Source organism: Hordeum vulgare, chromosome 6H, assembly GCF_904849725.1.
Source record: "Hordeum vulgare subsp. vulgare chromosome 6H, MorexV3_pseudomolecules_assembly, whole genome shotgun sequence".
NCBI lineage: Eukaryota > Viridiplantae > Streptophyta > Magnoliopsida > Poales > Poaceae > Hordeum > Hordeum vulgare.
Genome location: NC_058523.1, coordinates 512189124 through 512261212, shown reverse-complemented (window position 1 = coordinate 512261212; position 72089 = coordinate 512189124). Strand labels below are relative to the sequence as shown.

Genomic DNA, 72089 nt, shown 5'->3' with positions numbered 1-72089 from the left:
CACATGACACATGGAATGATATGATATGGCATGCATGCATGCAAGGAAGAAAAACAAGTGGCATCACATGAAATCATAGCATAGATAACTCCCACGACATTGACAAGGTGGACCCACATGAAGAAGGTTCCAAAAGGGGAAGGTTACACACTTGGGGCATTACATCGCCCTTCCGGCCGGAAGTGCGATGCGAGGAAGATCCCTCGGCTTGATGATGACCGCTGAGGTTACGGCGCGCTCCGGGATTGGGTCCCGAAGACTCCGATTGTGCCTGACTAGGGTCAAGCCGTGTCTGCTGCTTGTTGGCGGCGTCAAGGAGATGCTTGACCCGCTTCTCCTGAAGGACGCGCTCCTCGCCCTCCAAGCCTGGCATTTCTGCCATGGCCGCCTGGGCCGCCCATAAGTTGGATGTCGGAGTCTCGTAGATGGGCTGCTTGCCGCCTAGGACCTCGGCAATGACATGGCCGCGACCGCGGACCGCGCCAAGCCAGCTAGGCCCCTCCGAAACCGGAGTGAGGCCATAAGCGGAGTTATACTCGCGTTGCGTGGCCTCCATCCGGTGTTTTGCCGCGGCGATGGCAATGCCCTCCTCCAAGATCTGCCTGGGAGCCTCCTCCAGCGAGGCCCGCGCATTGGTGGGGTTTATGGAGGTGGCAATGGGTGTCTTCAAGCCGGTAAGAGCGGCCTGAAGCGTGTCGGCGGATACATCAGCATTCTCACCAGCATCTACTGACGCCTTGCCATGAGCCGTGCTGGTGCCGGCACCGATGACCATCACCTCCACAATGTTGGAGACGCCGGCGACATGATACGGGGTAAGGAACCCCGCAGATGACGGCAATCCGTCGAAGACGAGTACATTGCTAGGGTCCACGTCAAATGTAGGCGTCTCGGTGAGGGAGAGCCTACTGAAGGTGGCGCATAACGCCTCGACGTCGAAGTCCTCGCCGGGGTAGCGAGGACCATCGTTGAGGCACAAATCGGTGAAGAGAATGCTGAGGTTCTCAATAGCAGCGATGACGATGCTAGGGAGTGACTCATCATCAGACTCCCCATCAGAATCCGCATGACGGACTAGGACGTCGATCAACATCGGTGAAGCCTCATCGAAAGCAGGGTCCACGGGCATGCAGATCGGTCCGGACCCGATGCATCCGGCGGTGTAAGCGCAGGGCTCCGCCCAACGTGTAAAGCCAGCCGATGCCGCGGACGGCCCCACGGAGGGCGCCAAATGTCGGTGTTTACTCACAACATAAGCCATGGGTAGGCTAAAGATGGTGGGAACCGAAGTGGCACCGGAGGGCGTTGGGAACGAGGATGGTACAAGCATGGAACGCATGATGTACCCAGGTCCAGGGCTCTCCGTAGAGATAATACCTCTAATCCTGTCGGAGTGTATGATGTATGAATGGGACTACAATGTGCTCCTTGAGCTGTATTGTGGAGGAGGAAGAAGGAGCAGCTGGCTCACGTCTACCTCTCCTATGTGGTGTATATGTGTGTTGAGTTGACCGACCCTCTGCATGGAGGGGTCCGGGGGATTTTATAGACGAACCCACCGACCTACAATAAGGATAAAGGTATAAGAATGGGACCCGGCTCGCAGCCTCGTCGGCTGGCCAGGGGGTCCACAGGGGTCTTGTCTTGTCGCTGGAGGGGCCCGCCGGCTGCGAGGTCCCGTCTGGCTGTGGGACCCACCGGCTAGTCAATAAGGCTCTCGCGTAAGGTTGACGCAAGACTCATGTGGTACGTCCGACGTCGTCCAGCGAGATTCGTCATGGGCAGACAGTACGGTCGTCTCCACTGTTCCCACGCTGAGTGCAGTAACGGAGTGGGAGTTTGACGGGCCGACACTGTGCAGGGTAATGGATCGGAGCCGGAGGAGGTCAGCGGCATGGTCGGCGACGTTGTACCTGTCGTGCACCCTGATCCAGTACCTTTGTTGACACGTAGCCACCTTTAACCGTAGGGTCTCATCATGACCTACGGTCTGATGTGACTTGAGCTTCCTAGCCGGCTAGTCACTTGACTAGCCGGCCTGGGCACGGCCGGCTCGGCCTACACGGCCAGAGGGAGGTAGCCGTCTTGCCTCTAGCCGACAGGTGCTTCATGGCCGGCCAGAGAGTTGGCTGTATCGCCCCGAGCCGGCAGGTACTTCCTAGCCGGCCATGGGGACTTGGGCTTTGCAGAATGGTTCTTGTTGTTCCTTCTTGGTAGAAGGCAAAGGAGTAGGCTCGATGAGCCTACCCCGGGGTTATCCCCCCGACAAATTCCCTTTGTCTAGCGATATGTTACTTGCCCGAGATTCGATAGTCGGTATCTCATACCTAGTACAATATCGTTACCGGCAAGTCCCCGTTCTGTAATACAAGATCCCGTGACTAACTCCTTAGTCACATTGCTTACAAGCTTCTTGTGATGTTGTATTATCGAGAGGGCCTAGAGATACCTCTCCATCATACAGAGTGACAAATCCGAGTCTTGATCCATGTCAACCAAACAGACACCCTCGGAGATACCTGTAGAGTATCTTTATGATCACCGAGTTATGAGGTGATGTTTGATACATGCAAGGCATTCCTCCGGTCTCAGGGATTTGTGTGATCTCATGATCTTAGGAACGGATACTTAACATAAAGAAAGCAGTAGCAATAAACTAAGTGATACGATCAAATGCTATGCTTATGGTCGGGTGTTGTCCATCACATCATTCTCCTCATGAAGTGATCCATTATCAAATGACAACTCATGTGTATGGTTAGGAAACCTTAACCATCTTTGATCAACGAGCTAGTATAGTAGAGGCTCACTAGGTAGAGAGTGTTGTCTATGTATCCACACATGTATTGGAGTTTCCGATCAATACAATTCTAGGATGGATAATAAACGATTATCGTGAACAAGGAAATATGATAATAAAATTGTATTATTCTGTGTAGTTCATATTTACAACAAATATAATAGCATGGAACAATAAAAAATTATAGATACATTGGAGACGTACCATGCCTCAACCCTTGACCTTGCCGAACTACTCACACATGGAGATCAGATCACACGGAAATTATTGAAGAACACATCATGAAAATTTCTTGATTGATAATATGTCTTACAATGATTGCCATATGTGATACGCTATTACAAAGTATGGCTAGACGGCTGAGCACTATGGTGGTGGATATGAAGACATGGGTGGGGAATGGTGGTGGCTAGGGTTGATGAAGATAACTGTTGTGGAGATGACGATGTGTGACGACCTTTGTTGCTCTTCTAGCATGGGGCTTTTTTTAAAGGTTGTTCAGATGGATCAGACGGTGGTGTTGGTGCTCCATACGACCATCCATATGAGCGAAGATGGTTGTATGGGCCAAGTACAGAGCTGTTGAAGCGGCCATCATAGAGTTCTGTTGGGTTCGTTGTTTATTACACGAGCTTCATAGACCCATCTCAACTGCGACTATCATCTATTGCGACAACGTAAGTGTGGTATACTTGTCAGCTAACCCGATACAACATCATCGCATGAAACATATCGAGTTAGAAATTCATTACGTCTAGGAGAAGGTCGCCTTCGGAGCAGTTGATGTTCTTCATGTTCCGTCAGCCCTGGAATTTGCAAGTATCTTCACCAAAGGTTTATCAACAGCTCTCTTCCACAATTTTTGGTCCATCCTTCACGTCACTCACGTTCCCGGTTCGTACTGCGGGGGCATGTTAGAGACCTGTTGCCTCACGCCTCATGATAACCTTGGCATGCAAGTTAGACTCCCACCAAATAGATAGTTTTCTTATTACGATCTCATTGTATTGGTACTGAACTTTGTAACTCTCTTGTATTATATATGAGAAGGGACTGAGCCGAGGAACGCATCAAGCCGCCCGGTCTTATGTCTTATCAATCTTACATTCAGAACCATCACTCACTCCCAAAACGAACACCGTAGATACTGCCTCGTATATCCTTCAAATGGGCTTCTTTGTGCAGTTTCCATGCTCTTTGCATCACTCTCACGAAAGCACGGAGAAAACCTTCCTTACAAGCACAACAAAACACTTCTTCGTCACAGATGTTGTCAGTCCTAGGTTCTTGAACACTAAACCTTCAACCTTTTTCTCCGTTAAGATCAGCCCCAACCTAACTAAGGGCATCGCAACTTTCTGCGATTGTTTATCATATGCATTATATCTAAAAGAGCCTCTGCCACAAGATCCAAACCCTTCAGCCTTTTTGGAGTAGCCGCCGTCTTCGCAGGGGTCCCCCCCCCCACACACACACACACACATTGTGCCATGGAGACACTGATCATGAGATCCCTAACACCAACCCGTGCAAGTGTGGCAACGCACCACTCCTTGCACCGTCGGAAGATCACCACCCCCTATGCAAAAGCCCTAGCAAGCACGCAAGTAGACTACGTCTCGATCGCCAAGTAACAACCTCTCAGACGCCTTAGGGATTTCGACGTGGTGTACCCACGTTAACCTTCCAATACGTTCGATGTGTCCTTGATACATAGGGTTGGATGGCCACCTTCCTATCACCGCGAACACATCTGGACGTGTCCACATATGTTTGGAATGTCAGTTTTGATGCACTGTGTTTAACATTATCGCAGTGAAGTCAAAATCTATCGTCCCCGTAAAAAAACAAATATATCAGTTTTTCACTTGGGGAAATGCTGCATGGGCCTGTCGGTACGGTTCACTTGGCCATCCGGAACGCGGCAAAGCGCAGTAGCGCACAACAAAATCCACGCGCAGCAGCAACCACCGTTTTGGTCGGCAGGACAAGGATTGCGTTGAAAAACTTGGGTCGTGATGGAGGAGCAGCAACCTAGCTGGATCAGCTGCACCTAGTTCACTTCCTCCCCGTCCCACCACCCGCGACACCCACGACGTCGTGCATGCCTGGTGCATCCGAATCGAGCCGAATCCTCCTCCCGATATAGCTCGTCACATCCGCATTATCTTTGCTTCCCCGAGAAGATGCAGCGCACGTCGTGGCGCCGCGCGTGGAGGGAATGTCCGGGTAGTACGTCAGGGGAGGGAACACCTGTTCGTGCATTGCATGGCTTGGCTAGCTAGTTGGCGTGGACTCGGAGGCAGGCATCACCGTCACGTTGTCCGTCCTTTTGACCCAGCTCCATCGATCTCGTCAATCCTTCGAATCTAGCACTACCTTAACAGCAAACAATCGAGCACGACATGACCAGCACCACCAGCTTTTAGTGCCAAGCAACATACGGCACGTACATCATGTCAAGAACATGGTAAAAAGTCACGGTGAAAAAACTTTCTTCTCAATCGCGTTGTACACTGCTTTCAAGGAGAATGGCGAAATGCAATGAGGAAAAAAAAAAGGCAAGGGTATGTTTCTTGTTCTGCTATGGCGGCGATCACCGGGTTCGATGACCAACGGGTTCTCAGTTCATTTACCCGCTGTGCATGGCCGACCTGGCGGTGCGGCGGCCGAAGTGCGACGTGGAGGACCCGTTGAGCCCCTTGGCCAGCCGGTGCAGCCCGGGGTTCAGCCGGACGCATCCCATCAGGCTCAGCCCGTGCCGCGCTGCGCCGTCTTCTGCCCCCGCCGTCCCGCCGAACTTGCTCTGCTTCTTCTGCTTCCCGCCCGCCGAGGCGTCGCCATTGGCAGTGGCACCCACGGGTTCTGTCTTCTTGACCGGCGTGCCGAGATGTTGCACCGGCGAGTACTTGAACACCGGCTCCCTGCTGATAGTACTGCCGCCGGCGCGTCCTTTCGCCGACAGCCTCCGGAACAGGAGCAGGTCGCTGAGCCGCCATTTCTTCCTGCCGCCATTGTTCGCGGTCGGTGGGACGGAGCGTGGCGACGCGACGGACTCGGGGTTCATGGGCACGGTGTCTGTTGCGGTGTCGGGGGCTGCGTCTTTGACGCCAGGGCCGAGGGGGGATGGCGCGGCCGCCTTGGACGCGTTCGCCATGGCTGTGGCGAACGGGTCGAAGTCGGGGCCGGGGCCGGCCAGGCCCCGAAGCCGGGGAGACCACATGGCGGACCTGGCCGACCGTGGCGACGAGCCGACGCTGCCGCCGTCGAGCAGGCGCGGCGGCGGCTTCAGTGGCCGGATCTTGCCTTCGTCGAAGAGCTCGTCGGCCGTCGTCAGCTGATCCGGCTCCTGCGCGCTCCGGTCCAGGAGGACGCCGAAGTCGAAGTCCGCGTTCTCCCCGTCCCCGGTCCCCGTCGCCGTCGCACCGGCGCCGAGCCCGGACTTCGGTGTCCCCGGCTTCTCCTCCCAGTCGAACGGCACGACGGATTCGACCGTGCGGCGCGTGGAGTATGACGCGCGGGGCTGGAAGCCGTCCCCGCCGTCGCCCGCGCCGGAGAACTGCGCGTATATAGCAGCCGCGCGCTCCGGGCTGGCGGGGGCGCTGGCGAAGTGCTGGAAGAGGTCGAAGGGGTCGGCGCCATCGGAGAGGCCGTCGGCGGAGACGACGTCGGGCGGGAGGAGCCCGAACGGGTTGGGTGACGGGGGCGCGGTCACCGCCGCGGTGGCCAGGAACGGGTTGCCGGCCTCCAATGCGTCGGCGGAGCCGAACGGGTTCGTGGTGCCCGCGGACCCCGCAGGGTAGGCGCCGTCGTCGAGGACCGCGCCGTCGAAGCGGAACTCCGGCGGCGGCGTGGCGATCTCCATCGATCACGTCCGGCTGGCTAGCTCTTGGTCCGGGGATGTGCTGCGGTACGTGTGCGTGGCGTGGTGGCGAGGAGCGAGGCTGCGATCGAGATACCGGCCGGGAAGGAAGTATAAGGAAGGAAGGAAGGGAGGGAGAGGAGGCGAGAAATGATCAAAATGACGAACGTGGCGGGGACTTAAATGGATGGACGGCGGGATTGTCGCCCGCCATGTTTGGTTCAGCTTCCCTCCGGGGCCCGCAACCATCTCAACACTTGTCGCCTCGATCCGGGGGACAGATATCAATTGCAATTGGATGGGGGCGGCACTATTCAGCGTGTTGCACTACTCGGTTGACGCGCTAATGATCTCCCATTTAAACGAGTTTACACATCGAGGTGGATCTTATATACAGCACGTACACATTCATTTATATGAACACGCACATATATATCCTATCTTTATAAGGCTGGTCACAATGGGGAGGAACTTAGCAGTAACATCACACACTCCAATACAACTTTGCTTATGTGGCACATATTTAGTGAAGAGAGAGGTGCTTGTGGTAACTAGCTAAGTTACCGGAACATCACACACTCCAAGAAACAATGAGTCTATAGCCTAATAAATGCATTGTTGCATGACACTACATACATGTTACTCCCCATTGTGGAGGTAGGAACATAGTCTAGGAAAGCGTGTAGGTTCCTACCTTATGTTACTCTCCATTGTGACCAGCCTAAACACTTTCGAAAGACTGAGTCGACATATCATTTTAAGGCTGACCGTAATGGGAGTATCATAGGTTGTAGTATTATGCATGCTAACTAAATAATTTTGATGAGATGGCATAGAATTAAATGAAGAAAGAGAGGGTTGAGTATCATATTATGATACCGTATCATATTAAATGATGTGCTACTATGTGCCTTGCATGGCAATAAATGAACTACCATATGATACTATGCATTACGGATGTGATATCATAGACAAGTATCATATGCATGATACTAGTATATGATACTACCCATTACAACTAGCCTAAGATTTACGAAGCCACCGTAAGCCCCTCGTCGTCGATGAAAACGTCTCCTCCCACTGAAAACATGTCGCCGAAAATCCTGAAATAAATCTCTCCCTAATATATTATAATAATAAAGCGACGACTGCTTTTGTCGTCCGTCGTGTCACTTTTACAAAAAAGCCCCTGTCGTTTCCTGAAATCAACCCGCGGTTCGGATTTAAGTCAGAAAACGAATCTTTTTTTTTCATGTTTCAGAAAACCCCCTCATGTTTCACGTAATCAATCCGCAGTCCGGATTTAAGTTAGAAAACGAATCTTTTTTTGTATTTTTTAGAAAACCCCCTAATGTTTCAGGTAATCAACCCGCCCTTCGTATTTAAGTCAGCCGAAACGTTTTTTTTAGTTTTAACAAAAAAAACCTGACTTTTCAGTTAATCAATCCACATTTTATCTAAAACAAAATTATCCATATCTTTTAAAGCGTAACTCCGATTTTAACATGTTATATATGAAATTTGATTAAAAAATGTGTAGAATCTAAATAGGATGTTATTTTTAGCTATTGAATACTTCTTAAATAATATTTTTGATGCAAGCTTAATCTGTAGTGCACGGTCCTTTTTTCTCTCTTTCCGACGACGATACGAATTGTAATAAACATTCACTAAATTAAAACCAAATTGAGAGGAAAGAAAACATCGTTAACCACACATGCACACCTTTGGAAAACCTCGTGGGGAGAAACAACATATTTCTCATCTTATTTCGAGTGACTGTACATTCAAACGCGTTTTCGTTATGTGAGCACTAAGGCCATCGTCGGCAACACAAATGTGATGCCATGTGAAAATATATTGCGTTCAGAGCGTGTGTTATTTTCTCTTCCGTTGCAACGCACATGCTCTTTTGCTAGTTCAGAAATAATGCAATCACGAGGACTTGAACACTGGTGGACTCGCGATACCGTTGTCCCTCTAACCGTCCAACCACAGGTTAGTTTGCCCCTTTGTTTTTACGATGTTTGTATAACATCAGACCTTAAATATATTTAATAAGTTTATAAAAAAATATGTTACCATATACATCACCAAATTAATATCATTGGGTTCATCACTGCACATATTTTTCACATCATATAAATTTGTTAATATAAATATCCACATTGTCTTTTATAAATATGGTCAAACTTTATAAAGTTTGACTTTAATATGCGGAGTAAATAAAAACGAAGGGAGTGATTTTGGCCCACTTGGTTAGGTGAGCTACATCCTGACCCTTCAGTAAAAAAAGTTGCATCCTGACCCACATAGACCTCAAAGCACCTCTGAGTTAGGGGAACATGGCGCCGAGTTTGTGCGAGCATCGATATGTCGTGAGCTCGCACGTGTCCCAAAACATTAGCGGGGGTAATTCGGCCACCTTCCGTCGACTACCTCGAACCTATTTAGCTCCCTTCGGGTCACCGTCCAAATATGTGCAATCTCCCCCTTCCCCGTTCAAGCTCTTTGTACCAGGTTGCTTCTTCACTAACGAGCATGTAAGTGATGCCACATCTCCACTGTTGTGGTTGGTGGCGGTGATCCTTCTTTCTCCTCTTCTCTAAGTTATTTCATGTCTCCTCCCCGCTAATCAGATGGTTGTAATTAACATCATCCCAACTTGTTGTAGAGAAGACATGTGAGCATATACTATCTTCGTTTTGTGAGCATGTGGTACATTAGAGTGTTGCTTTGTGATTTTTGTAAGGATTTGGTAGATTAGATGCTTATGCTACCGTTTTGGTAGTATGGTAGGTTTTGTTTGTCGACAATGATGAGGTTGATGTTGTTTAGGTAGATGTACATGTTGTCCATATCGGTTTCAATGCTATTTTGGTAGATGTGGCACTATGTTGCCGGTCCATGCGCAGAAGATGCATGGTTCTTCTTTAAGCAGTCCTAATGCTAACCATTGTAGGCGATAATCATTGAAGACTCTAGTCAACCCCTGGTTGTATCGGAGACCTAAACCCATACCTTTCCCTCGTTTGTTGAGGTTCCCCAACCCTTTGGCTCCGAATACAGAGGCATTTAAGGAGCCCACGATAGCCTCTTTAGTGGTAGTGATTCCTAAGTTATCTAGTAAGGCGTCCTATATGGGTGACAAGGTGCATATGAGGAGGTCAATGAAGGGGGTGTGGTGAAATAGTCTCCTTTCTTGTCCACCTTCGTGTTGAACAAGATGTATGATAACATCTCTAGTGTGGTGATGAATGATTGCACCTGAACGTTGTTGTCAAGACGGTGTTTGAGACATGTGGTACAAAGGTGACCATAACACGGTATACAACCATCTTAAGAAGTGGAGAGCGAGATGCATCCAAATTCCCAAGCTTAGAGACCTTAACGACGCATAGTAGCATCAGTACACCTTCACTATTATGCTCGAGATTGAGTATACCAAGGACACATCATGGTTAGCTAACATAACACTTGTTTCACTTGATCTAACATGCCAATAAGAACTAACAACATTGTCTTTCTTTCTTATGATCACCCAAGGAGATCGAATACCTCAACAAGCCCATCCAAAACTACCCACATATGCAGACCATCTTCTTCTTGTGTCTCACTATTGGCAAGCATCTCATGGTTGAAAGGACGTGGATGTCGCCTAGAGGGGGGTGAATAGGCGCTTTAAAATAATTACGGTTTAGGCTTGAACAAATGCGAAATAAAACTAAAGTTTAATTTGTCAAGCACAAAACCTACAACAACTAGGCTCACCTATGTGCACCAACAACTTATGCTAAGCAAGATAAACAACTAAGTGATAGCAAGATATATGACAATAAACAATATGGCTATCACAAAGTAAAGTGCATAAGTAAGGGGTTCGGGTAAGAGATAACCGAGGCACGCGGAGACGATGATGTATCCCGAAGTTCACACCCTTGCGGATGATAATCTCCGTTGGAGCGATGTGGAGGCACAATGCTCCCCAAGATGCTACTAAGGCCACCGTAATCTCCTCACGCCCTCGCACAATGCAAGATGTCGTGATTCCACTAAGGGACCCTTGAGGGCGGTCACCGAACCCGTACAAATGGAACCCTTGGGGGCGGTTACCGGTACCCATACAAATTGCTCGGGGCAATCTCCACAACCTAATTGGAGACCCCGACGCTTGCCCGGAGCTTTACATCACAATGATTGAGCTCCAGGACACCACGAAGCTTCTAGGACACCAAAGCATCTATGAAGAACAGTCTCTAGGGTACTAAATACCAAAAGGTAATATGGCTCCAAGACATCACCGTGGAGAACTCAAACCGATGCAACTCATGCAATGGCAACAACACACAAAGTGGTCAAGTCCCTCACACTCAAATCCCTCCACAACAACAAAAGCTATGGAGAAATATGAGAGGAAGAACAAGGAGATCACAAAGAACTCCAAGATCTAGATCCAAGGGGTTCCCCTCACATAGAGGAGAAAGTGATTGGTGGAGATGTGGATATAGATCTCCTCTCTCTATTCCCTCAAGAACTAGCAAGAATCATTGGAGGGATTGAGAGTTAGCAAGCTCTAAGAAGGTCAACAGTGGGGGAAGAACACGAGCTCAACTGATAGATCAGGCCAAGGGGGAAGAAGACCCCCTTTATATAGTGGGGGAAGGAATCAGACCGTTACCCCCACTTACAGCCCGAGCCCAGCGGTACTACCGCTGGCTGCAGCGGTACTACCGCTGAGCCCATGGGAGCGCAAAGATACTACCGGGCCAACCACCGCCAAGAAAGCCTTCGCAAAAAGTCTGACGTAGTACACCGCAAGGATGACGGTACTAAAGTCTTGGAGCAGTACTATAGCTGAGCAGGGGCGGTACTATCGTTGGGATAGCGGTACTACTGCCAGCTCTAGCGGTACTACCGCTCGCCACTGAAAGAGCCATAACTTTCGCATATGAGCTCCGAATCGAGCAAACCCAAGCTTGTTGGATTCAGGACGATAAGAGCTATCCAAATAGCAAATCTTAAGACCATGCAAATATGAAAATGCCAATGATATAGAGATGTGAGACCTCTATGAATGAAGAACCGGCAAAAACTCCAACATCGAAAACATCATAGTAGATACATATGGACTCCGTTTTCGATGAACTCGAGCTTGTCATGAAGATGACCATAAGCTCTAAAACTCACAAGGAGAAACACCAAATAAGAACCAAGAAGTATGATGCAAGGATGCAAATGGTTTGAGCTCTCAACGAACGATACGACCAAGCTACTCACTTGAGAGCCCCCCTTGACAGTACTGAAAGGACCACGATGACGCCTAGAGGGGGTGAATAGGCTATTTAAAAACTTCTTCGGATTTGGCTTAAACCTAATGCGGAAATAAACTAAGAGGATACTTTTCAAGCACAAATCCTAAATGCAATAGGCACCGCAACGTGCACCAACAACACGATATACCAAGATGGACACAACACGGTTACTAACAAGCACAAGTAAGTTACACAAACTTAATTGAGCTATATCACACGACGAGTAGGTGAACGACACAAGATACTAGATCACACTATAGCACACGATATATCAAAAGCTGCAAGTGTGAACGTGTGGATATAGAGGGTATGCTTGAACGATTAATCTTGTACAAAGACATAGCCAACACAATATAATGAGCACAAACAATATGCAAAGTATGTATGCTCAAGTAACACAAGTAAACCACAAGTAAGGAGTTAGGGTTAGGGATAACCAAGGTCACTGAGACAAGGATGTATCCCGATGTTCACTTCCTTGGAGGGAAGCTAGTCACTGTTAGAGAGGTGGATGTTACCACGAAGGCACACCAACGCCACGAAGGCTCACCCTATTCTCCCTTTGAGATAACATCATGAAGGCGTTTCTCAACCACTAGTGGTAAGCCTTTGAGGTGGCTTCCAAACCCTCACAAACTTTTCCGGGGGTAATCACACGGATTGATTCCTCTCTGAAGAACTCCTACCGCCTAGGAGTCTCCAACCTCCAAGAGTAACAAGATCACGGGGAATGCTCAAAACTTGCTCAAATCTCAAATAGCTTGGGATGAGAGCAGGAGAGGGAGATGATCTATATTTTGACTGGAACAACTCTCAAAGGGGCTTACAAATGCTCTTGGGATCTAAGATTTGGTGGTCGCAAATGTGTGTGAGGTAGAAATGTGTTCTTATGAAAATATGGCTGTGTTGGACCCCCTCTCACGAAGTGGGAGGGGTATATATAGTGGGGAGACTAAAGTAACCGTTGGGGTCACTTAAGTCTGACAGTGGTCGGACCTCCAACGGTTTCCGAACGTCCGACAGGCGTCGGACGACCGAAGGAGTGTTCATATCAATTGGCCACTGTGTAGTCGAACAGGGACCGAACGTCCGAAGAGAGGGTCGGATGTCCGAGAGTTCAGCTCTGTTCAAGGGCACCGGATTTCCGAAAGCGGTCGGACGTCCGGCCCTCGGACGACCGAGGTAGGCCGGAAGTCCGAGGTTTTTGACTCTGGTGCAAGGCTCCGGATATCCGAAAGGAGTCGTACGTCCGGAGGAAGCCGGATGTCCGAGCTTTTGACTCTGGTATAAGGTTCCGTTTTTTCGAAGTGGTCGGGCGTCCGGCCCCCGGACGTCCGGAGGGAGCCGGATGTGCGAGACTTTGACTCTGGTATAAGGTTCCGGATTTCCGAAGTGGTCGGGCGTCCGGCCCTCGGACGCCCGGAGGGAGCCGGATGTCCGAGGCATTGGTTCTGTTTTGGGATCAAAGCACAGAAGTGGAGATGTGGCATGAGCAGAGAAGTAGACATGTAGTTTGAGCAAATTTATTGCAATACCCAGTGATCCCCGCTTAATCGTGCGGGATCCCTAAAGACTCAAGAATCATAAAAAAGGGGTACCGATGATCTATACTTGCGTGTATACTTTTATTCGCTGATCATCACTCCCCACCACTAACGTCAAAGGAAGTGATACCTTTGAGTTAGCCCTTTCACTTGAGCTTGGTGTTGTTGTTCCTTCTTGACTCAAGATGAAAGCAAGACATGATGAAGTCTTCAAGAAGCTCTCCCATACACAATGTGGAAAGCCTAGCTTGTGTATTCATCTTCATCTGTCCACCATGTGAGCATCCACAAGATTCAAGCATGTAGTACTCAGGAATGCTTATCTTGATCTTGTCCTTATTAGCACATGAGCTTGTCCTTATCAACACATGATCATTAACAACAGCTTAAAAGGGGATTAGTGATTAGTTATCTATATGTGTGTTGTCGGCAACACCAAAACACGATTAAGGGCATGACTGCACTTTCAATCTCCCCCTTTTTGGTAGTTGATGACAACATACATATAGCTCTCAAAAATAGTAATAAACATGTGTGGCTTAGGAGAGATTTGTTACGAGGCTCCCCGTGATTATATGCATGGTAAGAATGAATGGGAGAGTTTTGTCGAAACTCCCCCTGATTATATGCATGGTAAAACACGTAAATGCGGGAGCTTCCCCTTAATATGTGTATCGAAGAAATCATATGGCAGCAGATCATCACATGGAGTAATAGAACAAAACATAATAGCATACGATGATGCACGGCATTCATAGATAGAAATACATAGTACATCATAGTCGTTTATCCATTACATTATCGTAGTTCAAACATGCAAATTGACTTCAAAAGCTAAAACTTCAAAGCCTAATACTAGGATAAATTTCTCCCCCTTTGGCATCAAGTACCGAAAAGGGAGGCAGCAGAAACATCAACCAAGCTCAGATATCATCAGCACCATCATCCTCCTCATCATCATCCTCGGGCAAGCCACTGCCACCAGCCTCGTCAAAAAAATCAGCCCACTCAGGACCAGATGGGAAGCCAAAATCAGAAGGAGGAATAGCAGGAAGAGCCTCATCGTCACTGACATCAAGAGTGCCCGAGTCTCTCAGACAAGCCTTGAGGGCATTCTAGGAGGTGATCACGCACGAAACCACATCGTGGTTCTGAGCGCACAGGAAGGAGAACGCCTTCCTCATGGCAGAGTGTGCTTTGCCAATGAATTTGGCAAAGCGACTGGGAAGGCAGCAAGCTGGAGCGTGTGAGTAGGAGCAAGCTGGAAGGCATCAATATGGTTGATGAGGGCCTGGATGAAGGGGGCATGAGGGAAGGCTCGCTTGTATTGAAGACTAGCGAGCCGAATCTCATGCCACAGAAAATGAGGCACATTTATCTTGTGCTTGGGAAAATCATGCAAATGTGACGTGATATCAATGCAGTATCCGTTGCAGGTTCCCCTGTCACCCATCTTGGGGTAGATGGTGCGGATAAGGCATTGAAAAATGATAAAGTATGGAGACCGCCAGATAGACACTTGGTTGAGATCTTTCTGTTTTTCATCAGCATCAAGTTCACGACGTGGTTTGAGAAGAGAACCACATGCCGCAATGGATTTGGGAGCATGGTTAGGGTCACTTTTGTGAATTTTGAAACCGGTGTCGGGAAAACCCAGAGCGGCAACAAACTCCCCATAAGTGGCCCTAAACTCCACATCAGAGGTCAGCCAGCTAACAGAGTCATCAGAATGAAAGTAACAAGTGGCATAGAATTGGTGGATGGCGCCACTGTTAAAATCACACTTAAAGGCAAGGGGAGCAGCGAGCCCCGAGGACTCAAGAAGCCCAATGGCACCCGGATATTTCGCCGGGTGAGTGCGGATGTGCTCAAGGTCAATGAAATGATGAACTGAAATACCTTTAGGAACTATGACAGTAGAGAAAATGTCCGCTTGGACGTTTGTGCGGAACCGTGAATCCAGAGAATCACGTTAAACAATGAATTGGTTGACATCTCTACGGAAAGTAAAATAGGCAGATTTGGGTTTTTTGGTGAAGTCCGTGACTTCACGACCCAAGAGGGAGGAGGCTCTAAGGAGATACGTCGAGCCTCACCTGCTGGCTGTTTTGGAGGAGGCGATGGCATATATGAGGGTCTGCGAGTCCCAGGCTTCGGCGCAGTCTTCCGAACGGCAACGTATTCAGCACGTTCCTCCACTTCAAGCTCATCACGTTCTTCCACGTCAAGATCATCCTCGAAGTCAGAGCAATCAGACGAGGAGATAGGCTGTGGAGGAGGACGCCGGGCCACACGTTTGTTGGAACGGCGTGGTACATCAGAGTCATCCGACCCCGTGCCAGGAGCGGCACGAGCGGATGATCCAGCAGGGGCCTTTCGGGCCGAGTGCTTCACCTTAGGCATGATTGGAAAAGCCTGCAGATCGAGAGAAGAGAGGGATGGAAGAAGGATCTCGCGGAGGAGGACAACCAGATCGCGGGGCAGGGCCCCTGTGGCGGCGAGATCGCGGGGCAGAGCTCCTCAGGTGGCTGGCAGCGACTGTGGAGGGAGAGGGGGAAAAGGGGGGCGCATGGGGGCTAGGGCAAGGCCCATCCCACGCCCCTATATTTATAGAGGCTCCCAATGTGTCGGACGTCCGACGGGCGTCGGACGTCCGGAGGGCATCAGCCGTCGGACGACTGACACGTGCCGGACGTCCGGAGTGTGTCAGCCGTCGGACGTCCGTGACGTGGCGGACGTCCGAGAGGGAAGTAGGCAGAGGCAATTTCTGGAATCTTGATGTTGAGGTGATTTGAGTGAATCGAGCGGAGGTAGCATTCAACAGTTATTTCATATAGTAACTATACCTTCCCATCGCTCGAATAGTGGAGTATGTGGTGGGTTTAACCACCAAGTTCAAGTGCTACATCAAGACAGGGACACTTAAGCATTTTCTGTCATGCTCATGATGGTGAAGTGATAAGGAGCATTTTCGCGTGTGTAGCAACCAAGAGCCTCTCAACTAACATATTTTGGACATGGTATGTTGTAAATCTTCTAACTCGATTACTATGATAAGTGTGGGTCCAAAATATAGTCAGACGCATGAGTGCATAGTGTTATGCACAAGTTATCCTATTATAAGAGCAAGGCACATGACACAAGGGCCATGGCACAAATTTGTCTCATACATATGACCATGAAGAGCTAAGAGAGCACCAACACTAAGCATTTTATCAGTGTGATTGACAAGGACATGCAGGAAATTACACAGTGGAAAAAGTATTATGTTCATGCGATGATGCAACCTGCACAGGGTTGACTCTAATGTTATACATGCATGAAGTAAATACTTGTTACCGAAAAGCATTGATATGGCGTAGAAGTAGCGGAGTCCTGCCTTGACTCTAATTTCTTCGTGACCAGCACCACCAACTTCTTCTGAGAATAAGTCAAGATAGCAATGCTTCTCCAAAGTACCTAAACCACCATTCAAGTACAATATGGTCCCCAAACTCATTGGGTCCGAAGTAGTTAGTCCAACTACAATATATATAGGGTAAAATCACTTAATTATGTGCTCATAGATATAACTTTTACTTTCATGCACACCTTAACCTTTTAATGGATATGTCAGATTTACCATATACATATATTGGATCAAAGATACGATAGACAAGGCATGTGAATCTACACATAGTAGATATGCCTACACAAGCCTATCAAAAACCAAGAATATACAAATAGGACAAATGAACACATAATTGTTAATTATGGAACATTCATGTTGTCCAAGATGGATCATGGTGACAAATCAACATATGATAGCACCCCAAGTTCAACACATGAACCGGTCAAAGCATCAAACCATGTAAGGTATGCATTTGCATAAACTTACATGCATGTCTCACTCTAGTAGATATATCAGTGTAGGTAATACGATTATAACTCCCACATCATTATAAAGTAAATAATACAACCTCAAACACATGCATGGGAGATTACCGTAAGACACATGAATTTCTCGGCAAGTTATGTAGGTCAAATGGAGGAAAGGCCAAAATAGGATGACCATGAAAACACTACCAAGCAAGAGATACCATGTGTGAGTGAACACAATGGTATTTGGAATTATGAGTGGTGGTAGATGCCAAACGAGCACACAAATCGTTTTATACCCACACAAGTGTGATATGGGAGTTTAGCCATAAGCATAATGTTTAGATACCATACGTTAACATCCCAATTAGCTAGATCATAGTGTAGAGAAATAATTTAAAAGGCTTGCATCATATATGCCCTTCCTTCAAGTACGATCTAGCGACTAAGCCATGAGTATAGGTGTAGTAGAATGTCATACTCACATACATCTAAGGGATTTAAACACCAAAAGGGTTATTATGCGAATTAAGTCACGTGGAGCACGACAAGCCACACAGTTATAGAATAACCCCATGTGGTAGATTCTGAGTGGCATACATCGGATGTTTATCTTACCAAGGGATGTGACGTGCACAAAGCATATCACACTCCCTTAATGTTATAATCCATGTATTTATCATACAAGGCAATCAATCATCCAACTAAGCTGATAAGTGGATGCCAATTTGAACTTCGGATGGCTTTGACATCCAACGAAATGATTGGATAATCTTGCACCATGGATACTAGATGGAGTCTAATACATATATACATATTTTGGGTCAGTGATGTGCGTAGAGCAGAACACTCCCCCTTAATGTGATGAGCTATTAACGTCTTAAAAGACCCACACAACGGTGCAACTAGGATGCAAGTAATGATCAGGACTACACACAACTATATGACATACATAACGACCTGCACATGATAGATAACACATAACAATCATACTAGTAGGCGCAACATGTCAAAGTACATGCTAGGTACCAAACCTAGACATGAGAAGGAGTGGGGCAGGCAACTTTCAATGTAAACAATTTAAGTAAAAGTTACCGCAAAGAGGCACATTAGATATGGGATATGAGCTCGATAATCCAAATGACTTGGCTTGAGATAATACAAATGATGAAGAGTCCTCAAATCTTCATTGTTTATCCAAGTCTCCAATGTCCTCCAATGTCACCTATTGATCAAGTTTGAGCTTGTTGGTCCCCAACTACGTTGGGTCCTAAGAGGTTAGTAACAATAGGCTTGGCAACCCAAATGGTTCTTTTCTTGACACCATTTTGAGTACCAACAAACTTGGCAAACACATTGCCAACCTTATCCTTCCCAAGGGAATAGATATCATCAATAATGATTGGGTTGGATAAGTTACCTCTCGTGCAAGACGAAGCGACGTGACCCTTCTCATGACATAAGTAGCAACATCTACCCTTTGCTTTCTTCCCATTTGATTTCTCACCTCAGGGAGTGTTGGATTGGGTATTATTGGGAATAGGCCTTCCTTCAACTTGTAGCTGAGTATGTGATTGAGTTTGTGGCCGCTTCCCTTGTTGCTTGTGACTTTGAGACTTCGTCTTCAGAGGGCAAGATCTAACATGGTGCCCTTTAACTTTGCACTTGAAGCAAATGATTTTGGCTGAATTCTTGACTTGTTCTAGGCCCCTCTTGTTCTTGTTCTTGTTTGAGTTTACTCCAACATCATTTTTGTCATTCGGAGATGTTTGCTCACACAGGACGTTGTTGAGTGTGGACATCCCTTCATGACACTGTCCCAAGTCTTTCTTCAAAGAAGTGACTTGGGCCTTGAGCCCTTCGATTTCCTCTGCACGGTTAGTATCAACGCAAGTACTAGAGGAAGTGTAAGCTTCAATGTTAGAGCAACAAGGCAAGGAAAGTAATTCATCACACGAGGTAGCAACATTATGAGTAGACGAATTACGAGGACTAGCACATGGAAATATAGTACTTTGACTAGAAGTAGTGCCATTGTCCACATGAGGCTCACTTGATGTTACCTTGGTGATGATAGCCTCATGAGCTAACTTTTGCACATTATGGGATGTTAGAAGATCGGTATGAGAGCTTGTGAGCATTACATGGTTTTCTTCCAACTTCCCATAATTGCTAGTTAGTAAATCAAGTTGAGCACGTAGCTCAACATTCTCCTTCAATGTTGATACTTCAAATGAGGTAGAGTTAGATGTACAAGTATCATCAACAATATGAAAGGAGTAAGTAGCAATTAGAAACTTCTCATGAGTAGATTGAAGCTCCTCATAGATCTTAGAGGTTTTGATGAGATCTCCCTTGACATTATTGCATTCAAGGAGAAGGACCTCAAAATCCTTTTTCAGTTTATAATGAGCAACTTCAATCTCTCCTTTTGAAGACCTTAAGTCTCTACATGCTTGATGACTCTTCTCAAGTTCATGTTCAAGTTGTTCACTTTTAGCTTGTTCATGATTAAGTGAATCATTACAATTTTCAAAGTAATCAAGAACATCTTGGAATCTTTGAACAACGTTATTTTTAGCTTTATGAAGAATTTTACTAATCACATAGATATTTTCAGTCAAGTCATCATCATCATCCTCATCGCAAAAATCATCGTTATTGCACAGAGAAGATGATACCTCACTATTACCTCTTGCCATGAGGCACATGTGAACTGGGGGAGTTGATGATGATTCTTTTGGTGAATCAGATTCTTCATTAGTCAAAAGTACTTCATATTTCTTGATTTCCCCTAAATGATTAGTCATAGAGCAACTAGGGAGAAACAAGATATTTTGATCAAGAGGACACAGGAAAGCAGGCATATTTGTTGAGGGATCTTTAGGTGAAATGCATGACCTATCAGCACAATAATTTACACTATGTGTGGTGCTAGATATGCTCGTGTCCATAGAGGCTATGACATTTTCATCAACATATATTTCTTCACTCACCATGTCAATACCTTGTGAGATTGAAGATGCTGAGGTGTGCAAGCAATCGGATATGGAAGTAGTGGTGGACTCTTTATGATCAAAAAGAGTGAAGAGCTCATGCACCAACTCCTTCATCATAATATCGTCTTCATCAAGATTGGACCCATCATATATATCTTCAAGTTTAGTCCAAACTTCATGAGCTGACTTGCAAGTCGAGATAGACTTAAACACTTCAGGACTTATGGTTCGATGAATGGCAAGAAAAGCCTCACAATCAAGATACATTTCATTAGTAGATGAAGATGCATCATCCTTTTTGTCGGCAATCCCTACAAGAACAATTCATAAAGTATTTGGGCCCATGGCCCGAAAGTGATGGAGCATACGAATTCTCCATAGGGTATAATTTGTGCCATCAAAGTCAAAGGTGTCATTGTGCACTAGTCCAATAGTCGACATCGATACTCTCTAGGTCGTGAAACCTAATTAAAGAGAGACCTTGCTCTGATACCAATTGAAAGGACCACGATGACGCCTAGAGGGGGGTGAATAGGCTATTTAAAAACTTTTTCGGATTTGGCTTAAACCTAATGCGGAAATAAACTAAGAGGATACTTTTCAAGCACAAATCCTAAATGCAATAGGCACCGCAACGTGCACCAACAACACGATCTACCAAGATGGACACAACATGGTTACTAACAAGCACAAGTAAGTTACACAAACTTACTTGAGCTATATCACACGACGAGTAGGTGAACGACACAAGATACTAGATCACACTATAGCACACGATATATCAAAAGCTGCAAGTATGAACGTGTGGATATAGAGGGTATGCTTGAACGATTAATCTTGTACAAAGAAATAGCCAACACAATATAATGAGCACAAACAATATGCAAAGTATGTATGCTCAAGTAACACAAGTAAACCATAAGTAAGGAGTTAGGGTTAGGGATAACCAAGGTCACTGAGACAAAGATGTATCCCGATGTTCACTTCCTTGGAGGGAAGCTAGTCACTGTTAGAGAGGTGGATGTTACCACGAAGGCACACCAACGCCACGAAGGCTCACCCTATTCTCCCTTTGAGATAACACCACGAAGGCGTTTCTCAACCACTAGTGGTAAGCCTTTGAGGTGGCTTCCAAACCCTCACAAACTTTTCCGGGGGTAATCACACGGATTGATTCCTCTCCAAAGAACTCCTACCTCCTAGGAGTCTCCAACCTCCAAGAGTAACAAGATCACGGGGAATGCTCAAAACTTGCTCAAATCTCAAATAGCTTGGGTTGAGAGGAGGAGAGGGAGACGATCTATCTTTTGACTGGAACAACTCTCAAAGGGGCTTACAAATGCTCTTGGGGTCTAAGATTTGGTGTGAGCAAATGCGTGTGAGGTAGAAATGTGTTCTTATGAATATATGGCTGTGTTGGACCCCCTATCACGAAGTGGGAGGGGGTATATATAGTGGGGAGACTAAAGTAACTGTTGGGGTCACTTAAGTCTGACAGTGGTCGGACGTCCGACGGTTTCCGGACGTCCGACAGGCGTCGGACGACCGAAGGAGTGTTCATATCAGTTGGCCACTGTGTAGTCGAAGAGGGACCGGACGTCCGAAGAGAGGGTCGGATGTGTGAGAGTTCAGCTCTGTTCAAGGGCACCGGATTTCTGAAAGCGGTCGGACGTCCGGCCCTCGGACGACCGGGGGAGGCCGGAAGTCCGAGGTTTTTGACTTTGGTGCAAGGCTCCGGATATCCGAAAGGAGTCGGACGTCCGGAGGAAGCCGGATGTCCGAGCTTTTGACTCTGGTATAAGGTTCCGGTTTTCCGAAGTGGTCGGGCGTCCGGCCCTCGGACGTCCGGAGGGAGCCGGATGTTCGAGACTTTGACTCTGGTATAAGGTTCCGGATTTCTGAAGTGGTCGGGCGTCTGGCCCTCAGACGTCCGGAGGGAGCCGGATGTCCGAGGCATTGGTTCTGTTTTGGGATCAAAGCAGAGCAGTGGAGATGTGGCATGAGGAGAGAAGTAGAGATGTAGTTTGAGCAAATTTATTGCAATACCCAGTGATCCCCTCTTAATCGTGCGGGATCCCTAAAGACTCAAGAATCATAAAAAAGGGGTACCAATGATCTATACTTGTGTGTATACTTTTATTCGCTGATCATCACTCCGCACCACTAACGTCAAAGGAAGTGATACCTTTGAGTTAGCCCTTTCACTTGAGCTTGGTGTTGTTGTTCCTTCTTGACTCAAGATGAAAGCAAGACATGATGAAGTCTTCAAGAAGCTCTCCCATACACAATGTGGAAAGCCTAGCTTTTGTATTCATCTTCATCTGTCCACCATGTGAGCATCCACAAGATTCAAGCATGTAGTACTCAGGAATGCTTATCTTGATCTTGTCCTTGTTAGCACATGAGCTTGTCCTTATCAACACATGATCATTAACAACAACTTAAAAGGGGATTAGTGATTAGTTATCTATATGTGTGTTGTCAGTGACACCAAAACACGATTAAGGGCATGACTGCACTTTCAAGTACGGCAATATATCCTAGAACAGAAAACCTATCAAGGGCAAACCTATACCTTGCACCTCATCCTCTTGAGCTAGATGATGATGATCTTGGCTTCCTCAAGATGGACCACCTTCTTGATTGCGTTGGCTTAATGAAGACTAGTTGATTGCTCCCCCATACACAACATGGGTGAGTCTCTCTTTAGCATATCTTCACAAGTCCATTGCCACCACAATGGACGGCAACCTTCAAGCATGATATCTTCGAGCTAATCCACTTGAACTTGCACACCGCAATCTTGATGACGATCACCACTTGACGTCATCCTTCATGGGTTGTTTGAGATCTTCCTCTAGACGCAAGCCCATGGAAACACACCTAACCCCACATAGAACTCTCACGAAGACCATGGGTTAGTACACAAACATGTAATGGACAATGCTTACCATACCATGTGATCACTTGATCCCTCTCGGTACATCTTGTACGCTTTGTGTTGGGGATATTACTTATTAAGTGACCCGCCCAATATGGGACGGGTTACCAGTAAGGCGATTCATCCTTTAGGTTACTTGGGCTTTAGCCTGGGCGGTTCAAGGCCGCGGGACGGTTATGATTTCTGGAAGGTCTCCGGGTTTTGAAGGACGGCGACTTAGAGACTACAATGGTCCCGATTTGTAAGGAGGAAGGGACTCTTGTAAACCCTAAGGCCTCGACCTATATATAAAGGCGAGTCTTAAGGAGGAGGAGGAGGTTAGAAAATCATCGAGTGCTAGGTTAGGCGAGTTACGCCTCCCTTGTAATCGAATCCACATCAATACACACAAAGCAGGACGTAGGCTATTACCTCCTCTCGAGGGGCCGAACCTGGGTAAATCGCCGTGTTCCTCCCGTTTAACCCCTTTGAGTCGCCACCAAGGTGCGATGGCTCCAGTACTAAGTCCTTTCACGAGGACATCTGCCGTGATAAAACCACGACAGTTGGCGCCCACCGTGGGGCCTACGCACGGTGAAGTTGAGTTCTCAAAGGGAGCCCTACCAGGGTTTGGGAGTTATGCGACAGCGCTCATGACTCGGAGCCGCCGCAGGATAACCTACATCGACAACCAACGATGGGGACCTGAAGCGAATTCTCTCGCATCGGGCTACAGGGTCCCCTTCGGCAAGATCAACATCTTCATCGGCATGATCGGATCATCCGTTCCTGAGCCGGACATCTCCACCGACATCGTCGAGCCGGCCAGGTACGTCCGCCCAGTCATAACACAGAATCTAACTCGCCCGGTCTTTGTGGGGTTCACGCAGGGATCGGAGGAGCCAGAACACGTGGCGACTCAGGAGGTTACCCCTGTCAACTCTGACGATGAGCCATCCATGGGCGATTCAGATTCCATCCAGTCTCTCCATGGAGACGGTCTCGGAGGCTTGTCACTGGCCATGGATCCGGAAATCCTTGATCGAACCCGCCGCCAGATCGCCATCTACATGGCTGGGGCAACTCAACCCGCACAAAACCCCACCGGAGGCGATGGGACCGGCGGGACATCCAGAAGTGCGTCCGCAGTCCTGGTGGATTTAGCGGCGGAAATCACGAGACTAATGTCAACTCCCCTCACGCCAGAGAACCAAGAGGAGATAAATGCAGAGTTAGCAAAGCTGAGAGAGGCGGTGGCAAAGGCCCATCAGGATGCTGAGATGGAGTCCGCCAGGATCGAGACTCGACAAGCCCAAATCACGGCCGAAAGGATGCGATTGAACACTGACAACTGGCGGCTCGAAAGACAGCAGCGCGCGTCCGACGCCGTCCATCAACGGAGACACCAGGGTCGCCTACCCCATGACCTCAACCCGACCCGCCTGTTCGACACTCCTCGAACCCCCGGGATGGGAGCCGCCCCAGCAGGAGGGCCGGGCCGCCCACCTAACCCGCCGGTTCAGCCGACTGAGGGTCAAATTCCTTGTTTCCGGACCCCTCAAGGCCACTTCTCCAACCCGATGGATAACGTGCTTGCCGCAACTCGCCATTTGGAGTCTCTTCCGATTCACGGCAACACCCCAGCTGAGATTGAAGCGAGGAACGCCATCGAGATGTTGAAAACAGCGGTGGTTCAAAACGCACAGTTCTCACACAGCCTTGAGAGATTGCACTCCACCCCTCAGGCGAGCTATACCAGGAGTAGCCCGGAGGATCAGCCAGCCGTAAACAGTGGCCCGCGACACTTCCCGCAGGACAACCCGCCCGAGCGGAACCCGCCGGGCAGAGATCTCCCCAACATTCAAGACGCCCAAGCCCCCCTCGCAGGGATCGGAGGGCGAGTTGGGGTACCGTGCTTGTCCCTAGCCCTTCGGAACGAAAGAATGCCCAAGGATTTCAAAGGACCAAGAAAGGTGCCTAATTACACACCAGATCTCGAACCAACATCATGGATCGAGGGCTATGAGATTGCCATGGACATGCTCGACGTAAATGAGGCGGTTTGCGCTAGATATTTCACCATGATGCTCGAGGGATCGGCGTGCACATGGCTGAAAAACTTACCTCCCAATTCTATCCAGTCCTGGGCCGAGCTGAAAGAGCGTTTCATAAAAAACTTCCGGGGAACCTGTAAACGACCGATGACGATCGTCGACTTACAACACTGCATACAACGCCCGGATGAGTCGGCACACCATTGGTCACGGCGGGTCGCAGAAATTATTCATTCATCAGATGGTATCATGGTAGCACAAGCTGTGCTTATCCTCGAGCACAACTGCCACTATGAACCGTTGGTCCAGAAATTGGGGCGACTCAAACGGAAAGTTCAGGACATGGGCGAACTGATGGACACCCTCACTAGGTATGCCGAGGCCGATGATACCATGGATCCCGGCGAGGATGGTAAGGGTAAATCGCCCAAAAAGGGCGATTCGACAAAAAATCACACCCGTTTCCAGGGCCGCAGCCGTCACAATCAGGGGACCAACGGCAAGCGTAGGCCACAGGAGGAGCCCTCGGATTTGGTTGCCAACACCAATGCCAATGACAGCAAAAAGAAGAATCAAGGTTTCAGTGGGAAAAGGCCGCATAATTATGAAGAGCTACTCAAAGGCCCTTGCCCGCACCACGCCACGGCCGACGGCCCGGCGGGCCACTCTTGGGAGAACTGTTTCGTGATGCGAGAATTTCGGGCGGAGGCAATCAAGAAGAGGCAAAACGAAGATCCGAACTGGCGCCAGGACCAACTCGCCGCGCCCAACCAAAGGCAGAACCCCTTCGGCGGCTTTCCCGAACAGGGGGCTCAGGGAGGCCCGCAACCAGGCGGCGGCCAGTACCCGGTGCACCACCAGCGGCGATACAACCCGCCGGGAGTTTTCCAGCAGCCGCCCCCATAGGGGGCTCCACAGGACCAGGATGACAACGGGGGCTTCCGCAACAATCCCAAACAGCTAAGGAATGGGCAGTACCACGTTTTCACCACTAATGCTTGCAGGCGTGATAAAAAGGTAAATCACCGGGCGTACAGCGTAACTGAGCCAGCGATTCCCAGATATCTCCACTGGTCCGAGCAGACCATAACATGGAGTAGAGAGGATCACCCGCCAAGAATAGATAACCCGGGCGACCTGGCATTAGTCGTGGCTCCCCAAGTGGGGGGTTACACCCTGTCAAAGGTATTAATGGATGGTGGCAGCAACATTAATATCCTATACTTCGTCACCTTTCGGAGGATGAATCTATTGGAGAAAGACTTGATGCCTTCAACTACAGTTTTCCACGGCATTGTCCCGGGCAAGTCGGCTTATCCCATAGGCCGGGTCAGGCTCTCAGTAGCGTTTGGAACTGCGCAGAATTACAGGTCGGAGTCTCTAATTTCGAGGTGGTCAAGCTGAAAAGCCCGTACCATGCGCTGTTCGGGCGACCGGCTTACGCCCGCTTCATGGCCCGCCCGTGCTACGTCTACCTCAAGCTCAAAATGCCTGGTCCTAAAGGACCCATCACGATTGATGGAGATAGAAGAATCGCAAAGGAGTGTGAGGAAGGGGACGCGGCTTATGCGGAGGTCGCCTATGCGGCGGAAGAGCTCAAACATCATCGGGCCAATGTTGACCCGGCAGACATGTCACCACTCAAGAAGCCGACTACAGATTCTGAGTCGCCCCTCAAGTTCAAACCGACGGATGATACTAAGACAATCGATTTCGTTCCTGGCGATTCATCCAAGCAGTTCACCATTGGGATGGGTCTGGACCCCAAATAGGAAAGCGCGCTCATCGAATTCATCCGTGAGAATCGGGACATCTTCGCATGGAAGCCCTCTAACATGCCGGGTGTACCGAGAGAATTCGCTGAGCACCATCTTAATATTGACCCAAAATGCAAACCTGTCCAACAGTACCTTCGCAGATTTAACGAGGAGCGACGCAAGGCGATTGGAGAAGAAGCCGCCCGTCTTTTAGCCGCCGGTTTCATCGTGGAAGTTTTTCACCCCAAATGGCTGGCTAACCCGGTGTTAGTACTCAAGAAGAATGGCACTTTCCGTATGTGTATTGACTATACGGATCTCAACAGAGCTTGTCCGAAAGATCCTTTCACTCTTCCCCGCATCGACCAAATCATTGACTCGGTGGCGGGATGCGAACGATTGTGCTTTTTGGACGCCTATTCAGGTTATCATCAGATCAAGATGGTCGTGGAAGATCAGGAGAAGACGGCCTTCATAACCCCCTTCGGGGCCTTTTGCTATGTGTCCATGCCGTTCGGACTCAAGAGTGCAGGGGCGACTTATCAACGCTGCATCCAGAATTGTCTTCATAATCAAATTGGCCGCAACGTTCATGCTTATGTTGACGACATTGTGATCAAGACCCGCCGGGGGGAGACACTTTTGGAAGACCTTAAGGAAACCTTTGATAATTTACGAGTATATCAGATGAAGCTAAATCCTACCAAGTGCGTTTTTGGTGTACCTGCAGGAAAACTACTGGGTTTCTTGGTATCAAAGCGCGGCATCGAGGCTAACCCGGACAAAATTGAAGCGGTTACCTCTCTTGGGAAGCCGATGAATGTTAATCAAGTTCAGCGACTGGCGGGCCGCATTGCGGCTCTAAGTCGTTTCGTGAGCCGCCTTGGGGAAAAGGTGATTCCTCTTTACCAATTGTTGAGGAAATCCGACCGATTCGTATGGACAGAGGAGGCAGACGAGGCGCTTCAGGCCTTGAAACAACAATTGGTTAACCCGCCGGTCCTGGCAGCCCCAACTGAAAAGGAGCCTATGCTCCTGTATATCGCGGCAAATTCCAAGGCGGTCAGCGTGGCTGTGGTCGTCGAAAGAAAGGAGGAAGGAAAGGAATACCCGGTGCAACGTCCGGTATACTTTATCAGTGAGGTGTTAACTCTTTCCAAACAGCGATACCCGCATTGGCAAAAACTGGTCTATGGGGTGTTCATGGCAAGTCGAAAGCTTAAACATTATTTCCAGGAGCACCCGATCATTGTGGTCAGTTCTGCCCCCCCTCGGTGACGTCATCCAAAATCGGGAGGCAACAGGGCGAATCGCCAAATGGGCAATAGATCTTGGGTCTCATCACATACAATATACCCCCCGCACAGCCATCAAATCCCAGGCACTAGTCGATTTCGTTAACGATTGGACGGAACTTCAGGTTCCGGAAGATCGTCTTGACCTTACCTATTGGACTATTTACTTTGATGGATCCAGGTAGTTGAAGGGCTCGGGGGCTGGAGTGGTGCTGATATCCCCTCAAGGAGATAAGTTCTGTTTTGTTCTCCGACTCATGTTTCCCTGCACGAATAATGCGGCGGAATATGAAGCTCTGCTTCACGGTTTGCAACTGGCAAAAGAGATGAACCTAACCCGAGTCAGATGTTTTGGGGATTCAGATTTGGTGGCGCAACAGGTTTCGGGTACCTGGGACTCTCGGGATCCTATGATGGCGGCTTACAGACGAGCTGTATCTGATGTGGCGGGCTATTTTCATGGATATCAAGTGGATCATGTTGATCGGCGACTCAACGAAGCAGCTGATGCCCTCTTGCGACTCGGCTCACAAAGAAAACCGGTCCCCCCTAATGTTTTTTGGAATATCTTGCATAGACCATCTGTGGCTGTACCCACGGAGGAGGAGTTGGCGATACCAGATCCCGAGTCTCAGCTCGTGGCGGCTCTCCATGTCACTCCGGACTGGGTTCTTCCTTATCTGGCTTATCTCACTCGCGGCGAATTACCCACCGATGAGGTTTTGGCTCGCCAGATCGTTCGACGTAGCAAATCCATGGTCATCATTAATGGCAAGTTATATAAACGGAGTGCTTCTGGGGTCTTTCAACGGTGTGTTTCCTCCGAGGAAGGATGCGTGATCCTAAATGACATTCATTCTGGAGACTGCGGGCATCACGCCGGGTCACGTTCTTTGGTATCAAAGGCTTTTCGACATGGTTTTTTTTGGCTGACGGCTCATGCAGATGCGGAAGACATAGTACGGCGGTGCGAGGGGTGCCAACGATATGGGAGACAGGCTCATGTGCCGACTCAAGAATTGAGGATGATTCCCATTACTTGGCCCTTCGCGGTCTGGGGGCTGGACATGGCCGGTCCTTTTAAAATGTCCTCTAACAAGAAAACGCATTTATTGGTGGCAGTTGATAAGTTCACTAAATGGGTTGAGGTGGAACCTGTTGGAACTTGTGATGCAGAGACAGCGGTCAAATTTCTGAAAAAGCTGATTTTCCGTTTTGGGTATCCGCACAGTATTATCACGGACAATGGTACTAACTTGTCCCAAGGAGCGATGCTGGATTTTTATCGTCGAGAACATATCCGGCTTGATGTTTCTGCAGTTGCTCACCTACAGTCCAATGGGCAAGCAGAACGGGCAAATCAGGAAGTCTTGCGAGGGATTAAACCTCGGCTCATGGCCCCCCTGGAAAGGACTCCAGGGTGTTGGGTTGAAGAATTACCTTCGGTACTGTGGAGTATTCGGACCACCCCGAATCGATCCACGGGGTTCACTCCTTTCTTTTTGGTCTATGGAGCAGAGGCTGTCCTCCCTACAGACATAAGACATGATTCTCTTAGAGTCGCTGCATATGTGGAGCAAGATAATGAGCTGGCGCGTCAGGATTCCTTGGATGCCTTGGAAGAAGCGCGTGACCTGGCTGCGGCTCGTTCGGCTATCTACCAGCAAGATCTGCGGCGTTATCATAGTCGTCGGGTTAAGAGTCGGACTTTTCAGGAGGGCGACTTAGTACTTCGTCTGATACAAGATCGGGCAGGTATGCACAAGCTATCACCCCCTTGGGAAGGGCCGTTCGTCGTCAGTAAAAACCTCCGCAATGGCTCTTATTATTTGATGGATCTTCGGCCTAATCGACCGACTACAGAGGCTGAGTCAATTCGCCCCTGGAATATTACTCATTTGCGGCCTTACTACACTTGAGCTCTTAAAAGCTCCACGTTTTGTAAGTTTTTCAGTTTCATGATGAAGTAATAAAACACTCCCCGACTTGGGGGCTTCTTCGTTAAAAAAGTGCAAATTGTGTCATCCTGTTGCGACCTTATGAGCCGACAGAACATGCATTTAGGGTGGGTGCACGAGCTTTCTGACTCGCCTCCCCCTGTCGCGACCGTATGAGCCGACGAAACCTGCATTTAGGGTGGGTGCACGAGATTTCTGACTCGCCTCCCCCTGTCGCGACCGTATGAGCCGACGAAACCTGCATTTAGGGTGGGTGCACGAGCTTTCTGACTCGCCTCCCCCTGTCGCGACCGTATGAGCCGACGAAACTTGCATTTAGGGTGGGTGCACGAGCTTTCTGACTCGCCTCCCCCTGTCGCGACCATATGAGCCGACGAAACTTGCATTTAGGGTGGGTGCACGAGCTTTCTGACTCGCCTCCCCCTGTCGCGACCGTATGAGCCGACGAAACTTGCATTTAGGGTGGGTGCACGAGCTTTCTGACTCGCCTCCCCCTGTCGCGACCGTATGAGCCGACGAAACTTGCATTTAGGGTGGGTGCACGAGCTTTCTGACTCGCCTCCCCCTGTCGTGACCGTATGAGCCGACGAAACTTGCATTTAGGGTGGGTGCGCGAGTTTTCTGACTTGCCTCCCCCTGTCGCGACCGTATGAGCCGACGAAACTTGCATTTAGGGTGGGTGCACGAGCTTTCTGACTCGCCTCCCCCTGTCGCGACCTATGAGCCGACGAAACTTGCATTTAGGGTGGGTGCACGAGTTTTCTGACTCGCCTCCCCCTGTCACGACCGTATGAGCCGACGAAGTTACTTTTATTATGATTATCCCCTTTCTACATACTTGTTGAATCTACCCGTAGTTCATTTGTTTTCACAGATGATGTTTTCAAAGTTTACGACAGGAGGGTGCTAAGATTTGTTTCATCCTTGGCAGATTAAAGCATTATAGAAGATTCTTATAAAGGCGGGCCAAATATTTCAAGTCGCCTTAAAAAGCGATATAAGGGTTTTTTTTTCTCGCAGGAGATGTCATCAAAAAATAGTACTGACTATTACATGGCTCGCAGGCCAAATTCAGGAACGTCTACTTCGCTAAATCCTGGCGTGAGCTCTGACCAACTTCGATTTGTAAATCGCCCAATACCCAATTGCACCTGGCCAAAGTAGCAAAGTCGTCTTCGTCGGTCAAGATTGATGCCAAGTCTGCTTCCCAGTCGAAAGGATTCTTGGGTCGCCGAGGAATTAGGTTGGTCACCATGAAGGTTGGCGGGCTGACTTTCTTATTCTTACTGTCATAAGCCGCCTGGTACTTCGTTAAATCAAGGCTTGCGGCGAGTCGAGTTGCAGCCAGCCGAGAATCCTTGACAACTTTCTGGTAATCCTCTTCAACAAATTCCGATCCATCGTCTTTAAGTTGAGGGAAGCCAGCGGCTACTTCTTCTAAATTGATCTCCGGGGCATACGCTAAGCAGCGACTCAGGGCAGTCAGGAACCTTTCTGGGCGGCTGACCGAGTTAACTCGCCAATCTGGGGAGGAAGTGTGGACAAACATCCAAGTACCTTCTTGATGGAAGTAATAGGCTCTTTGGCACCCATCACAGCTTTGACGGTCAATACACTGCCTGTGTACAGTTGCTCTGTCAGCGTATAAATCGCCTTCAGCATCAACACACAGTCTTCTTGCAGGTTGGCGACTCTTGGACCTAGAATTTGATAATTAGTGACTTAACATCAGTACAAAAAAAGGGGGGGATAAGGTTGAAGATTTAGGTAAGGCTTACCAAAGATGGCTTGCGTCATGTTAGAGATATGACGTTTTAAGCCGGATAACTCCTGTTGAACAGTCACCAGCTTCGCTTCAGCTTTCTCTGCTCTCTTCAAAGCGGCGTTTTGGTCAACTTGAGTTTTTTCTAACTCGGCTTTGAGTTTTTCCAGTTCGGCCAGAGCCAATTCGGTCTGAGCAAGGTTTTCCTATTGAAAGTTTAAAATAAAGACAAGTCTCAGAATTACCGCAAAGCAATATCCCTGACACTTGGGGGCTAATGTATAATTTTTTTTCAGGAGAAATTATACAGAAATCAAGACCCGGCTCATCTTTTTTATTGATGACCCGGCCCTTGGGGGTTACTGGTCGCGAAGCTTTTTCTAAATTTTCAAGACCCGGCTCATCTTTTTTATTGATGACCCGACCCTTGGGGGTTACTGGTCGCGAAGCTTTTTCTAAATTTTCAAGACCCGGCTCATCTTTTTACTGATGACCCGGCCCTTGGGGGTTACTGGGAATAGTATAAGTATAACAAAGTTTACCTCATGTTTGTTGTTTAACATCTTTAGCAGATTTTTCTCGATCTCATAGCTCGCCTCCAGGCGACTTGCAAAGCAAGAACAGAGTTCCTTAAACTCCAGATTTGCATAGTCGGAAAGTTTCGCCTTGGAGAGCCCAGACTCGGGAATGGCCTGAGAGGAGGATGCTACATGTTTGGACAAAACTGTCGCTGCCGGCTTGGAAAAGCCAGATCCAGTAATGACTACAGCATCTGGGTCTTCTGTTGTCATCAATGGGTTCAGCGATTTAGAGGCATCCATTGTTTCCTTCGGCGACTCAGGAAGATCCACTTGAATCGCAGGCTCAGCATGATCCGGATCGTCTTGAGTCGGAGTTGATTTCTTTGGAGGTTCTGAAGTTGCATCAGGAATTGATCCGCTGGTTTTCCTTTTCTTGGCTTGTGCCCTAACAAAAGGGAATAAGCACGTTAAGGAATTGAAAAGATCGTTATTCTCAAAAGTCAAGGCAAGAGACTTACCCCGGAACTCGGATCATCGGCGGAAGTGTTGACATCACTGAGTCGCCGGAAGTGGGAGGAGAATTCTGCAAGAACTATATATCAATAATACAGGCGGGTTACAAATGTGATCCAAAGAAGCACGAATAATGGTTACTCATAAAAGTACCTCGCTTGGCTTTCTTTTGTTCGTTGCTGGTAAACCAGATATCAGATCGCCAGAGTGACTTCGTGTCTTCCGGTTTGAGGCGTGCTGTGTTTTCTTCAGTAAGAAATTTGGGTCCAAATGAGCATTTGGATGTGAGAAGGGGACTTTCCCACATATTCGCCGGGCCGGCTTAGTTGGAGAAGGAGATGAATCGGAGGAAACAGAAATTACCTCAACAGAGTCTTCTTGGCTTTCGTTATCTTCATTCTATTACAAGGAGAGAGAAAGATATAAATAAAAGGTCAAAAGTAATAGGTGGCGAGTGAAAAGAGGACAAATTTGTACCTCTGAAAGTGCATCGCCGACTTGAGATTCGTCGACTTCAGATGGCTCAGCCGCAGCAGATTTACCTTTGCCCTTGGTTTTCTTAGAGGGCGGCTTAGCAGTTTTCATGGCTTGCTTTTTAGGTCTCCTGGACCAGAACTTATCGCCTTTCTGGAAAGGTATATATTATGAAATCATGATGGCAATAAAACAGAAGGGATAAATACCAAGGGCGGGTCAGTTTTGGTTACCTTGGGCGCCGGGTTAATCTTGCAAAAGGGCTTAAGGCCGATTTGGCCGCATTTTCCTGCAGGCTCGCCGGTCAACTTTTTGATGATGGCAACAATGTCTTTTTCTGTTAATTCTGTGTGAAAGTAGCATTGAGGATGATCCAGAGTGCCGTCAAACTCACACATCAGACCATCTCGGCGGCTCAGAGGAAGAATGCGCCATTCGACCCAGCAGCGGATCAGGTCAACTCCGGTAAGACCATTGTTCGTCAGGGATCTCAGTTTAGATAATATTGGGATGAACTCTGACTCTTCTTCCTCGGTGAGCTTGTCTGGGAGCTTGAAGTTGACCGGAAGGCGGGTTGGCCTGTAACCCAGAAGCTTATTCTCACCAGCAGGGGACGTCTCTTGACAATAAAACCAAGATTCGCCCCAGCCCTTGGGATGGCTAGGCATGATGAGTGAAGGGAACGGACTATCCCTACGGCGCTGGACATTGACGCCGCCGAGTTCCAAACTGGGGCCATTGTGGAATTCCGTCTGGCGATTCAGATGAAAAAAATGCCAGAATAGAGGGACGGAAGGCTCGATCCGCAGATAAGCTTCGCAAAGAACTTGGAACTGGCTCAAATTGCTTATGGAATTGGGTCCCAGATCCTGGAGTCGGACGTTCATGAAGGTCAAAGCGTCCCTAAGAAATTTCGATCCGGGGGGCTTAAAACCCCGTTCCAAATGTTCAACAAAAACTACTATTTCCCCTTCTTTGGGGTTAGGGAGATCTTCTCCCAACCCAGTGCGCCATCCAATGACATCTTGAGGATCCAAACAGCCCGCTTTCACATAATTAGCTAAGACAGCGTCATCGACCTTGGTAGGAAGCCAGTCACTCTTGAAGACGGCGCCCATGCTACAAGTAGGTAAAAGTATGGTATTACATGTCTTGAACATCTACTACATGGGATGGAATCGGTTCATTTAACCCGCTAGACCAAGAGGTCGGGTTGGGTTGCTATGGCGACTTATGGAAGTAGGGTTATTCCCAAAGGCTACGTTTCTGCGGATGGTAAAATCTATTCGTTCCGAAGCACTAAGGGGGGATTGTGACAGCCCGGTGCCGACGTTCCAGAAGCTTCCCCTTTACTTTCCGTTTTCGTCGTGTGGGTATTTTCAGTGGCCGCATCATCATCGCATCATGCGCATCATCTGCATTGCATCGGCATCTCCGTTGCCGCCCGTTTTCAAACTTGCATTCGTTAGTAGTTGCCGGTTCACGTCGTTGTTCGTTCTGAGCCCGACCGCACACGCACGCGCCCGCGGCACCGTCGAAACCCTGTTTTTAAAGTGCTTTTAAAACTCTCTCTGAGCGAGGTGAAACTTGGCACGCGGTCGCGATTAGATATAGCGAGGCCGCCTGCCGAATTTTGTCGCGATCGGAGACCGTCTGGTACCCGAACGGTCGACCGTAGCGGCACCGTCTTCGGTTATTTGTCGGACATCTGTCGGTGTTTTAAAAGTCGATGCCGCGCAGCACCACTTCCCTCTCATCTTAGCCAACGCCACTCCACACACCTAACCCTAACCCGCCTCTCCGATCGGACCGCGCGAACGCGTCCGGAGGGTCGAAAAACCCCCAGAAACCCTGCACCCTAGCCCCTTTCCCTATTTAAGCCCCCCTCCCTGCCTATTTTGGGCGCCCCCCTAATCCCTCCTCGTTTTCCGCGCCGCCCCACCAAACCCTAGCCTCTCTCCTCCCACCTGTCTCCCTCCTCCAGCCGCTGGCCCGCTAGGCCCGCGCGCGGCCCGCCCGAGCCCATCTCGGCCCGAGCCGCCGCCTCCCCGGTCTGCCCCGATCTGCCCGAGCTCCTCCCATGGCCGCCCTCGCCCCACGCGCCCGAGGCCGCCGCCGCCAGCGCCGCCTCCCTGCAGCGCCCCGTCGCCAGCGCCGCCCTCGGACCTCGCCGTCGCCCTGCGTCGCCTCCCGCCGCCGCCTGTGACCGGCACCGCCGCCCTCTGCCATATTCGCGCCGGCCGCCGTCCTCCGCCCGGAGCTCGCCGCCGCCGCCGGATCTGGGGTTCCCGTGCCCGGATCCCTCCAGATCCGGCCGGCCCCCACCTTTTCCCCTCTTCTACCCCGCCCGGCCGCCCCGCTTGGAGCCGCCGCCGTGGCTCACGCGCTCGGCCAGGAGGACGGCCTCGCCCGAGCCACCCCGCCAGCGCCTGGGCCCCGAGCCGGCCCAGCTCGGCCCAGGCCTCCTTTGCCTCCTCAACCGGGCCAGCCCGAGGTGAGAACCCTCCTTGCCACCCTATTTCTCGCACCAGGCGCGATATAGAGAGATGCGCCCAGCAGTTTTGGCCCGATTAGCATTTAGGGTTTTTCCTGCGACTTCATAATTTCAGTAAAATAGGATATTTTCTTTTGCCCGTATCTTTTTACCCGTAAGCCGGTTCGACGCGTGTTATATATCGTTTTGGGGTAGCTTCGCGAGTAGAACGCTGTTTAGTGTGCCTAATGCCTCGTTTTACGTGCTGATTAGCTAGGATCCATTCCGTAGTTTATTTTCGAGCGTATCCGGATTGCCCGTATGCCATAGATTTAATGTCCATGTTTTAGGGACCATATTTCTACGTATTTTAGAGCGGCCACTCGTATTTTTCCGTGTAGGGTTTTGCCGGTAGTTTATTTTCCCGTTTAGAGGTATTATCTCGCATTATTGTGTGACTATATTTTGCGTTGCAAACCCCTCAAATTATATATGTTTTCGGGGATTTTTCTGTGCAATTAGTCTTAGCTTTTGAGGAAGTTAGTTCGAGAGATATTTTGCTATGTTGCCCTTTTGATTAACTCGTAGGATTTAATGCGTGCGTCGTTTGACGGAGTTGTCAACTAGAGAGTTGATCTTGGATGTTTTGTTTAGTTCCTGGTATTTTTGGTTGCAATAGAAATGCATGTTTAGGTGTTGTTTGACTGCCCTCAAGTTGCTTGAATAGTGCTGTTTCAGAGGAGCTGAAATATTTCCAAGTCTGGAATCTGCTATTATTTTGTTGCTGTCTTGTCTGGCTTGCATCTTTAGATCTGTAGCTCTTTTGAGGTTGGTCCAATGGAGTTAGTTGTACCCCTTATGTTTCTCTAGCATGCTGTTAAGTTTCGTGCCATTTGGACTCCTGTAGCTATAGGTGTTGCTGCTGTCAATATGCCTTCAGGCTGAAAACTGCACTTTCAGGAGGTGTTATTTTCACTAAGTCTGAAATAGTGCGTGAGATGCCTTTTGGTGTCTTCTTTTCCTAGTGCTCCTTGCTGCCATGCTAGTTGTTGTTAGTTGTTTGTAGTCGTGCGTCTTTCCCTCTTTCATGCCATGCCTTGCTTGAGTTTACCGGAGTTGTGTAGCCGGAGTTGTGAGGCGTAGAAGTTGCTATGTAGCTGTTTTTGGCAGATTGTAGTGATTTCTTGTTTTGCTCGTAGATGTTGAACCGTAGCTCCGATTTGATCGTGTCCTACATGAAACTTGCTTAGAATCTCGTGTAGTTTCATTTTCTCTTGCTGTTTGAATGTGTTGAAGTGCTCGTAGCCGCCGTTGCACACATTTTGCATTCATGCCATCATATCTTGCGGTGCTTGCATCTTTTGATCCGTAGCTCCGTTGGAGATGTTCTTTATGTGTAGATTGCTTGCCTTGACGCGTAGAATCACGTGAACCTATTTGTTTTGCTGTTTAACAACCAATTAAATGCATTAATTCAGATCTGGACAGAATTGTAAATTAACATGTGAGGTCGTCTCGGAGATGCTATAGGACATTTCCGACCTCATTTAAAATGTCTAGGTAGGTAGTTTAATTCCCGCTTCACCTCTTGCATGTTTAACAACATTAATATTGCGTGTAGATAACCGGGAGTGAACTAAATAATTAACGTGAAGTTTCGTCAATATGCAACTCGTTGCATATTGAACTTCACTTAATGTGTAGTGTTTGATTGTGTGATCTGCCATGCCGTGACTTGCATGTATTCAGTAGCTCATGCATCATATGTGTTGTGCGTCGTGTGGTGATTACCGTGTGTTGATGCTTGTTTCCGGTTTCCCCGTCTCGATAGAGTTCCGCAAGCGTGTCGGATGTGAGGACCCGTTCGACTACGTCGGTTCGTCTGCTTCACGGAGGCATTCTTCTTCCAAGCGGGATCTCAGGCAAGATGATCATTTCCCCAGATACCATTACTATCATTGCCATGCTAGTTTATCGCTTCTGTCGAATACGTCTCGTTGCCTACCACCTGATAAAGTCAGCCTCTCAACAATGCCATGATTACCATCAACCTGTTCGACCTAGCAAACCACTGATTGGCTATGTTACTGCTTGCTTAACCCTGTGTAGTGTTGCTAGTTGCAGGTGCAGTTGCTTCCATGTGAAACATGGGTTCCTTGTTATATCACCATATTAATGCTATTAAATTTAATGGACCTATATACTTGGTAAAAGGTGGAAGGCTCGGCCTTTCTAGCCTGGTGTTTTGTTCCACCTTTGCCCCCTTTTAGTTACCGGCTACCGGTGTTATGTTCCATAAATGAGCGCTCCTAACACGATCGGGGTTGTTATGGGGACCCCCTTGATAATTCGTTTTAGATTAAGACTGGTCTGGCAAGGCCCAACCTTGGTACTACATTTGCCTAATCACCTAATAAAATTGCATAGGGACCCGCCGGCACCCGTGGACTATTTTAATCACCCCTGGGCCAGTGCTCCTCATGAGTGTTGGTCCAAATTGGCAGACTACGGGACCACCGCGGGGCAACCCGAGGTTTGGTACTCCTAGTGTGACCCATCCGTCGTGTCCTGAGAACGAGGTACGCGACTCCTATCGGGATCGTCGACACGTCGGGCGGCCTTGTTGGATTAGTTTTACCTTTGACGAGATATCTTGTGCATCGGGATTCCGGTGATGCTTTGGGTAATCTCAGAGTTGAGGTTTTCCACTAGGGGTCCGACGAGATCGCGAGCTTCGTGATTGAGGATTTCTATGCGGCTTGTGGTAATTTGTGATGGACTAGTTGGAGCACCCCTGCAGGGTTAAATCTTTCGGAAAGCCGTGCTCGCGGTTATGTGGCAACGTGGAAACTTTGTTTAACACTGGTTCTAGATAACTTGAAGATAATTAATTAAAACTTGCCAACTGTGTGCGTAACCGTGACTGTCTCTTTCGTGAGTTCTTTCTCCGATCGAGGACACGGTGGGGTTATGACTGACGTAGGTAGGTGTTCAGGATCATTCTTTTGATCATGAGTAGTTCACGTCCGTTATGCGTAGATCTTCCCCCTCTTACCTCTTGTACTCGTAAGTTAGCCACCAAATATATGCTTAGTCGGTGCTGCAACCTCACCACTTAACTATACCTCACCCATTATGCTTTGCTAGTCTTGATACCTTTGGAAATGAGATTGCTGAGTCCCCTGTGGCTCACAGATTACTACAACACCAGTTGCAGGTACAGGTAAAGGTTACTCGACGCGAGCGCGTTGATTGTTCATTTGGAGCTTCTTCTTCTTCTTCTTCTTCTTCATCGATCTAGGATGGGTTCCAGGCCGGCAGCCTGGGATAGCAAGGATGGACGTCGTTCTTATTTTCTCGTTTGTTTTCGTCCGTAGTCGGACCCTGCTCTTACTCATGATGGTTATGTAATGTACTGATGTGACTCTGATGTAGCTTGTGGCGGGTGTAAGCCAACTCTCTGTATCTCATCTTTTCAGTACATGTACTTGTAACGATATCCATTCTTGCGACACGACGAGATGTGCTTCTATCCCTGACGAGGCCCTCGTGCCAAATTAAGGATAGGGTCGCATCTTGGGCGTGACAGGGATGAAGGCTACAAATGGCTTTTCGCAAACAGTAAATGAGGAATGGATCTACCAAACAGATGTGAAAATCTACGAATATAACTGGGCACGGACAATTTATTATCAAGTGACGCCCCTCGTTTGGTGAGGACATTGTGTTCAAAAATTCGCGAGTACAGCGGATAATTAAAATTATTCAGGGCACTGGCTACCCTATCGGTGCTCGGACTAATCGATTCGAGGGAGATGAATGATTGTGAGTGAAAAGCTTCGAAGCTACGGCAATGGCGAAAGCACAAGCAAGGAATGAACCTACTCCTAAGAAGGTGAATGAAGGCCTAACCTGATGCTCTCGATCAAAGAAGGCCGGCAGTGACGGAGATCGTTGAAGAAGCGCGGGGGTTCCGACGAACGAAGAGATCTTTGGCGGCGGCGGAGTTCGAGGCGAGCAACGAGGTGGTCGGTGATGATGCGATGGACAATGGCGGCGGACGAATCGTCCGAGGTGCGAAGCTTGACGACGGCAACGGCTTGCGGGCGTCGCTGAAGCTTCTTGGACGAGGGCGGAAGTTGCGGCCGGCGGCGGAGCCCTCGGGAAACGATGAGGCCCTTTGCTGTGATAATGGGGGGGACTGACGAGACTGGTAGGTGGGAAGCGCCAGCTCTGTCCCTTCCGTCTATTTATCAGGACGGGCGCTGGAATCGAGGCGCCATGAGCGGGAACCGTTGGGGAATAAAAAGATTCGCCATGATGACGTCCGAAGATTTTGGGATAACGATGCACTAAAGATCCGTTGGGATTATGTTAATTTTCCCGAGAATCGAGGGATAAGAAGATGCCAACAGGAAATGGTTTGGCGACTCAAAGATTTTTTCGGTGCCAGATGGCGAGTTACAATTTCTGACGTATGGAGAAAGACGAAGGAGTGAATCACCTTCAACTGAGCGGAAGCATTGGCGTGAAAGTTCAAGTCAATCTGGGGCCTAATGTTGGGGATATTACTTATTAAGTGACCCGCCCAAGATGGGCCGGGTTACCAGTAAGCCGATTCATCCTTTAGGTTACTTGGGCTTCAGCCTGGGCGGTTCAAGGCCGCGGGACGGTTATGATTTCTGGAAGGTCTCCGGGTTTTGAAGGACGGCGACTTAGAGACTACAATGGTCACGATTTGTAAGGAGGAAGGGACTCTTGTAAACCCTAAGGCCTCGACCTATATATAAAGGCGAGTCTTAAGGAGGAGGAGGAGGTTATAAAATCATCGAGTGCTAGGTTAGGCGAGTTACGCCTCCCTTGTAATCGAATCCACATCAATACACATAAAGCAGGACGTAGGCTATTACCTCCTCTCGAGGGGCCGAACCTGGGTAAATCGCTGTGTTCCTCCCGTTTAACCCCTTTGAGTCGCCACCAAGGTGCGATGGCTCCAGTACTAAGTCCTTTCACGAGGACATCTGTCGTGACAAAACCACGACACTTTGTGTGTTGATCATCTTGATTTACTATTTGTCTGAGATCTTGATCAACCTTGTGTCTCTATGACCATTCTTTGGATAATACCTTGAATACCATCTTGGTCATCATATAAACTCCTTGAACCCAACAGATGGACTTCAAGAAGTGCCTATGGACATATCCTATAAATATAACTTAAGGCAACCATTAGTCCATAGGAATTGTCAGCAATTACCAAAACCACATATGAAGATATATGCTCTAACAATGGTCTCTAGTGAGCCTCTCAACACGCCTTGCATTCAATGTGCAGACACAGAGAGTTGGAGACCATCATCGTTGATGGACGTGACAAGGTTGTTGATGTCGATCACACTCCTACTGCTGGGAGGAAGAGGGGCACCTCAATGGAGATGGAGTTGTGTGTTTTAACACCATGACCATGGTCATTAAGGAGGTGGCATATGCCATGAGCCAGAGAAATCCTACTGACATGGACCATGCCATCTACAACGCTATTGTGGACATCACTGGGTTCACAGGGGTTGTCATGGTCGCTCTTAGCCACCACTTGGACAACCTGACACAATGTCTTGGTTTTGTTGAGATGACATAGGTGTTGGAAATATGCCCTAGAGGCAATAATAAATTAGTTATTATTATATTTCTTAGTTCTTGATAATCGTTTATTATCCATGCTATAATTGTATTGATTGGAAACACAGTGCATGTGTGGATACATAGACAAAACACTGTCCCTAGTAAGCCTCTAGTTGACTAGCTCGTTGATCAAAGATGGTCAAGGTTTCCTGACCATAGGCAAGTGTTGTCACTTGATAACGGGATCACATCATTAGGAGAATCATGTGATGGACTAGACCCAAACTAATAGACGTAGCATGTTGATCGTGTCATTTTGTTGCTACTGTTTTCTGCGTGTCAAGTATTTGTTCCTATGACCATGAGATCATATAACTCACTGACACCGGAGTAATGCTTTGTGTGTATCAAATGTTGCAACGTAACTGGGTGACTATAAATATGCTCTACAGGTATCTCCGAAGGTATTCGTTGAGTTAGTATGGATCGAGACTGGGATTTGTCACTCCGTGTGACGGAGAGGTATCTCGGGACCCACTCGGTAATACAACATCACACACAAGCCTTGCAAGCAATGTGACTTAATGTAAGTTGCGGGATCTTGTATTACGGAACGAGTAAAGATACTTGCCGGTAAACGAGATTGAAATAGGTATGCGGATACTGACGATCGAATCTCGGGCAAGTAACATACCGAAGGACAAAGGAAATGACATACGGGATTATATGAATCCTTGGCACTGAGGTTCAAACGATAAGATCTTCGTAGAATATGTGGGATCCAATATGGGCATCCAGGTCCCGCTATTGGATATTGACCGAGGAGTCACTCGGGTCATGTCTACATAGTTCTCGAACCCGCAGGGTCTGCACACTTAAGGTTCGACGTTGTTTTATGCGTATTTGAGTTATATAGTTGGTTACCGAATGTTGTTCGGAGTCCCGGATGAGATCACGGACGTCACGAGGGTTTCCGGAATGGTCCAGAAACGATGATTGATATATAGGATGACCTCATTTGATTACCGGAAGGTTTTCGGAGTTACCGGGAATGTACCGGGAATGACGAATGGGTTCCGGATGTTCACCGGGGGGGTAACCCACCCCGGGGAAGCCCATAGGCCTTGGGGGTGGCGCACCAGCCCTTGGTGGGCTGGTGGGACAGCCCAAGAAGGCCCTATGCGCCAAGGATAGAAAATCAAAGAGAAAAGAAAAAAAAAGAGGTGGGAAAGGAGAGAAGGACTCCACTTTCCAATCCTAGTTGGACTAGGATTGGAGGAGGACTCCTCCTCCCTTGGTGGCACAGCCCTTGGGACTCCTTGAGCCTCAAGGCAAGCCTCCCCTCCCCTCCTATATATATGGAGCTATTAGGGCTGATTTGAGACAACTTTTGCCACGGCAGCCCGACCACATACCTCCACGGTTTTTCCTCTAGATCGTGTTTCTGCGGAGCTCGGGCGGAGCCCTGCTGAGATTAGATCACCACCAACCTCCGGAGCGCCGTCACGCTGCCGGAGAACTCATCTACCTCTCCGTCTCTCTTGCTGGATCAAGAAGGCCGAGATCATCGTCGAGCTGTACGTGTGCTGAACGCGGAGGTGTCGTCCGTTCGGCACTAGATCGGAGAGAATCCTGGGAGGGATCACGGGACGGTTCGTGGGACGGTTCGCGGGGCGGATCGAGGGACGTGAGGACGTTCCACTACATCAACCGCGTTTCTTAACGCTTCTACTGTGCGATCTACAAGGGTACGTAGATCGGAAATCCCCTCTCGTAGATGGACATCACCATGATAGGTCTTCGTGCGCGTAGGAATTTTTTTGTTTCCCATGCGATGTTCCCCAACAATAGGAACACATGACGCCCTAGCTTGGGAGAAAGTTGAGCAAGCACTACTACGTGTAGTGCAATAGTCTGTGGTGATGGTGGCATGCATGATGATGATGATGCACATTTTATGGCAGCTAAAGTGGCATGAAAAGTCTTGATGCCATGTATATTTTGTTGAGGTGGTATATGCCAACTCCTCATGTGGTGATGGTCAACTAGTAATGGTAGGATTACACGTTCCTTTTGATCTGATGGTAGATGACACCATAGTATGTAGGATGAACTTGTGATGCTTTTTGGATATATGAATCGTGTGTGCTTATGTTGCTCCATTTCCATGTGTTTTGTTGCTTGTTGAAATATTGTTCTTCTATCTTGGTAGATGAAGTTGTATATGGTGTACTCTCGGAGGGTTCTAGGAGTTCATCGTCCATGTGTAGTGATGACATGAACAAGTGGGTGGTTACAAGAATAACTGCTATAAAGGGTTCAAGACTAGAGAGGAGGCAATGGATGATTAATCATAGTTCATGCTCAGAGAGAAGAGGCCCATGAAGTAGGGAAGGGCGTAGGTCAAATCGCGTTAAGTGGGTTGAAGAACTTTGTAATATCCATCCAATTTGTCATCATTTTGGTTTTGTTGTGATCCTACGATCACATGTAACACGAAACGACAACATTTGTTAGGGGGTGTAGCTGGTAAGCTCACCATGATCGAATGTGTCCAACCAAACAAAGCGCATTGCATCAGTCAAGCCAAATCGTAAAACTCAAGAAACACAACGCTAAGGGTTTAGTTGTTGCCCCGATGCAGCTTCCATCTTGTAGGCAATCAAACAACATGCACAACATGACCTAGAACATATATTAGCTCAAACATGCCCTACTGAGCCACTCATGCAAGTGGGCAAAAACCTATGTAGATAACCAGACATGCGTGATAAGTACTACAAGGTGAAGCAATTCCCGTAATCACACAAGGGATCTCATGTACCTAGCCTTTAGCGATTCATAAGAGCACATACAATTGTGCTTTCTTCATAAGTGTCACGTAAGATAAATGTTAAAGTAAAGGATAGAGAAGTGAAAGAAAAGACTTGCATTCACTTATTTAAGATACTATCATCACAAGTGTAGGTATATCTAGTTACCAAAGATAAGACTAAAAGAGTCCCATCATAATATTGTCTTACCAAGGCAATGTTTCCAAAGATAAGACTAAAATATTCCTATCCTACACCATTTTTAGCTGCGATTATGTATTATGTGACGACATTATCACAAGATTGTCTTACCAAGTCAAGGCCAACATGGGCCAAACCCGCATGTCTCCTTTCAGTGACAAGCAACAAGCTTCCATCAAAGAAAGAAAAAGTGAGCAACACCCAAAACGCTGAATTTTCTATTTTCTGTTTTTATTTTTCAAACTTCAAAAAAATAATTAATTAGCGCACATAAACATTGCCAATGTAATGTAAAAACGTTGCTTCCGCATTTTTTTAAAAAGTTTGTACCATTAAAAAAACTATCCGTCACATCTAAAAAATGTTCACACATTAATTATTTTATCATGAAATTGTTTTAAAAATCTTCATGAATTCAGAAAAAAATCTTCGTGTAATATGTATTTTTTTCCATATGTTCAAAAATATGTTTTTTGTCATTTTAAACAAATGTGCCTGAAATCTAAAACAATTTTTCATAACATACAAGAAACGTTAGTAACATTTAAAAGAAATATTCAATTTGCATACTGAAAATGTCCAATGCATGTTAAAAAAAGTCAAGATGTATTTCTATAAATGGAAAAGAAAACCCCCGGCCCAAAGCGATTTTTCTTTAAGCGAACGCGAGTTTCATCTACAGTAAGCGATGTATAGTATCAACGAGTAGACAGAAGGTCAATCCACCTTCTAATGGGCAGGAATGAGACATGCAACTCAACAGCCATTCCGCAATAGGCTCAATGATAAAGGGAAGGCCAGTAGGATTTGCCCTTTAGATGAGATCGTAGGATCAACTGCAAAATTCATTTTTTTTTTCATTTTTTACAACATATCTCCATGTATGTGTACCACTGCAAAAAATCAGCTAAACTTGACGTACAATTAGAGATTCAAAAAAGATAAACTCGGCTATGAATAGTGCCAACTATGGGTGAATAGTAGTATTTGAATAGTATCAACTTTGGGTGGATGGTAGTATTTGACACTATTCATATTCAATTATGTCTCTTTTAGTTCTCTAAGGGTAGTTCCAATTAGGAGCTGAAACTTTTTGAGATTGTACAAGAAACATGGATGTGAGTCTCCATATATTAATCAGAAATTTTAAACATGTTTTTTTTATCTTAAAAAGATTGATCTTATTGATCCCACCCAATGGCAGATCCTAGTCTCCCCCGATGTATCAAAAAGTTCGGTGGTATTGTTCTTTCTTCCTATTTTGTTTTCCCAAACTCTATTTGGCGCCTTAAGCACTATTTCTAAGCATTTTCACCAAGTGGCGTACACCCCCTCCTACGCAAATGGGCCGTCCCATCTTATATCGCTAGTATTGTTGTAAAAGGCCCCATAATGTAATCTGTGGCACACTTTTGGTTTTGTGAAGCTTCTAGAAGCTTTTGAACTGTTTTTGTCTTTCTTTTGTCGGTTTTTTGTTTGCTTTTTTATTTTTCCTCATTTTTCCCTTTTCCCTTCTTCTCGTTTTCTAAATTGTATTTATTTATTCATAACTTCTTCACAAAATTCTGAAAATTTTGAATTTGTTAAAATTTTAACATTCGTTTAGAAAAACTCATGAACAAATTTCAAATTTGCATGATCCTTGTTTTTTTCAAATCCATGTTTTTCTTTCAAATTTGTGTTTTTTTTCTGAAATATATGGATTTTTTCAAATTCATGAAAAACTATCAAATTTATGGACATATTTCAAACATGTGAACATTTCTGAATTCATGAAACTTTTAAAATCCATGAACTTTTTTTAAAATCCGCATTTTTTCCTATTTTTTCAATTTCTCAACTTTTTCAATATTTCCTTCCAATTCTTAATTTTCAAATTAAGTTTTCTGCGAAAGTCAATAGTCAAACGGTCCACCGATTGACAGATCGGCCCGACCAAACGAACGAGGCGAGGGGCGCCCGGCTTTAGACGCGTGTGAGCGCCAGTTATGTTTCCTAGCGCGCACAAGGCGTCAAGCAGGAGCTCCCTTTCGTTTTAGACCAGGAAACATGAACTTTGTAGTCCAGCATCTCCACACTCCAGACCGGGCCAGACATTGAATGGACACGTTGCACCGAAAAATCCAACCAAGAGTTGCAAAGCTCCAGGCCTCTCCAGTGTACACGCTACAAACACGTCCATAAAACGCCAAGGTTTCAAACGCGTGCACCACAGCTCACTCTCACAGCCCCCTCAACCACACGATTTTTTCCCCCACGTCGAAAATCGACCGAGCTAAAAAAACCAGGGATTTTCCTCCTCGCCTCCTTCTTCTTCCAGCCCAAGCAAGCAGGCAAAAACCCCAGAGAAAAAAAGCCCAGCACCAGGGAGCCTTCAGCCTAGCCTAGCCGCACCGCATCGATCGAATCGAGCTACCACGCCGCCACGTCTGCCTTGCCCCCTCCTCCAATCCAACCCACCCCCGCAGGCAAAGGCAAACCCCAGCCAGAGCCGACGGCAAGCTGGACACCTACGCCATGGAGCGGGTGGCGCTGCTCCGCACCTCCGGCCGCCGCCTCCTCCAGCGCTGCGGCAGGCCCAGGCCCCTCGTGCCCGCCGCCACCTCCTCCGCGCCGCGTCGCCGCTTGTCCTCCTCCTCCTCCTCATTCTCGTCGCCCGGCGGCTCGTCGCGCCTCCTGGCCGCGGCCGCGCCGCTGCACCTGCACTCCGCGGGGCGGTACTGGCCGCTCACCGCGCCCGGCCTCGCGAGGCGCCTCTCCGTCCCCGCCGTCTCCACCTCGCCCTCCCCTGTGCCCAGCGGTGAGCCTTTTGCCCCAACCCGTCCGTGTGCCAATACTAACCTCTGCTTATGTACTGTTTCACCTGCAGTTTCCATGTCTCTAGTAGCGTCTAGGTGCATAGCCCGTTGGTAATAATGGTCTAAAGGTTGCATTGCGTTGAGTCTCGGATCTCCGCATCTGTATGCTGCTCCGCTCGTTAATTTGTTATGGGATGGCTGGAGATACACTGCTTGTTATTCGAGTAACCTCTGTTGGGGCTATGATAAAAGTTGTAGTTCGAGAATGGATGTGCCAGGCGCATGACCTTTTTTCATTATCCCGTAAGCAGACACCGACGATGTCCATGAGTATGCGGCAACGCTAGGCTTTGAAAAGGTATCTGAACAAGTCATAGACGAGTGCAAATCAGCTGCTGTTCTCTACAAGCACAAGAAGACAGGCGCAGAAGTGATGTCCGTGGCAAACGACGACGAGAACAAAGTGTTCGGCATTGTATTCCGTACCCCTCCGTAAGTGCGCCTAATCCTTGCCTCGTGGGATTGTTGATGGTATACTACCGTGCAAAAAACAAAGCAGGGAAACTTATTCACAGATAGGAAAGACGCAAAGAACATATTACTGCATGCAAGCTGTTATGGGGTTTCTGAATAAGTTTCCTTTATTACCAGGAAAAATTCGACTGGCATACCTCACATTCTTGAGCATAGCGTTCTCTGTGGATCGAGAAAGTACCCTTTGAAAGAGCCATTTGTTGAGCTTTTAAAGGGTAGTCTGCATACTTTCCTGAATGCGTTCACCTATCCGGATCGGACGTGTTATCCAGTTGCATCAACAAACACCAAGGTGACACCTATTAGTCACTGATTTGCTTCAGTCATTTATTCAGCACGACCTCTTTTTAGCATTATCATCATTTCTGTTGTTGCCTTGCAGGATTTCTATAACTTGGTTGATGTATACCTTGATGCTGTGTTTTTCCCTAAGTGTGTCGAGGACTTCCAAACATTTCAACAGGAAGGTTGGCATTATGAGCTTAATAATCCCGAAGAAGAGATATCCTACAAAGGTTTGATTACTCAGGCTATTTTAATGAAGCAAACACATTTGTATGTGAGCTAGGCCTGATCATTCCTCAAAAAGTACCTGAATGCAATCCTTCAACATGTGACTGTAGGTGTTGTCTTCAACGAGATGAAAGGAGTCTACTCTCAACCTGATAACATAATGGGGCGTGTGTCTCAACAGGTTAGCGATTTGTTCGATTTCGTTTTTCACTCTGTAACTTTTAGTTCAGTCGGAGTTTTTGCTTGTGTGTTACTTTTATTATCCTTTGCATGATAGTGCACTAGGATCACCTTCTTTGTTATTCTGATGTGTTCAGAATCTTTTCAACACATCCATTCCTATGATTATTTTTACCCTATAGATGATTCAAACTTTGGTCAATCTCTGTATAGTTTCATCAGTTAGGACTAAATCCAGGCTTGACAAACTGCACACCTTTTTCATGAGGAGCTGCTTATCTAAGAATTGACATGCACAGGGTCCAGGCCGTTGCATTTCCACCTGCATCCATTCCGCTTTCTGATTGCTGTTGCAGTTCCACCTGTACATTAGCAAGTTGTAGTTTCAACTGTCTCTAGTCTATCCTTCTATAGTTGATGCTTCCTGGTTTATTAGTTTGTGCTAATAGTCCAGTTATGAATACCCCTTTGGCTGTTCTCATCAGATTCCAGTTCTTTTTGTGAGTTTCTCTTATCATTATTATAGATGCCAATTGCTACAAGAGTACCTAACACATTTGAGCTTTCTACAGGCACTTTCTCCTGATAACACGTATGGTGTGGATAGTGGTGGGGACCCAAATGAAATCCCAAACCTTACTTTCGAAGAATTCAAGGTTTCCTCAGTTCAATTTTTCTATTTTCGTGAAATGATAATTAATTTGTCATTTGCTCTTATTTGCAAACACTTTCAAGATTATGTGATGTCTTCTGCAATTTTAGATGTTGGGTACCATGATATGATACTTAATTTGTCATTTTGCTCCTTTATAAAACTATAAGTTCCAGTGATTTTTTATTGGAAAGTAAAAGAGGAATTGCTTCTGAGACCATTGAGTCCTTTTTTCTTAGTGGACCAACTAGCATTGGTTAATTATTTTCTTCAAATTTGATCCCAACCTTTTGGTGTCATATGTTTAGGAGTTCCACAGGAAGTTCTATCATCCGAGCAATGCTAGGATCTGGTTTTACGGCGATGATGACACAAAAGAGCGACTACGTATTCTAAGTGGTAATGTGTCCATATAGTAGTTAGTCGTGCTTATTCACAGGGTTGTTTTTTGAGCATTTGGTTGTATTTCCTTTTCCTTTTCTCCGATGCCATTTTTTTTCTTTCTTATCTTGCCTCTCTTCTGTAGAATACCTTGACCTGTTTGAAGCCAGCCCTGCTCGTAATGAATCAAAGGTTATGCCTCAGAGGCTTTTCAAAGAACCAGTGAGGATTGCAGAGAAGTATCCTGCTGGCCAGGAAGGTGATTTGAAAAAGAAATATATGGTTTGCACTAATTGGCTCTTGTCAGAGGAGCCACTGGATGTAGAAACTGAGCTTGCACTTGGTTTCCTGGATCATCTGTTGCTGGGGACTCCTGCTTCACCACTTAGAAGAATTCTTCTTGAAAGTGGTTTAGGAGAGGCTATTGTGGGAGGTGGTGTTGAGGATGAGCTTCTTCAACCACAGTTCAGTATAGGCTTGAAAGGTGTATCTGAGGATAACATTGAGAAGGTTGAAGAGCTGGTTATGCAAATTTTGAAGAATTTGGCAGAGGAGGGATTTGCACCAGAAGCAGTGGAAGCATCTATGAACACGATCGAATTCTCTCTCAGGGAGAATAACACGGGATCATTTCCCCGAGGGCTGTCACTAATGCTTCGTTCGATGGTATGAGATTCGTGATATGTAAAAAAGAAACAGACAAAAATGTTGGGCATATTAATATTTTCTTCAACTTAATTTTTTTTGCAGGGAAAATGGATATATGATATGGACCCTTTCGAGCCTCTGAAATATGAACAGCCATTGCAGCAACTCAAAGCACGCATTGCTGAGAAGGGATCCAAAGCAGTATTCTCCCCGCTCATTGAAAAATATATTTTGAACAATGTGCATCGTGTGACAGTTGAAATGCAGGTTTGTAGAGAACCTTCCACCCGAGAGTTCTACATGAAATGAGCCTTCTTGTTGTGACCTCTTAAAATTCAATACTTTGTTGTGCAGCCTGATCCTGAGAAAGCTTCACGTGATGAAGCCGCTGAGAAAGAAATTTTGAAACAAGTAAAATCTAGCATGACTCAGGAGGATCTTGCAGAGTTGGCACGTGCTACAAAGGAGCTGAAGGACAAACAAGAGACTCCAGATCCTCCAGAAGCTCTCAAAGCTGTTCCTAGCCTGTCGCTACAAGATATCCCTAAAAAGCCTATTCATGTGCCAATAGAGGTAATTCTTTGACCTACACTATCTCTACATCGGCTGAAAGTATTAGGGTAGGTTGGCTCAAAATTCTCGGTCAAGTTGAGCTATGGTAAATATGAATTCTACTTCATTATGTAGTTGGACCGTGTCAGTTCTTAGTTTTCCAGATCCTGATTGGGAAAGGAACCAGAGGCCTGCTCACATAGGTCAAAGTTCAGTGAATTTTTTCTGGCTCTGCACTATTTAGCAAAGTGCTTTGTTTTTTAGCTATTGATTTGGCTGCTGTGATGTTTCCCACTCAAACAATCTAGCATTTGCAAGAGTTAAGACTACTGATCAGAACTTGTTTGCAATGTAATATATTAACTACTAATAGTGTCTGATAGAGTTTTTTTTCTTCGAGAAAATACAAAGGACCTTTGCGTTTCATTTCATTGAAAAGAGAGAGTTTGAAGTTACAATCCTCCTAGGAGGTGGAGTTGATATGTGGTGACATGGTGATGTGGTCTGTCATCCTCCTTCCTCCTCTCCCAAACCTTGCTTGCAGAAAAAGGAAAATCTGACTGTGTGTTGACACAAAGTGTCCTTTGTTCAGTTTAGGTAACTTCCATAAACAATATTTGTCACCACAGCAAAAGCTAACTAGAGACTGGCAAATAGCCTCCTTACCAGACATGCTCATTGGTTGCCTGACTGAACAAGAGATCTGGAGTTACAGATTCTGTCCTGTAAATTGGTCAGAAGCTACATGTTCTGCTATTTGTAGACCAAAGTTCAAAGTTATCAATCTAAGATTCTAAAACTTTTAGGATTATATTCAATCTCTATATCCTAGAATTTAATCTGGAGTTCAGCAAAACTAGGCATTAGTATATAGAGAAGTTCCTTTCAAAAAGTACAGAGGATGGTTTGACAATGTTCGATGCATGAACTATTTATTAGGTGGTTGCGTTACCATTTTATTTCCTGAGGAGGCCTGTTTTTACCATCTCTTTACTTTATTGTTTTATCAGTTGAGATAGTATAATCTTCATTTCTGGAATTGCGTATTTAGGTGGGGGAAATAAACGGTGTCAAGGTCTTGCAACATGATCTCTTCACCAATGATGTAGTCTACTCCGAAGTTGTATTTGATATGGGTTCTATGAAGAAAGAACATCTACAACTGTTGCCTTTGTTCTGGTGAGATCCCTGAAGTCCGATCAATACATTATTTCTATTTACCATGAAATGCTGAACATATTTTGCTTTTCTCTGTGAAATATACTATGTGGTATTTCACTAATTGGATGTTCATTCTAGCCAATCCTTACTGGAGATGGGCACAAAAGACATGGACTTCGTGCAGCTTAATCAGTTAATTGGGAGAAAAACTGGAGGCATATCAGTTTACCCATTAACATCTTCAATAAAGGGAACAGATGATCCTCTTACTCGTATTGTCGTTCGGGGAAAGGCAATGTCAACGCGAGTAGAAGATTTGTTTCACCTGGTATGTTTATGATCTTTGTCTGTGTAGATCATACTACCAAAGGCAATGACAGCGTGGACGACATTCTTAATCTGTTTAATGCTTATCACAGTTACTGATCTTACATCTGCATCATGAAAATAAATCCTTGTTCTGTTCTTGCAGATGAACTGTCTTCTTCAAGATGTTCAGTTCACAGAACAACAGAGGTTCAAGCAGTTTGTTTCCCAAAGTAAAGCAAGAATGGAGGTACGAAACTAGTATACTTGTGATTCAGATTACTATACGCATACATGCATTTTGTTGTCTAATGATTTCTCTAACACAGAATCGATTGAGGGGAAGTGGCCACGGTATAGCAGCTGCCAGAATGGATGCTAAGTTAAATGCAGCTGGATGGATTTCAGAACAAATGGGCGGTGTTAGGTAAGATTATTTATCTTATATACCCATTTGCAGCTTGTTAAGTCAGCTGGCTATTAAAATGATTATGGCCTTGTGAGCACATTTACATGACTATTTGTAGTGCCATAGCTTGCACTTTTGATATGCAGTGTTAGTTGCTTCCCTAATATGGTTCATTTTGTTCTTAGCAAGCCACTATTAGCTAGTATTTTTTATCCACAGGACATTTTGTTTTAGGTTTCACATGTTGATGTATTTGTTGCCATTGCCAGTTATCTTGAGTATCTACGAGACCTGGAGACGAAGATTGATCAAGATTGGGACAGAATATCTGCATCACTCGAGGAAATGAGGAAGTCTCTATTTTCGAAGGAAGGTTGCTTGATAAACATAACAAGCGACTCAAAAAATCTTGAAAAATCTGGTCAGCATATTGCCAAATTTCTTGATGCACTCCCAAGTGCCCCATCCCTGGGAAGTGATCCATGGCTCTCTCGATTGCCTTCTGTTAATGAAGCCATTGTTATCCCTACACAGGTAAGGCTAATTTGTCTGGTTCTCTCACATTAGCTTTGAGCAGTTATTGGAAGATGATTATTCCCTCTTCGACATACTGACTGATGCTCAATTTATCTGTTGCCTGAAGGTTAATTATGTTGGAAAAGCTGGAAACCTATACCAAAGTGGATACCAGCTCAATGGAAGTGCCTATGTCATATCCAAGCACATAAGCAACACATGGTTATGGGACCGCGTTCGAGTTAGTGGTGGAGCATATGGAGGGTTTTGTGATTTTGACACTCATTCAGGTACTTTGATCCTATACCTGTTCTTGCCCATATATTTTAAATTCTTTGTAGCTGCTAAAATTAGAGAATCTACTGGTCCCACTTACATTCATGTCAATAGGTAAGCACCTTACATCACTCTGCTGGTTTTACATTACCGTAAATATTTGTTCTCCTTTTGGCTTTTGCAGGTGTCTTTTCCTATTTGTCATACCGTGATCCGAACTTGCTGAAAACACTAGAGGTCTATGATGGGACTGCAAAGTTCCTCAGAGAACTAGAGGTAGATGATGATGCTCTCACAAAAGCTATTATTGGCACCATAGGGGATGTTGATTCCTATCAGCTACCAGATGCTAAAGGTTACAGCAGGTACGTAATCATCCTCTCTATTTCACATAGTGCACAATAACCAAACCCTATATGATGACGTGCACTGAACTACCGATGTGGGCTTGTGAAAAGCAGTTGCTTATTGCTGGTCATATTGCTTGAAATTGTGCCCATGGAGATTCTTTTATAAGAATATCCGTGTTAATATGCAACCTAGAACATTTGATATGCATGTCCTTACGGATTGATTGTTCTTTGTTGGACATAACCACCCTTTCTAGTATGTTTGCGCCAAGTTAAATCTTGACTTGGATCATAGTCACAAACACATACACCAACAAGACAAAAACTACACTCTCATGCATATAATATCATAGCCATGAAGGAATACATACTAAAATGTATTTTGATGTTTTCAGTCTGATGCGGTATTTGTTGGGCATCACTGAGGAGGAACGCCAGCAAAGGCGTGAAGAGATACTCGCAACCAGGTAGATACTTCTATTCTGTATAAATTGCACATTCCTTGAGTACACTTGCAGGATCGTCCCAGGTATTTGTTTTTGTGCAAAAATCTCTTACCATGTTGTTTCTCGTGTCGCAGCGTGAAGGATTTCAAGGAGTTTGCTGATGCCGTCGAGACGATCAACGACAATGGGGTTGTGGTGGCTGTAGCATCGCCTGACGACGTCGAGGCAGCAAACAAAGAGAAGTCGTTATTTTCAGACATCAAGAAGTGCCTGTGAGGCCTCTCCATTCCCATCCCGGCAGGGTTTCAGTCTGGACCTGCGCCGAGCAGAAGAGGTTCTTCAGAGTTTTGCTTCATTGATGAAGAAGAATGGTCTGGCGCTGTAACATGAGTTCGCGTGGCGAGAGCATTGATCACCTTGACTGTAGCCCGGTTACGGTTGTTTATTTTTTGCGCCCATTTTTAGGGGAAATAATTAGTTCAGCGTGTTGAGCGGAGCACAATAGTTAAACAGAGTTCCATTGCTGCCTTTTCCCCTCTGCAATCAGTGCTCAAACAAGACGGTTGTACGCCAAGCTGCTGTTAGGAGATTAAGAGCTGATGAGAACCTGCTCAAACAATAGTTGAATATTCTGTAACTTGCTATACGGAAAGATATAAATGTTTTCGCAACTTGGTTGATCAGTGCCCTTTGTGGAACGTATAAATCACAGGGAACCGCCACTTCTTGACGGCAAGATAAGATTAGAATCATCACAGTTCGTTGGATGAGTAGTCCCACACACACCCCTCGTGGGCCTTTTTCAAAACTGAAAAATAATTAAATGGGTTTGCTATCAACTGCCTGCCAATTTAACATCTCCTGATTTCTGCAAAAAATTGGACTGCCTCCGAAGACAGCCATTACGATAATAAACTTACAAAGCCTCTGATCATTTTTTTTCTGCACTATAATAACTCCATGCAGCTATGGTTTACTTTTTTTTTTTTAGAAAAGGAGGAATACCTCCCACCTCTGCATCAGCAAGATGCATACAACCCCTTTATTACTGCATCAGCAAAGATGCATACCTCCGGCAGCTATGGTTTACTACTGGAGTAATGGGTAGTGATATAATTACTTCTCCCAGTTACATGGGTGACAACGAGGATCGAATCTGAGGAAACCAGTTACAAGGATCGAATCGGAGGAACCAATCTTGTTGAGATTACCAGGCGAGCACTACCTATCGTCTCATTTCCTGCCGCTCTGCTGCTGAGCCTGGTGCTGCTGCCTGTGCAGCTGCGCGGACGCGATGGCCAGCATCGACCTCACCTTGGCGACCGCCGCGGCCTTCTCCGGCGGGCAGCTGGCCAGCGCCGCCCGCAGCGACCGCACGGCCGCGTCCGGCCGCCCGGCCCCGAGCGCCGCGCACGCCGCGCGGTACGCCTCGTCCGCGACCCTCGCGTCGTGGCAGGCGGCGGCGGGGGTAGGACTAGGAGGCGCCCGTGCAGCGGACGACGCCTCCTCCTGCTCCTCCTCCGCCTTCTCTCCCTTGCCGCGCGGAGGCCGCGAGGAGTTGGAGGCAGAGGCCGGATCGAGGAGGGCGCAGGCGCGGGAGTACTCCGTGGAGGCGATGGCGGCGTCGATCTGCGACATGAGGGACTCCGGGTTCGAAGGGAAGCTGCGGATCGCGTCGAACGGGCTCCAGCCTCGCCGCCCGCCGCCGGCGCTGCCCGACATGTCTGCTGCTGCGTTGCGGATTAGAATTGATTGGCAGTAGTACTGTAGCAGTGGCGACTAGCTAGGAGGAATAGGGAGTAGGGGGAAGTAGGTAAGACCCTGCCTGGCATACCGTTTTCTACCCAATACACCTGTAAAATAAATACAGACCTCCACCCACATGTTTAATTTTCAGCCGGAAAATACTCATGTCCAGTAAAATACACTTATAAATTTTACATCCATGTATTAAATTACACCTATACCAAGCGCGCCCTAAGGGCATCTCCAAGGCTGACTTGCAGATCTCAAATTGGGCCGCGCATCCGTCCCGACGCATAAAATAACCGTCAAAATACGGATCGGGGCAGAAAAACAGCCCGATCAGACCCCGCATTCCGTCCCGGTTCAAAATAAATTTAAGGCCTCTTTGATTCGTAGGATTCTCAAAACGCAGGAATAGGAAAAACATAGGAATAGAGTGGCATTTCCTTTTCTACACTATATGATTTGGAAGTGTGTTTGATAGCACAGAAAAAACAAAGCAATTCTAAAAAAGGTTTGAGTGGATGGAATTTTTCCTTCAAAATGTAGTACAAATGAATCCTATGGAAAAATTTCAAAGGATTTCAATCCTACGAATCAAACGACCATCGTAGGAAAAAATCCTAAGGATCCAAATCCTCCAAAAATCCAATGAAATTCCTTTGTATCAAAGGAGCCCTTAGGGGGCGCGGCAAAATCCCGACCCCAACCCGAGAAAACGTGGGTTTGCCCCTTGCGGTACGGTGCCCAACATATAAGCGGAAGCGGTTGGTGGGGGGACATTTTATCCCGCGCTTTCTCCCACCAACCACCTCTCCTCTCCCCCCTCGCGCCGCCGCCGGCCGCCGTCCAAGATTCCGGCGACAGCAGCCGGCAGGAGCATGCCGGAAGGCCGCCACGCGCACGAGCCTCCCCTCCCTTCCCCCCTGCGTCGATGGGCTGCCGGATTTGCAGATCTGCGGCACTTCATCGCGGGCCGCCGGATTTGGCTTTTTACGGCCGTCGGTTGCTGCCCCAGGCGATGGAGTGGTCGGGGAGCACTACAAGAAAAATGCTCAATTATGACCAAAAATAATGACGGTGCTTTATTTAGTCACTGATCCATGACCAAAATTCTGAAATTAGTCATGAGAAGTCTAATAGGGTTCAAAGCCCATAACGTTATGACCTTTTGCGTCCATTAGGTCATGATCCTATTGCACAAAATGGTCATTAAGATGTGTAGAATTATTTATGATCATATTTCAATGCTACCATGACCAAATATAAAACCATAAACATATGTGTGGAGGTGACTCGACGACACCTCATCAATTTTGCTTATGTGTCATGTATATAGAGCAAAATTTTGTTTTATACGTATATGGATGAAGTAAACTATATTAGATAAATATCAATAACGATGCAAGGCTATTAAATAGGAACCTACAGACTATCAACCAACATGTTGTAGATTCTAAAAAAAAGAAACACCATCAGTATTAATCAAAGCGTACCATATTTGTCATTGAAAATACGAGCAGCCTGATTGATCAAATCCTGCATTCAATTAGCATTTCAGTGGCACTCAAGATCTGGCCGATGCATTTGTCGGCACATCCTTCCTATTTGCTATTTTGTACAGGGATACAATACCCCTAATCATTAAATTAGGACTAACATTTTAAATACACCATCCTATTTGCTAATTAAATACTTTGCTTCTCTTTATATACGGATATCAAAAATCAAAATTAATAGGTAATTTGACAATCTTCTTTTCTGCAAAATCATTTATGCCACGGATCGATGACATGGCACAAATCCTACCGTCCATTGCTAGCAATTCCACGTCCATCCATCCATTCATCCATCTGAAGAAAAGGAGAAAAAAAACCTAGCAGCCCCACTACTCGTCCTCGCGAACCCTACCCTAGCCACTCGTCGCCTCCTCCCTTTCCAGATCGCCGTCGCCACCTCCCTCCTCATCCCCTCCCCGCACCCGCTGCGGCTCCCACCCTCCCCGCACCCGTGCACGCTGTCGTTCGCTCCTCCACCTGCATGCCATGCCGAGCCCGTGGTCTCCCTCTGCAAGATCGCTCCGGAGCCCGCTGTCTTCCTCCACCTACAACAGCTCGTCCCCTTCTGAGGATGAATAGCTTGCGGTAACCGACGGCTGGGCTCCACGGCGTTCCTATATCCCCCATCTCCTTGCCTCTAGCGATTGCAGAGGCGACGACAGCTACGCTGCTGGAGGGACGACCTGGAGGTGAAGACTACTCCTCTCTCGCATGTGTGGTACTCCCCTTTCCCTCTGCCATGCGGTAGCGACCCAGAGGTCGGCGTGGGATATGCAATGGTCCTGCCCGAGATCTCCGGATACAACGGCCTTCTCTTGTATCCCTCTCCATTGTCGTAGTTCTTATCACTGGTGAGCCCTCGCTCCTCCTATTATTCCCTCTTCTCCTTGAATTTCTGAATCTCTAGGGTTAGGGTTCTTTGTTTTGGGGTGTGGTGCAGAGCAAGATGAAGAAAGAAAGGGAGTTTCGTACTACCTGTAGATAACGGGTGATGATGGGGAACTGGAGATTGGCATCTGGCCATGGAATTAATACAGGTGGAGGTGGCGATAATACAGAAGAAGAAGAATATGTGGATGACAGAGAAGAAGATGAGGAGCTCAAGTCTACGGACGGGGAACCATGTTACAGTCTCTTTTTCGTTCCAGCCAAAGGTGATAAGCCTATTTCTTCTCTGTTTTAGATGCGTTGTTCCTTCTTTCTTCTGTAGGGACTTCACTGTTTTGGCTGAACTAACTCAATTAATTAATTTCTCATGGAAATAGGAAATTTTAATGAAGGGTGCTTAATTAGCCGTTCCCTTCCTTAATGGAGGCTGCTTATTTTAATATGGTAAGAACTCCTATTCCATTGTGATTAAGACAAATGGGTATACCATAGCTAGTTTTCTTATGTCGGTGCTTCTGAACTTTACCTTGGTGGAGCCACTGACCCTCGCCCCGCCTGTCAATATTCATGGAAGCTGCAAATTCGAGTTAGTTTTGACATGTTTGCTATTTTACAGTTGACTGACAAAAATTGGCTTCATTCAATTTTCTGCTCCTTTTCATTTGGTGCTGAGATTCATGCTAAAATCTCCGTGCGGGTAGGTATCACATTCCAACAGACCCATACCATCTTTTTCGCATGAGATTCTTGTACACTATTAGATTTTGAGGTGCACAGTTCACTAGCATTACCTAGTCAAGCATATCATTGCACCCACATTTGCATGACACGTGATTTACACTAGGACTTATATGAATTCTTGTTTTTATACACATGCGCTACAGATTTCACCTCTAGTATTTTAACTTCCTATTTTGATGGATATGGTAAAATGCAACAATGTTCTAGCAATAGCCCAAATGGATTCGGTTATTCTTGCTTAGAAAAGTAAGACTAGCGAAAGGTACAAGAATGTTTCTGTTTCAGGAGGAAAATAATTCAAAATCTGACAATATACAGTTGAAGATATCAATTCCAATAAATTACTGGCTAGAGACCTTTGAGAAATCCAGCACAGTTCATGACGACATTGCCTTGTAAATTTTTCTCTGCTCAACTTGACTGGTAGGTCTCAGCATTTTTTTTGCTTATGTGCTACTGCAAGGTGATGCCAAATCTCGTGAATTTTGGGCTTTTTTGATGGCTTTGCTCCTCTTCCGAAGAAGTTACATTTGGAGGAGGCTAGAGAAGACATGGAAGCTACATCGAAATTGCAATGGTAATTGATTACTATTAAATACCAATAGCACAACACCATCAGTAGTCAATAAGAGTAATTTACTGTCCATATTATTTCATCCACGACTATGAGATGTATTAACTCCTAAAAATAGCTGAATTGGATCAATTCTGAGAACATGAACCTCTTGTTTGTAAGCATACATAATCTGGTGTAGCATGTATGACATGCCCTGTTATCTTTAATGCATACTAGCGTCGAAAAAGCGCGGCATAATTGAAAATCGAAGGAAGCACCATGTCGAGTGTACCTGATTACATTAATATTCCTGCAAACTGAGAATCCATGCGTTAAGATATCTCCTGGAGCAACCATTTTGACAATCTTCTGCTGGCCAATAATAATCGCATGGGAAAAAGCTGCAAAAAGGCTACTGGTCGAGTAGTTAAGGACAAATAAATCAAGGATAGACCCAAAATAAAAAAAATTCCTTAAAGAATGGTACTCTGGAATAATGTTATAATGTTGCAAGATAATGATCACACATTCTTTCAGCTTCTTGCTTACATTCTTTGGTCTTCCTGCTCACATTCACAATGTCAATGGTTCATGGCTTCTTGTCACCATCGACGAATATCTCGCTTTTCAAGGCATAACAATACTGTCTAATTATGTAAACTGTTGTGTTTCATCAGTTATACCTTTTTTAGAGTTGACGCCTTGAAAGCACCTTTTTTTAATCTAAAAAGTCTGATCGATAAAAGAAAGAGGCAGAAATGGATGGACCATGTGAACCTAATAATAAAGTAATGTAATTTAGCTTTCATTAGAATAGAATAGTGGAAATACAATCAGTCCTAGGAAAAATTCAGGGAGATTTTAACTAATGAATCAATCCCTTAATAGAATAATGTTTTTTTTGCGTCGCCTTAATAGAAAAATGTGTTTCACCTCTTATTAGAATAGAAACAGTGGAGATACATACATACATGCAGTTAGTCCTAACCATTTTTGTACAAAAAAATCAGGGAGATTTTAACTTATCAATTAATCTCTTAATTAATTTTGTTGTGGATCAAAGATAAACAAAATTAATCACAAGAAGATTTTAGCTTGTCCTGGGACCGCGTCCTCTTCACAGTACCATTCTTGCCCCACACGGAGATATGCGGCGAAGCATCGACTATGTACCCATGGCTGCTCCATCACCCCGAACACGATCTGCCTGGCCAGTGATTGTGTCGCTGCTGCTGATGGTCGACTTCCCTAGAAAGTGGCTGGGGGAGGGGTCCTTCTGGTGTTGCTCCGTTTGTCTCTGCCACCTATATAAGTAGTTGCAGAAGAGGGCACCATGGTGCTGCGCAGCCGCCGCGGTTGCCAGCTAGCGCTGAGAGAGTGAAAATGGCAAGGTGAATAGAGTGAAAATGGCAAGGTGGATGGGAACGTAGATGGAGAGAGTAATTTCCGGTGGGTAATGGACCCGAGCACAAGATATCTTATTAGGCATCAGCGGTAAATACCCAGGTCAGTTAAAAAAACTCAAAAAAAACCAGGAAAAGCAAACGCTTGCGCCTTTAGTATAGTAACTTATTTCATACCATCATGTTGTATCTCCGTATGTCTTCTTTCTTGTTTAATAAATGCAAACATATATGCTACACTATCTTTATAACAACTATAATGGATGGTAGTCATTATATCTACAACCAGTTTAAGTTGTTCTGAACTTATTTCCTCTGTTGCAACACATATAGATGTGCAATAAGCTTCTTAGAGACCAAACAAGTTAGCTAAACGGACAACAACAAGCCAGGTAACGCACCATCACGCCTCAGGTGGCACCCCAACCACTAGTACATGCAAACATATGCGTAGTCAGAGCTCAATACACTACCACTGTTAGAGGATCAAATAGTTCTAATTTATTTATTACTTGAGTATTATAATATTCTGTACCCGGTGCACGCACACTTTGCATGCATTTTTGACATCATGGTGATTAGAAGCAGAATATACACTTATTCAGAGACGTAAAGATTAGATTAAAAAAGATTTGCATGTATTTTATTCGTACCTTCATTGAGAGAAGTTGTATGCTTTCTTATGTTTGATTATTTGAATTACTAGGATGATATGTAGCACCCAGTAGAAGTAGAGGACATGACAGGAGGAGGGAACAAGAAGATTCGTTTATCATTGATGTTATGTGTGATCAACAAAAACTTGTGCTTCTCATCCAATCTTTGTCGAACTATGTTGATGTGTGATTATGCACTTGTTGGGCCATTTTGCTGTGCACCTCCACTTGTAGAACTATTTTGTTGTGCACTTGTAGGACCTTGAACCTTTATGTGTAGAGGAGTCGATGGATGATGTATTGTAATTCATGTGATGTGTTACTGAAATGAAATATATACAACGAATTTGTAATCCTTTATTCTTTTGTACTTGTTTTTTAATGGGCCTATCCCGAAATATAAATGCTTTTGGAAAAATAATGCATCAGCCTAAACAATTTAGACATTTTTAATAATTAAATAGTATTGGTGGAGGTCCATGTAGACTAGATTATTGAATTGGGTTGTGTAATTTATAATGATTCCATTTGGTCAGTAGCAATGCCATGTCAGCACAACCACGTCAGATCTTACGTGGCTCACACAATTGAGTAATGACCAAACCAAAATTTTGGTCAATAAAGATCTATGACCAAAATTTTATAAAGGTCAAGTTTGTTCATTCTTGACGGCCAACTGTTGACCTTGTAGATGTTGGAATTATGCCCTAGAGGCAATAATAAATATAGTTATTATTATAATTCCTGTATCAAGATAATCGTTTATTATCCATGCTATAATTGTATTGAATGAAGACTCATTTACATGTGTGGATACATAGACAAAACACCGTCCCTAGCAAGCCTCTAGTTGGCTAGCCAGTTGATCAAAGATAGTCAGTGTCTTCTGATTATGAACAAAGTGTTGTTGCTTGATAACTGGATCACGTCATTAGGAGAATCACGTGATGGACTAGACCCAAACTAATGGACGTAGCATGTTGATCGTGTCATTTTTTTGCTACTGTTTTCTGCATGTCAAGTATTTATTCCTATGACCATGAGATCATATAACTCACTGACACCGGAGGAATGCTTTGTGTGTATCAAACGTCGCAACGTAACTGGGTGACTATAAAGATGCTCTACAGGTATCTCCGAAGGTGTTAGTTGAGTTAGTATGGATCAAGACTGGGATTTGTCACTCCGTGTGACGGAGAGGTATCTCGGGGCCCACTCGGTAATACAACATCACACACAAGCCTTGCAAGCAATGTAACTTAGTGTAAGTTGCGGGATCTTGTATTACGGAACGAGTAAAGAGACTTGCCGGTAAACGAGATTGAAATAGGTATGCGGATACTGACGATCGAATCTCGGGCAAGTAACATACCGAAGGACAAAGGGAATGACATACGGGATTATATGAATCCTTGGCACTGAGGTTCAAACGATAAGATCTTCGTAGAATATGTAGGATCCAATATGGGCATCCAGGTCCTGCTATTGGATATTGACCGAGGAGTCTCTCGGGTCATGTCTACATAGTTCTCGAACCCGCAGGGTCTGCACACTTAAGGTTCGACGTTATTTTATGCGTATTTGAGTTATATGGTTGGTTACCGAATGTTGTTCGGAGTCCCGGATGAGATCACGGACGTCACGAGGGTTTCCAGAATGGTCCGGAAACGAAGATTGATATATAGGATGACCTCATTTGATTACCGGAAGGTTTTCGGAGTTACCGGGAATGTATCGGGAATGACGAATGGGTTCCGGGAGTTCACCGGGGGGGGGGGGCAACCCACCCCGGGGAAGCCAATAGGCCTTGAGGGTGTCACACCAGCCCTTAGTGGGCTGGTGGGACAGCCCAAAAGGGCCCTATGCGCCTAGGAAAGAAAATCAAAGAGAAAAAAAAGGAGAGGTGGGAAGGGAAGGAAGGACTCCCACCCACCAAACCAAGTCCAACTCGGTTTGGGGGAGGGGGAGCCTTCCCCCTTGGACTCGGCCGACCCCCTTGGGGCTCCTTGAGCCCCAAGGCAAGGTACCCTCCCTCCCACCTATATATACGGAGGTTTTAGGGCTGATTTGAGACGACTTTTCCACGGCAGCCCGACCACATACCTCCACGGTTTTTCCTCTAGATCGCGTTTCTGCGGAGCTCGGGCGGAGCCGTGCTGAGACAAGGTCATCACCAACCTCTGGAGCGCCGTCACGCTGCCGGAGAACTCTTCTACCTCTCCGTCTCTCTTGCTGGATCAAGAAGGCCGAGATCATCGTCGAGCTGTACGTGTGCTGAACGCGGAGGTGCCGTCCGTTCGGTACTAGATCGTGGGACTGATCGCGGGATTGTTCGCGGGGCGGATCGAGGGCGTGAGGACGTTCCACTACATCAACCGCGTTCACTAACGCTTCTGCTGTACGATCTACAAGGGTACGTAGATCACTCATCCCCTCTTGTAGATGGACATCACCATGATAGGTCTTCGTGCGCGTAGGAAATTTTTTGTTTCCCATGCGACGTTCCCCAACAGTGGCATCATGAGCTAGGTTCATGCGTAGATGTCTTCTCGAGTAGAACACAAAAGTTTTTGTGGGCGGTGATGTGCGTTTTGCTGCCCTCCTTAGTCTTTTCTTGATTCCGCGGTATTGTTGGATTGAAGCGGCTTGGACCGACATTACTCGTACGCTTACGAGAGACTGGTTTCATCGCTACGAGTAACCCCGTTGCTCAAAGATGACTGGCAAGTGTCGGTTTCTCCAACTTTAGTTGAATCGGATTTGACCGAGGAGGTCCTTGGATGAGGTTAAATAGCAACTCATATATCTCCGTTGTGGTGTTTGCGTAAGTAAGATGCGATCCTACTAGATACCCATGGTCACCACGTAAAACATGCAACAACAAAATTAGAGGACGTCTAACTTGTTTTTGCAGGGTATGCTTGTGATGTGATATGGCCAACGATGTGATGTGATATATTGGATGTATGAGATGATCATGTTGTAATAGTAAATATCGACTTGCACGTCGATGGTACGGCAACCGGCAGGAGCCATAGGGTTGTCTTTATACTAACGTTTGTGCCTGCAGATGCGTTTACTATTTTGCTAGGATGTAGCTTTAGTAGTAATAGCATGAGTAGCACGACAACCCCGATGGCAACACGTTGATGGAGATCATGGTGTGGCGCCGGTGACAAGAAGATCGTGTCGGTGCTTTGGTGATGTAGATCAAGAAGCACGTGATGATGGCCATATCATGTCACTTCTGAATTGCATGTGATGTTAATCCTTTTATGCACCTTATTTTGCTTAGAACGACGGTAGCATTATGAGGTGATCTCTCACTAAAATTTCAAGACGAAATTGTGTTCTCCCCGACTGTGCACCGTTGCTACAGTTCGTCGTTTCGAGACACCACGTGATGATCGGGTGTGATAGACTCAACGTTCACATACAACGGGTGCAAAACAGTTGCGCACGCGGAACACTCGGGTAAAGCTTGACGAGTCTAGCATGTGCAGACATGGCCTCGGAACACATGAGACCGAAAGGTCGATCATGAATCATATAGATGATATGATTAGCATAGGGATGCTTACCACTGAAACTATACTCAACTCACGTGATGATCGGACTTGAGCTAGTATAAGTGGATCATGAACCACTCAAATGACTAGAGAGATGTACTTTTTGAGTGGGAGTTTAGCGAATAATTTGATTAAGTTAAACTCTAATTATCTTGAACATAGTCTAAGTCCACTTTGAATATATTGTGTTGTAGATCATGGCTCACGCTACAGTCATCCTGAATTTTAATACGTTCCTAGAGAAAGCTAAGTTGAAAGATGATGGAAGCAACTTTGTAGACTGGGCTCGTAATCTTAAGCTAATCTTACAAGCTGGGAAGAAGGATTATGTCCTTAATGCTGCGCTAGGAGATGAACCACCCGCTACGGCTGATCAGGATGTTGAGAACGCTTGGTTAGCACGTAAGGAGGACTACTCAATAGTTCAATGTGCAGTCTTGTATGGCTTAGAACCGGGACTTCAACGTCGCTTTGAGCGTCATGGAGCATTTGAGATGTTCCAGGAGTTGAAGTTTATCTTTCAGAAGAACGCCTGGATCGAGAGGTATGAGACCTCCGATAAATTCTATGCTTGCAAGATGGAGGAAAACTCGTCTGTCAGTGAACATGTGCTCAAAATGTCTGGGTACCCAAACCGTCTAGCTGAGCTGGGGATTGAACTCCCGCAAGAGGCTATCACTGACAGAATCCTTCAATCACTGCCGCCAAGCTATAAAGGCTTTGTGTTGAACTACAACATGCAAGGGATGAACAAGTCTCCCGGCGAGTTGTTTGCGATGCTGAAAGTCGCAGATTCTGAACTCCGTAAAGAGCATCAAGTGTTGATGGTGAATAAGACCACTAGTTTCAAGAGAAACGGCAAAGGCAAGAAGGGTAATTCGAAGAAGAGCGGCAAGCCTGTTGCCAATCCGACGAAGAAACCCAAAGCTGGACCTAAGCCTGAAATGGAGTGTTACTATTGCAAGGGTATGGGTCACTGGAAGCGCAATTGCCCCAAGTATCTGGCAGATAAGAAGGCGGCCAAAGAAAAATCAGGTATATTTGATATACATGTTATTGATGTGTACTTAACCGGCTCTCGTAGTAGTGCCTGGGTATTCGATACCGGTTCTGTTGCTCATATTTGCAACTCGAAACAGGAACTGCGGAATAGACGAAGGCTGGCGAAAGATGAAGTGACGATGCGCGTAGGAAATGGTTCCAAGGTTGATGCAATCGCCGTCGGCACAGTTTCACTTCAGTTACCATCAGGATTAGTGATGAACTTAAATCATTGTTATTTAGTGCCTGCGTTGAGCATGAACATTATATCTGGATCTTGTTTATTGCGAGACGGTTACTCTTTTAAGTCAGAGAATAATGGTTATTCTATTTCTATGAGTAACATCTTTTATGGTCATGCACCTAATGTGAGAGGATTGTTCATATTGAATCTTGATAGCAATACGCATATACATAACATTGAGACCAAAAGAGTTAGAGTTAACAATGATAGCGCCATATTTTTGTGGCACTGCCGCTTAGGTCATATTGGTGTAAAGCGCATGAAGAAACTCCATGCTGATGGACTTTTGGAGTCACTTGACTTTGATTCACTTGACACGTGCGAACCATGCCTCATGGGCAAGATGACTAAGACTCCGTTCTCCGGAACAATGGAGCGTGCAAGTGACTTGTTGGAAATCATACATACCGATGTGTGTGGTCCGATGAGCGTGGAGGCACGCGGTGGATATCGTTATTTTCTCACCTTCACTAACGATTTGAGTAGATATGGTTATGTCTACTTGATGAAGCACAAGTCTGAAACATTTGAAAAGTTCAAGCAATTTCAGAGTGAAGTGGAAAATCATCGTAACAAGAAGATCAAGTTCCTACGGTCTGATCGTGGGGGTGAATATCTGAGTTTCGAGTTTGGTACTCACTTAAGACAATGTGGAATTGTTTCACAGTTAACACCGCCTGGAACACCACAGCGTAATGGTGTGTCCGAACGTCGTAATTGTACTCTATTAGAGATGGTGCGATCTATGATGTCTCTTACTGATTTGCCGTTATCGTTTTGGGGCTATGCATTAGAAACAGCTGCATTCACTTTAGATAGGGCACCATCAAAATCCGTTGAGACGACACCATACGAACTGTGGTATGGCAAAAGGCCAAAGTTGTCGTTTCTTAAAGTTTGGGGATGTGATGCTTATGTCAAAAAGCTTCAGCCTGAAAAGCTGGAACCCAAAGCGGAAAAGTGCGTCTTCATAGGTTACCCAAAAGAGACAGTTGGGTACACCTTCTATCTCAAATCCGAGGGCAAAGTGTTTGTTGCTAAAAACGGAGCTTTTCTCTAGAAGGAGTTTCTCTCGAGAGAATTGAGTGGGAGGAAGATAGAACTTGACGAGGTTGTCGAACCTCTCATCCCTCTGGATGGTGGCGCAGGGCAAGGGGAAACCTCTGTCGTTGCGACGCCGGTTGAGGAGGAAGTTAATGATGATGATCATGAAACTCCAGTTCAAGTTTCTGTCGAACCACGCAGGTCGACGAGACCACGTGCTGCTCCAGAATGGTACGGTAATCCCGTCTTATCAATCATGTTGTTAGACAACAATGAAGCTGCAAATTATGAAGAAGCAATGGTGGGCCCAAATTCCAACAAATGGCTAGATGCCATGAAGTCCGAGATAGGATCCATGTATGAGAACAAAGTGTGGACTTTGGAGGTACTACCTGAGGGCCGCAAGGCTATTCAGAACAAATGGATCTTTAAGAGGAAGACGGACGCTGACGGCAATGTGACCGTTTATAAAGCTGGACTTGTGGCAAAGGGTTTTTCACAAGTTCAAGGAGTTGACTACGATGAGACATTCTCACCCGTAGCGATGCTTAAGTCCGTCAGAATCATGTTAGCAATAGCTGCATTTTTCGATTATGAAATCTGGCAGATGGATGTCAAAACGGCGTTCCTTAACGGTTTCCTTAAGGAAGAGTTGTATATGATACAACCCGAAGGTTTTGTCGATCCTAAGAATGCTAACAAGGTGTGCAAGCTCCAGCAATCCATTTATGGACTGGTGCAAGCATCTCGGAGTTGGAACAAACGCTTTGATGAGGTGATCAAAGCATTTGGGTTTATACAAGTGGTTGGAGAATCTTGTATTTACAAGAAGGTGAGTGGGAGCTCTGTGGCATTTCTAATATTATATGTGGATGACATATTGCTGATTGGAAACAACGTGGAGTTTTTAGAGAGCATAAAGGATTACTTGAATAAGAGTTTCTCTATGAAGGACCTAGGAGAAGCTGCTTACATTCTAGGCATTAAGATCTATAGGGATAGATCAAAACGCCTGATAGGACTTTCACAAAGCACATACCTTGATAAAGTTTTGAAGAGGTTCAAAATGGAACAGTCCAAGAAAGGGTTCTTGCCAGTTTTACAAGGTACGAGATTGATTAAGACTCAGTGCCCAGCAACTGATGAAGATAGAGAGCATATGCGCTCCGTCCCCTATGCTTCAGCCATAGGTTCTATCATGTATGCAATGCTGTGCACTAGACCGGATGTTAGTCTGGCCAAAAGTATGGCAGGTAGGTTCCAGAGTAATCCAGGAGTGGATCACTGGACGGCGGTCAAGAATATCCTGAAGTACCTGAAAAGGACTAAGGAGATGTTTCTCGTGTATGGAGGTGACGAAGAGCTCGCCGTAAAAGGTTACGTCGATGCAAGCTTTGACACAGATCCGGACGACTCTAAGTCGCAAACCGGATACGTATTTATTCTTAATGGGGGTGCGGTAAGCTGGTGCAGTTCCAAGCAAAGCGTCGTAGCAGATTCTACATGTGAAGCGGAGTACATGGCTGCCTCGGAGGCGGCTAAGGAAGGTGTCTGGATGAAGCAATTCAGGGCGGATCTTGGAGTGGTGCCAAGCGCACTGAATCCAATAACCTTGTTCTGTGACAACACGGGTGCCATTGCCCTAGCAAAGGAACCACGGTTTCACAAGAAGTCCAGACACATCAAACGACGCTTCAACCTCATCCGCGACTACGTCGAAGGGGAGGACGTAAATATATGCAAAGTGCACACGGATCTGAATATAGCAGACCCGCTGACTAAACCTCTTCCACGGGCAAAGCATGATCAACACCAGAACTGTATGGGTGTTAGATTTATTACAATGTAATTCGCATGATGATGTGAGGACTAGATTATTGACTCTAGTGCAAGTGGGAGACTGTTGGAATTATGCCCTAGAGGCAATAATAAATATAGTTATTATTATAATTCCTGTATCAAGATAATCGTTTATTATCCATGCTATAATTGTATTGAATGAAGACTCATTTACAGTGTGGATACATAGACAAAACACCGTCCCTAGCAAGCCTCTAGTTGGCTAGCCAGTTGATCAAAGATAGTCAGTGTCTTCTGATTATGAACAAAGTGTTGCTGCTTGATAACTGGATCACGTCATTAGGAGAATCACGTGATGGACTAGACCCAAACTAATAGACGTAGCATGTTGATCGTGTCATTTTGTTGCTACTATTTTGTGCGTGTCAAGTATTTATTCCTATGACCATGAGATCATATAACTCACTGACACCGGAGGAATGCTTTGTGTGTATCAAACGTTGCAACGTAACTGGGTGACTATAAAGATGCTCTACAGGTATCTCCGAAGGTGTTAGTTGAGTTAGTATGGATCAAGACTGGGATTTGTCACTCCGTGTGACGGAGAGGTATCTCGGGGCCCACTCGGTAATACAACATCACACACAAGCCTTGCAAGCAATGTAACTTAGTGTAAGTTGCGGGATCTTGTATTACGGAACGAGTAAAGAGACTTGCCGGTAAACGAGATTGAAATAGGTATGCGGATACTGACGATCGAATCTCGGGCAAGTAACATACCGAAGGACGAAGGGAATGACATACGGGATTATATGAATCCTTGGCACTGAGGTTCAAACGATAAGATCCTCGTAGAATATGTAGGATCCAATATGGGCATCCAGGTCCCGCTATTGGATATTGACCGAGGAGTCTCTCGGGTCATGTCTACATAGTTCTCGAACCCGCAGGGTTTGCACACTTAAGGTTCGACGTTATTTTAGCGTATTTGAGTTATATGGTTGGTTACCGAATGTTGTTCGGAGTCCCGGATGAGATCACGGACGTCACGAGGGTTTCCGGAATGGTCCGGAAACGAAGATTGATATATAGGATGACCTCATTTGATTACCGGAAGGTTTTCGGAGTTACCGGGAATGTACCGGGAATGACGAATGGGTTCCGGGAGTTCACCGGGGGGGGGGGGCAACCCACCCCGGGGAAGCCCATAGGCCTTGAGGGTGTCACACCAGCCCTTAGTGGGCTAGTGGGACAGCCCAAAAGGGCCCTATGCGCCTAGGAAAGAAAATCAAAGAGAAAAGGAAAAAAAAGGAGAGGTGGGAAGGGAAGGAAGGACTCCCACCCACCAAACCAAGTCCAACTCGGTTTGGGGGGGGAGCCTTCCCCCTTGGACTCGGCCGACCCCCTTGGGGCTCCTTGAGCCCCAAGGCAAGGTCCCCTCCCTCCCACCTATATATACGGAGGTTTTAGGGCTGATTTGAGATGACTTTTCCACGGCAGCCCGACCACATACCTCCACGGTTTTTCCTCTATATCGCGTTTCTGCGGAGCTCGGGCGGAGCCCTGCTGAGACAAGGTCATCACCAACCTCTCGAGCGCCGTCATGCTGCCGGAGAACTCTTCTACCTCTCGGTCTCTCTTGCTGGATCAAGAAGGCCGAGATCATCGTCGAGCTGTACGTGTGCTGAACGCGGAGGTGCCATCCGTTCGGTACTAGATCGTGGGACTGATCGCGGGATTGTTCGCGGGGCGGATCGAGGGACGTGAGGATGTTCCACTACATCAACTGCGTTCACTAACGCTTCTGCTGTACGATCTACAAGGATACGTAGATCACTCATCCCCTCTCGTAGATGGACATCACCATGATAGGTCTTCGTGCGCGTAGGAAATTTTTTGTTTCCCATGCGACGTTCCCCAACAGTAAATTTGGTCAAAAAAAGGTCAATAAGCAACAACAATGACGATTCAATGACAAATATAGGGAGTCATAGTTGACCTTATTTCTTGTAGTGGAGCCTCTCCCGTAGCCCAAGCAAGGGCGCATCGCCGCATGCAGGCACGGGTTCGTCCGCCCGCCGCCGTCGAAGGTTTGCGGGCATGGACTCGTCCGGTCGTTCACCGGGCTCGACGCTCGCGCAACGTCTTTGTGGCCTGCCGATGCCGCTCATAGAGTGCGACCACTGCCCGCGCCAAGTGCTGCGGCTCACTTCGGGCACGCCGAAGCACCCCGGATGGGTGTTGTACAAAGAAAAGCATTGTGCTAGATCAATTTAAGTTGCAAATTTAAGTTTTACGGGCCGGGAGGAGCTGCGCCAGATCAGAACCCGCAAAAGCCGATCCGTAAAAAAAGTATATTCCACGAATATGCTTTTTTACGGG

The 72089-nt window shown here is 46.5% G+C and overlaps 3 protein-coding genes across 3 annotated transcripts; 1 reads left to right on the top strand and 2 right to left on the bottom strand.

Moving 5' to 3' along the window:
- Window positions 1-5273: 5273 nt before the first annotated feature.
- On the bottom strand, window positions 5274-6875 carry LOC123404590. The gene has a single exon (XM_045098530.1). It carries the CDS (start codon window positions 6663-6665, stop codon window positions 5433-5435), a length of 1233 nt encoding a protein of 410 aa, XP_044954465.1. The 5' UTR covers window positions 6666-6875; the 3' UTR covers window positions 5274-5432.
- Window positions 6876-47061: 40186 nt separating this feature from the next.
- LOC123403859 (presequence protease 1, chloroplastic/mitochondrial-like) lies at window positions 47062-55143 on the top strand. The gene is made up of 19 exons (XM_045097778.1): window positions 47062-47538; window positions 47848-48028; window positions 48188-48362; window positions 48453-48585; window positions 48694-48764; window positions 49336-49419; window positions 49724-49814; window positions 49942-50462; window positions 50547-50711; window positions 50799-51017; window positions 52048-52175; window positions 52296-52485; window positions 52630-52713; window positions 52793-52890; window positions 53142-53406; window positions 53516-53678; window positions 53849-54029; window positions 54410-54481; window positions 54595-55143. Exons 1-19 carry the CDS (start codon window positions 47256-47258, stop codon window positions 54734-54736), a joined length of 3246 nt encoding a protein of 1081 aa, XP_044953713.1. The 5' UTR covers window positions 47062-47255; the 3' UTR covers window positions 54737-55143.
- A 157-nt stretch (window positions 55144-55300) lies between these two features.
- On the bottom strand, window positions 55301-56412 carry LOC123403861. Its single transcript, XM_045097779.1, has one exon. The coding sequence runs from the start codon at window positions 56180-56182 to the stop codon at window positions 55694-55696; it is 489 nt and encodes a 162-aa protein (XP_044953714.1). The 5' UTR covers window positions 56183-56412; the 3' UTR covers window positions 55301-55693.
- Between the last annotated feature and the right edge of the window lie 15677 nt (window positions 56413-72089).

Coding starts and splice junctions, on each gene's coding strand:
- LOC123404590 (XM_045098530.1), bottom strand. CDS start 6,665: ATGGAGATCGCCACGCCGCCGCCGGAGTTCCGCTTCGACGGCGCGGTC.
- LOC123403859 (XM_045097778.1), top strand. CDS start 47,256: ATGGAGCGGGTGGCGCTGCTCCGCACCTCCGGCCGCCGCCTCCTCCAG. Junction 50,463..50,546: donor CACTAATGCTTCGTTCGATG/GTATGAGATTCG, acceptor TTTTTTTTGCAG/GGAAAATGGATATATGATAT. Junction 52,486..52,629: donor TAGAAGATTTGTTTCACCTG/GTATGTTTATGA, acceptor CTGTTCTTGCAG/ATGAACTGTCTTCTTCAAGA.
- LOC123403861 (XM_045097779.1), bottom strand. CDS start 56,182: ATGTCGGGCAGCGCCGGCGGCGGGCGGCGAGGCTGGAGCCCGTTCGAC.